This window comes from Eulemur rufifrons, chromosome 20 (genome assembly GCF_041146395.1).
Source record: "Eulemur rufifrons isolate Redbay chromosome 20, OSU_ERuf_1, whole genome shotgun sequence".
In the NCBI taxonomy this organism is placed as follows: domain Eukaryota; kingdom Metazoa; phylum Chordata; class Mammalia; order Primates; family Lemuridae; genus Eulemur; species Eulemur rufifrons.
Genome location: NC_091002.1, coordinates 8,320,213 through 8,381,160, shown reverse-complemented (window position 1 = coordinate 8,381,160; position 60,948 = coordinate 8,320,213). Strand labels below are relative to the sequence as shown.

Sequence of the window (60,948 nt, the reverse complement as noted above, 5' to 3'; positions counted from 1 at the left end):
TATTATGAGTAGCAACGTTATTCATAACAGCCAAAAAGTGGACACAGCCCCAAAGTTCATTAATGGATGAATGGATGAACAAAACACGCTCTATCTGTTTTGGACCAATGCAATGTCATTTAGCCACAAAAAGGAGTGAAGCGCTGACACCTGCTACTGCGTGGATGAAACTCGAAGACATAACGCTACGTGAAAGAAGCCGGACACACAATGACCACATGTAAGATTCCATTTATATGCAAAGTTTGGAACAGGCAAATCCACAGAGACAGAAGAAAGTAGATTAGTGGCCGCTAGGGCTGGGGGAGGGGAATGGGGGTAGACATGGAGCTGATAATGGCTGTGGAATTTCTTTCTGGAGTGATGGAAATGTTTTAAAGCTAATTGTAGTGATGGTTGCATTTATCTGTGGGTGTACTAAAAACTACTGAATGATACATATAAAAGGATGAATTATATGGTATATGAATTTTGTCTCAAAAGAACTGTTGTATTTTTAAAACTCAGGAGGGGGATTGTGTTGGAAACGGGGATTTGGGGTTGGGGCAGCTCCTGGCAAGCTGGAGCTGGGCCTGGGAGCCCAGGGAGGAGGAAGTCCCTGCGGTGGGGACCTGCGAACAGCTTCCTCTGGGGGTCAGTAAGGTGAGGGTGGGGCTGCTCCCAGGGCTTGGGAGGGCGGGGAGGGCTGGAGCAGGGGAGTGGATGACAGAGGGTGCAGGGCTGTGTGTTTAAGAAGGAGGCCACAGTCCAGGGGGATGTGAGCTGAGGGCATTTCACCCTGAGGGTCCTGGGGTGTGGCATTTGGGGCTGAGAGGTGGTGGGTGGGCCCTGGCTCACCACCTGGTCAGCAGTTGCCTGGCGGCAGTTGAGAGAGAGACATGGTGCACGGCAGGGCAGGGGCTGCATGGGCCAATTTTGAGGAGGAGGAAACTGAGGGTCCCAGTGGTGAATGGGCACCGACAAGATCACATAGCTGGACGTGGCTGAGGCTGACCCCTCGGCATTTGGAGCCAGCTGCACTGTGAAGCTGGCAGAACTGGGACTCCCAGCTCAGGGCCTGGTGTGCAGCAGAGCCCGTCAAACCACGTGTTCCCTCCCAAAGCACGGCCTTAGCCATGGCGGGGCCTCTGCAGGGACACCCAGTGCCCCCCAGAGGCTTCCTGACACATGCTGCCCAGAGAGTGCCAAGGGGCTGGCCAGGCTGGCAGGGCAGAGTGGGCTCCCCAGTAGGGTGGGACCTGGGGGAGCTCCCCCTCAAAGCCATACCAGGCCCCAGGGTGCCCTGTGACCTCCCCAGTTCTGGCTGTCCGGGGTGGCAAGGCTCTGGGCTGCAGGGCACGTGCAGTGCCCAGGGAAGGGCTGCCTGGGCAGAGGGAGCTGCACAGACAGACCCGAGTTCAAACCCTCACTCTGCCATCAGCAGGTGTGTGGCCTTCGGCGAGTCACTTCACTCTTCATAGTCTCGGTGACCTCACCTGTAAAATGGGGACACTCACGTAGGTATAAAGTGACAGTTCCCAGGGCGTAGCAGGCACTCTACAAACAGCAGGTGCCCCTCAAAACTCCCGGCCGAGTCTTCCTCATGAATCTATGTTTATTGTCGGGGTTTGGCTGGGCACAGTCCCCCTGTACGCAGTCTAAATTTCAGGTAGCCACAGGAAATCCAACTCAAGCTGACTTCGACATTATAGGGGATTTACAGGGTCAATCAAGGAATAACAGCTTCAGGCACAGCATGATCCAGGCTCAAGACCCGGCTGCTTTCTCTTTTCAGTTCCACTCTTCAGGTGGCTCCACACCCAGGCAAACTCTCCCCTCAAGGTCATCAGATGACTTCCGGTCTCAGCTGTTCCTGGTTCTCATGCTGAGGGAAAGAAAGAGTCTGTCTGGGCAGGAGAAGGAAAAATCTCTCTAGACAGTGCCAACAAATGTCTCCTTAGGTGGAACTGGCTCTCGTTCCTTAAAGGAGCCATCCCTGTGGAAGGAGGGCAGGGTATGCTGACAGGTCAGCCAGAGTCCACCCTTGAATAGAGCTGGCTTCAGTCCCACCTGAGCTTCACGGCCAAGAATTTCCTGAACCAGGCTCCTATGGGCTGGGAAAGTGGAGAGTTATTCTAGGAAGGCCCCAGGATCTTCCTCTGGGACTTGATGTGGCCATTGGGGGGCACCAGAAGGACCTGCCCTGGGCCCAGGCTAAGAGATAGAGGTGGCCCAGTGTGGCAGGAGAAACAAGGGAGGGGGCTCCCATCACTGCAGGTGTGCAAGCCCATTGGGAGGATGTCCATGGGGCCTCCAGCCTCCCATGGGGCATGGAGTGAAATGCCCTCTGTAGTCCCCTCCAGCCCTGAGCACCTCATCGTTGTGACCATGTGACCCCAGCCTCCAGCTGGGCACCTTGCTTTGCTTACCCTGCAAACCCAGGGGTCTGGAGGCTGGGTCCAGGTCTGCTGCCTCTGCCTGTGGGACCTCGGGACAGTTGCTTCACCTCTCTGAACCTCAGCATTCTTCCCTGTGACATGGGAGTGCTCACAAGATTAAGCTGCACTGGACATTGCTTGGAGGCTCGGCATTTGCACTGTGGAGGGGGTGGCGTGTTCCCCGCGAGCAGCATTAAAACTTTAAGGGGAGCCCAGAGGGTCACCAGGCAGCCTCCCCGCCCGTCAGTGTCGAAGCACCACCTTCCTGGCCCATCTGCAGCCCCCCAGGCCCCTGAGACCCTGTGAACACAGCTCGGGGGCCCTGCCCCACCCTGAAGAGCAGTGTGGCCTGGGGTGAGGGTGAAGGCTCCAGACTCCAGCCCAGACCCTGATAAGCTTTCCTCTTCCTGACAGCCGGGGTGGCCAGAGCAACCGTTCAGGCCACCAACCCACCCCCAGCTCCTGCCAGGAGCATGAAGGGCCTCAGATGCTGCCGGGCCAGCAGCTCCTCAGAGAGTGGATGGAGGCCGTGTGGCATGCAGGACAGCGGCACCATCCTCCACGTAGGAGGGACTGGCCGTCCTGGGTGGCCGCCTTGCTGGACAGGAAGTCCCCTCCCAGCAGGGGAGAGCTCGCTCTGGTCCAGGAGGAGGTTCAATCCGACTCCTCCCGTGGCAGCTGGGTGGGGTCAGGGTGATTCCCAAGAGGAGTTTGGGCTGAAGATAGTGAAAGCCGAGGAGCACTGTCTTGTAAGAAGGGACAAAGAGGGAGCCCTGCTCGGCCGGCAGCTTGGTCCCTCGTTTCATCAGCCAGGGCTGATCCCAGGGCCTCCGTCTGCTCTCAGCTCTCCTCATGGGAACCTCAGCTGGTTCCAAACCAGCTTTTGCATGAATCCTCCTGCCTGGGTTCCGATCCGATTCTGCAGCTCACTCGCTGTGTGGCCTTGGCCATGTGATTGAACCTCTCTGTGCCTTGCTTTCTTCATCTGTTAAATGATGAATACCTTCTCCAGAGGTGGTTGTATGGGACAGGTCCATAATGCACAGTGGAGGCTCCCTCAACGTGGCAATTAGCCAGGTTGTCTCAGCAACCTGCTTCCCTTTCTTGGGCCTCAGTTTTTCCTTCCATAAAATGGGTTGGAACAGCAGCGTGGTACTGGGGAAAGAACATACACTTTGGGGTCAGACCCAACTGTTTTCTAATCCTGGGTCCATCACCTAATGACTTAGGGGCCTTAGCAAGTCATGTAAGCTCTCCTGGCTCAGTTTCCCATGTCCATGCAATGGGTCTAATACCATCCCCCTAGCGGGGTTGTTCCCAGAGCTGACGGAAACACCCCGAGGAGGGGCAGAGCTGGCCCTAGTGTTGGGAGTGTCAGGGGAGGGGGCTGCAGAAAGTTTGTCCCACGTCACAGCCCCCCACCCTAGTCTGAGCAGGGCCCACCCTCTGAGTCACCCACTGTCAGGGGCTGATGAGTCTTAATGCAGGCTGAGGTCCGGCCCTCGAGGGTCTGCAAGGTCCCTGAGTGATGTGAGCTCTGACCTCATCTGATGAGAAGCCCGGCTCAGGCCAGGGCCAGGGCGAAGGGCAAGGCCTGCCTGAAGCCTGAGAGCTCGCCTGGAGGCCCAGGGCTGGCACCCCTGTCTGGCCCTGGGCAGAGGCAGAGGGATGGATGGGGCCTTGGGGTCCAGGACACGAGGGGGCCCTGGCAGGAGGCCCCGCTGGAGGGAGTTGGTTCCATTCCATTCAGCATAGGTAACAGTCTGTCTTATTCTTGTTTGTGGAGAACTTTCAGCATTGGGGCTGGGGTAATGTAAATAAATGAAGGGTGACTTTATGTGAATTAAGGGCGCCTCCCAGCGTTGTTGGAGAGTGGGCTGAGATAGCACGAGAGAGCGGGCTGGCCCAGTGCCTGCACCCTGGACCGACCGCAGGGGGTTGTGCACCTTGTGTCCCTGGAAGTCCAGAGAGTCAGAGGGCTCCCACCTTCCTAGAGCACTGCCCAGGGGCCCCCAGGCCTTCGAGCGCCGCTGGCCTGCAGGGACCGAGGCTCCAGGAGAGACTAGGGAGAGATTTGGGAGGGTGGAGCAGCAGCTCCGCCAGGCTGGGAAGGGGGCCCCTGAGGTGTCCCGTCTGCTAGGCATGAGGCAGTACGGGGCGGGGACGGCAGAGGGCGCCGCTGGCCCTGCCATCTGCAAAGCTTCTCTCCTGAGATGGGTGCTGGGCCTGCACCAGCCATGGTCACTGTGCTGCAGTAAGCCCGGCCTACCCCTTCCAGGGAAAGACCAAGGCCACCCCAGGGGACTGCATCCCGGCTGTGGAGTAGAGAAGGGAAACTGCATACGTATCCTTTCACACTGGGCCTCAGTTTCCCTTCTGTACAAGGAGACTAAATCCCCTTTGCAAAGGGGTTGCACAAATCAAATCAGGTGGCTGTTGGGGGTAGCGTGGTCTTGAGACAGGAGCACAGATGTGACCCGCAGGTGGACCTGGATCTGAGGCCAACCTGCTGTGCACTCTGACCTTCTACTCCCCCAGCCTTATTGTATGGGTCACAACACCCCTCTCAAGGCCGTAGTGAATATTGAGTGGAGTAATGTGTGCAGTGCACCTGAACTGCCTCACAGCCCCGGAATCAGCAGTTACTGTCACGTAGACTGTAGTGGGCTGTGCAAACTGGTCTGCAGCAGCTACCAGTCCTCGATCCTCTCTGAGACTCAGTTTCCCTATCTGTACATGAAGGGTTTAGAAATGAAAGCTCTGGCCCTTCCTGGATCTCTGATTTTCTGTGCACTAGAGAATCCAGAGATGGAAATGTGCTGGCTTTCAGGGCTGGGTGTCTGTAGGATGACACGGGCCCCCCAGGGAGCCTGCCCCACCCAGGAACACTCCAGGGGCAGGTGTCTTGGACATGTGAACAGCTCCCCTGCCCCTCAGGCCTGAGCCCACCCTGCAGAGATGTGAACCAGGAGCCCTGGTCAGGGCTGAGGGGGGCCCAGTCCAGATCAGCCCCGAGGTCCCCAACCCCTGGCATTCTGGGTCGTTTCAAGAAATGGCCTGAAATTCTCCACATCTTCAAAGCAAAATGCACTTTAAAAAGTTTTTAGAGGCAAAATGCAGGTCCTGTAGCCCTTTGTCAAAGGGCCTTTAGCAGGGGAAGCCCCAGCTCCCTTCACTCCCCATCTCCCACCCCCCATGGCCCTTCAACTCCACGTGCTCTCGGGGCCCCATGGGTGCTCACACCTGAGGTCCCCACCTCCTGCCTCCTCTGACCTCCCCAGACACACCTGTCTGACAGGGCCACTCCCCGGCTTGACCCTTCGGCAGTGCCCAGGCCCTCTGGACACCACGGCCCTGCGGATCAGACCTGCTTCCCCTCCCCACCCTCCAGACCCTTTACCCCAGCTGCCCCCTCCTCTGGGCCAGAGGGGGCCCCCCAGTTCCTAGCCTAGGTGTCTGTGAACTTGAATGAAAAAAAATCTTTGTTTTCGACACCAACTGCAGCTGGAGTCCAGCACTTACTCCTTCAGTGGTGCAGGCAGCCCAGCCGCAGCGGGGCGTGTGGCTCTGACCCCCAGGGAACACAAAGGGCTGCTCACGGCTCTCTGCACTCACTGCAGGTGCTGGGAAACCTCCGGGAATCTTGTTATTTAACACCTAACAAAGCAGCCTGTGGATTAGCACGTGAGGATTCACTGCTTCACAGTTTCGCTGGCTGTGCTTTAGGAGACTCATCCCCGTGTGACCCTGTGCTGTTCTGGAGGGTCTGCTCTCTCCTCTGACTCATCACTTGATGTCATTGTCACCAGACTCCAAGCCCTGGTGGCAGGCCCAGGGTCTGTGGGGGTCCTTCAGAGACTGTGAGGACTAGTGAGAATGGAAACACCTCCTGTTCCCACAGGCGGCTGCGCCCAAGCACCGAAGGCTCAGAACCATCACTCAGCCACCAACTCCAGGCGGTGGTTCCAACAGCGCTAGGAAGTCAGAAAGCACTATCAACTCCCCTGGGGTGGAGGCGGGAGCCGGGAGTAGACGCTGGCCTTGATCGGTTCTATGAGGACTGGGGGTCCTAAGGCATGCGCCCCGGGGTCTGGGCGGGGAACACCGTCTGTGCCGCCGCTTCCCAGACCAGGCAGGACTGAGCCCCGAGGCCAGTGGGGCGGGGGCCTGTTGGGGCCGGGGCGGGGCAGGAGGAGGGGACTCCGCTTTCTTCCAGTAGGGCGGGTCGCCAGTCGCCTTTAAATGCGCTGGGCCGGGCGCCAGCAGACCGTATGTCCAGAGGAGGGAGCAGGCGCCTCTGCCTTCCCCGTGCCCGGGTCCCCCATCCCCCAGGCATGCCCCTGAGGTCCTGACGCCCACGCGCCTGAGCCGCCTCCGTAGGCTCCCGGCCCCGCGCGGCCTCGGTGTCCCCGCCGGCTCCCGGCTGGTCGCCTTGCTGCCGCCCGCCGCCGGCCCGACCGCCATGCAGGCGCGGGCGCTGCTCCTGGCCGCGCTGGCCGCCCTGGCGCTGGCCCGGGAGCCCCCGGCGGCGCCGTGCCCCGCGCGCTGCGACGTGTCGCGGTGTCCGAGCCCCCGGTGCCCCGGCGGCTATGTGCCAGACCTCTGCAACTGCTGTCTGGTGTGCGCCGCCAGCGAGGGCGAGCCCTGCGGCCGCCCCCTCGACTCGCCCTGCGGGGAGAGCCTGGAGTGCGCGCGCGGCGTGTGCCGCTGTCGCTGGGCACACGCCGTGTGCGGCACAGACGGACACACCTATGCCAACGTGTGCGCTCTGCAGGCGGCCAGCCGCCGCGCGCTGCAGCTCGCCGGGACGCCCGTGCGCCAGCTGCAGAAGGGCGCCTGCCCATCGGGTAAGCTCTCAGCGGGGAGGACAGAAGCCTTCTCCTGGGGAAACTGAGGCTCAGAGTTAGGGCCAAGCTGAGGTCCGCACTCCCTGGGCACAACTGGACAGCCCTTTAGATATCTCTAAGCAGCTCTTAGTCTTCCAGGCGAAGAAACTGAGGCCCAGAAAAGTGAACCGCTGTCCACAAGGTCACAGAATTAGAGTCAAAGGTGAAATCCAGTGGTCTCCTGACCACCCTGAAGGGCCTCATCTATATTTCTCCAGCTTCTGTGTCTGTTGCAACAGTTTCCCCTGGGCCTCATATCCCTGCCCCGTCAGGGTATTGGGTGAAAAGCAATCTTTCCTGGCCTTCAATCTCCAGCTGGTATGCTCTCTTGGACCACACTAGTGTTTTCTTTCTGTGGTTAAAATGCATGTCTGCAGGGGACTGTTTGGGAAGAGTGACTGTGTGGGTCCCTGGACTACTTAGGGTGCCACAGGGAGAGTCTGTTGGGGGTAGAAAATGCCTCAGTCCCTTGAGACCCGAGAACAGCCTCCCTGGCCTGCAGTTGGTTCTGGGTTGCATCTTGCCATGCAGGCTGCCTCTGTGCATGGAGGAAAATGCTAGGAAACCTTGCTGTTCCTTTCCTTGTTTGGGGGCCCTCTCAGGAAGGCAGGCTCTGCGGTCGGTCCGACAGTTGCTGCCTTATGCCCAGTGCGGGGCCCCAGGTTCCTGGATATGAGTCAGGCCCCTCATATCCCGTGCACAGACAGCGGGGCGGACACGCAGTAGCCACCAAGACAGGCTCCGCGGAGCCCTGGGAGCACCACGGGGAGCACCAAGTGCCCAGGGTGCCTGGGATGCCTCCAGAGGGACGTCCAGGCTGCCTCTTGAAGGTGAGGACAAGTTTTCCAGCAGCAATCGGGAAAGGCATTCTGGGAGGAGGGAACATCACGGGCAAACGCATACGGGCTTTGCTGTGTTGAGAAGAGCGGGTCACTCTGAGCAGCTGGGGTGGGATTGGGTGGGGGTGGGGGCAGGAGTGACACCCGAGGCTGGGCAGGTCAGCAGGGACCGGACGATAAGTGGCCATAAGCGTCATGCCAGTGGGCTCAGACTTGACACCGTAGGTCAAAGCTTCCCACAGTTAGGGTCTTGTGGCCTAAAGGGGCGGGAAACAGAACACTGTCCCCATAGTGGAGATTCATAGGTTGGTCCGTCAGAGGAGCAGAGGAAACCTGCAGTTTTCTCCAGTGATAAAACCCAGGCTTCCCTGAGATTTTCAGCGAGCTCCTCTGTTCTGGCAGAACACACAGGCCTGCCCCGGCTCTCTGCGGCTGCGGGGGCATCCTATGCCATGCTGCATGATTATGTGGGAGAGCCAGCCAGGGGGTTATGGGAGAGTCTCAGTCCGTTTGTGCTGCTACGACAGATTACCTGAGACTGGGTAACTTAGGAAGGACAGAAGTTTATTTCTCACAGTTCTGGAGTCTGGGAAGTCCAAGATCAAGGCGCCCGCAGGCCTCACGTGGCAGGACAAGCGCCAAAGAAGGCCAAATGCTGTGTGACATCTGTCCTATTGGGGCCTTAATCCCATCTGCAAGGGGGAGGAGCCCGAATGGCCCAATCACTTCACAGGGCCCATCTTTCAACACCGTCACTTCGGTGACACCTGCATTTTGTTTGTTTTGTTTTTTTGAGACAAAGTCTCCCTCTGTTGCCCGGGCTAGAGTGCCTGGGCTCAAGCAATCCTCCTGCCTCAGCCTCCCGAGTAGCTGGGACTACAGGCATGCGCCACCATGCTCGGCTAATTTTTTCCATATATTTTTGGCTGTCCAGATCATTTCTTTCTATTTTTAGTAGAGACGAGGGTCTCACTGTTGTTCAGGCTGGTCTCGAACTCCTGACCTCGAGCGATCCACCCGCCTCGGCCTCCCAGAGTGCTAGGATTACAGGCGTGAGCCACCGTGCCCGGCCGACACCTGCATTTTGGAGGGGCCGCTTTCAAACCATAGCAGGAGTGAGGGTGACGAGGTCAGAGACCGAGGGCTGGAGAGCGTGGCTCGGCTCGAGGCCTCAGCAATGGGCGTCATAACTTAATGAGTGCCTGCTGCACCTGTGGTAGCCCGTCCAGTTTGGGGCTTGGTCCTGGTGTGCCCGTCTCGGCCTTGCTGAGGAGTTCCAGAGGACTGTCCCCTGCAGCCTGGCTGTGCCGGGGGTGGGAGGGGCCTCCCCAGCCCCAGGGCCCAGAGGCGGACAGGAAGGTTGGAGGTGAAACACTCACCGGCGGAGGAAGTCCACAATCGCCTTCTCTGTGTGCCTGGCTGGCCCTGGGCTGGCGACAGGGGCACGGCAATGAAGCAGCCCCTGCCTGTGCCCTCAAGACTGACAGACCATCGGAGAGACACAGGGAGGGCGAGAGGAGGAAAACAGGTGATGGCCACAGCCAGGTGCAGCGGTCGCTCGGAAAGGCAGGACGCAGCTATGAGCATGGAGGTCTTGGCTGGGGGCTCCGTGCTCCCAGACCTGCAGCCCCAGCGCACCTCTTACCAATCGGGTGACATCAGCTGGGCTACTCAGGCACCCTCAGTTTCCTCATCTATGAAATCAGGGGGCCAGCAGTACCCAGGGGGATGCTGTTCAAGGCACATGGACACATGCCTGGCTCCTGGGGAGTGACCAGGAACGGCTCTGCCTCATTTCATAAGCTGTTAACCCCAGCTGGACCTGCTGCCAAACCCGTCTCACCGTGCAAGGTCAGGGCAGGCTCCCGGAGGAGATGCTCGGTGCTGGGCTGTGGAATATGAGTGCGAGCTCCCTGGGCAGAGCCGGGAGGACGGGGAGGGCACAGGCAGAGCAGACGTGGGTGCACAGGATCCTGAGAGCCCCGGCTGCCACCAGAGCCTGAAGGGCCAGGGAGACAGTGGGGAGCTGCGCCTGAGAGGGAGGGGAGGCCACAGGTGCAGGAAGGAGGGCTGGACGGGGTCCCAGATACTGTGGCCTTGAATCTGACACCAGCCAGCTGCCTGTCTTTACATGGGCTCCTTGGGGCTGCTGCCCAACTCTAGGGGTGACACACACGTTGTGGGTGCTGGGTAGCCCTGCCCCTGTTGCCGGGTGCACAGGGAGCCCAGACTCCCAGATCTGGGCTTGTGCAGCATCCACTCTGTGTGGGGGACTTGCTGGTGCCCGGCCTCCTGCCAGCCCATCTCAACTCCCTCTGCAAGTCAGGTCCCTTCTCAGGCACCCAGACGTGCAGACTGAGGCCAGGAAGGGTGAAGTGACAGATCTGAGGTCACACAGCCAGGCCTGGCCTAGTCTGGGGCTTTGAAAGCTGTGCTCTCTTGGGCCCCTGGCTTTCCTCTGCAGGGGCGGGACAGGGCCCCCAAGGCCTGGGGTCCGCTCCAGCTCCATCGGCCTCAGCCTGCACGGAGGCCCAGGCAGTGTCCACCACTCGCCCTCCCCAGGGCCCGGCCAGAAGTCGCTAGTGATGTCTACACCTGGTGGCGTGTAAGGCGCTGCCCACCTGGGCATTTCTGGAAGGAAGTCCTGCCAGAGGACCGTGGCCTCTCGGGGCCATCTGTGTCTCCCTCTCCCTGCGATGGGGGTCCATACCTTTTCCCCCCTCTCCCCCTTGTCCTCCCAACTTCTACAGGTGGGAGGGGCTCCTGGGTGGGAAGGGACCTCCTCCTCTGCCTTTAAACACTACCAAGGTGCAGATGACTCAGGGCCACCTCCAGCCCCGTGTCTCCTGTGCTGGAGACATGTGTCAGCTGCCTGGTGACTTGCCTTGGTCCCTAACTCCACCCCTCCCAGCCCAACCCAAAGGACCACCCGAGGTGCTTGGGTGAAAGCCTTTGTCCCCTGTGAGCTTCTGCTGCCCCCCATAGCTGCCTCCTGTCACCATGCGTCCTCTTGGCTCAGCCTCGAAGTGTCCCCAGGTTCTTCCTTGCCCCAGCAGCGCTGGCCTCACCAACTCCATCCCTTCTCCACACAGCAGCCAGGATGACCTTGATCAATCCATCCTGCCCGTGACTGCAGGACACCTTCCAATGGTGCCTCGACACTTACCTTGGCCCTCGAGGCCTCTGCCCGCCCCTCCGACGCCATCTCATGCCATCTTCTCATCTCTGTACCAAGCCACGCCTGCCTTATTCTGCCTCAGGGCCTTTGCACATGCAGTGCTCACTGCCCGAGGCTCCCTTCCCTCACATTCACATGGTCGGTTCCTCATCCTGCCCTGGGCTGGGTGCCTGACACCCCTGAGCTGCCCTCCCTGGCCACCATGCCTGGAAGCCCCTTTGGCAGCCTCCCAAGCGCACCCCAGGGTGTCCTCTGGCCCCTCCCAGCCCCTGTGTTGTTTGTTGACTTGTCTGTGTTATTTCCATGCTCCCCAGCCTGAGCCTCGCAGGGCGGGGCCTGGCCCAGTGCCTGGCCTCCGTAGGTGATGTGAAATGCGTGGGTCGCCCAAGTGGTGTGTGAACATCCTGTAGCCCTCCCAGCTCTTCTTGCACACCTCCGGCGGCGGAGGCTTACCCCCTCTCCAGGGAGCTCTTGCATAGTCCCCTCTCCTCACTAAGGCAGAGCTGTCACACAGAGTGGATAAATCACCATCAGTGGGACAGTGAAGACGGAGACAAATATGTGTCAGAGGGTCTGACTCGGAAGAGGTTTCCCTTTGCATGTAACTAGCGCCCTGTGACCTTGCAGCCTCTCAGCTAAGCTGCAGACAGATAGGCCTGCGAGTGTGCCATTGACTCAGAATTCAGAGCCCTGGGCAGTTTACAATGTGGCATTTTAATAATCAGCTTTTATTGTTCAACCCCAAGCAGGTTCTGACAGCATCGTCCAGTTTTATTTATTTAAGAGTTTGGGTTGGCTTTTGATTTTTAATCCTCTTAGCAGCCTCCTGGGGCTGCACATGTCTTGGAATTCAGCACTCAGGACTAACCAGGCAAGATGACGCCTCCCCTACCCCTCCCCGCCCCGCCAGTGACAGCAGGGCTGAGCTGCAGCATCTGGAGGCTTGAGGACTCTGCCACCTCAGTGCTGGCTGCGTTGGCAGCCCAGAGCCTTGGCCAAGGCCGCTGAGAGCCAGGAGTCTGGCCAGAGAGGGGCTCAGGACCCGGGATGCTGTGCGGCCGCCCTTTCCTCACCAGGGTTTGCCCAGGAAACGCACCCTCACCGCCCCGGACCCCACACCTGGAGGTGCTGCGGAGCTTCCTGCAGGTCTTCCTGGGGATTTCTTACCCCCCCCCCCGAAGCCCCGCCCAGTGGCCCATAGGGACTTTAGGAGATGCAGAGGTCCCCTGCCGAGAGCCCAGCCCTCCCGCGGCCCTCGGGACCAAGCATAGACTCCTGGTGTGGCTGGCAGGCTCAATGCGGTCAGGCCTCTGCTTCTCGCCCGCTGTCACCATGGCCAGCAGATCCCCTGTGAAATCCCGATCCCGTGTTGTGAGGGACAGATAACAGAAACCTCCTATGTGAGGCCCATGGAGCCTCGCTCTGCCCAACCCAGATTCAGGCCATCCTTCCTTCAAGTCCGTGTCCAAGGGGACCCAGAGGAGACCACCTGGCCACTGGGGGCTGAACAGAGGCCACCAGGCTGCCGGAAGCTCGGGGGAGGTGAGGCTAGCAGTGCTTTGCGTGGCCTTTCTGGAGGCCTGAGCTCTGTGCAGGTGAGGGAGTGGGCTGGTGCTGGCCAGCAAGCCAGAGGGTCCTGCCAGGTGGGCTGAACCTCCTGCCCAGGGCTGCTTGGACAGAGAGAAGCCACCAGGTTTTATGAGGGTCAAGGGTGACACGTTAGGCTTATGCTCCAGGCTTACAAAGCCCTAAACATGTTGTTTGGGTATTTTTGTCATGGCTTTTTATAAGTAAAGGTGCAGGGCGGTGCCACAGGTCACTTAGGTAGAGAGGGACGGCCCTGCCCTGAGCCCAGGCACCTCTGGCTTTCCATCCAGAGCACCCCGAGGCAATAACCTCCCTGCTTGGTTTTGATGAAGGTGTTGAGTAGTGGCTGAGATAGAATAAAATCACAGACCCCTTGTTCTTGATGCAGCAAAAACATGGCCAGGACATGTGTGTATGTTCTCCAACCTGAACACGGGTCTAGTGCAGGGGGTAGCAGGCAACTCCCTTGAGTTGTGCAGTGTACAACCTTCCCAACTGTGTGCATTACCCTTCCTCTAGCAAAAAATTGGCAGAGCCAGGACTGAGACCCAGCTCTGTTCCTCATGTCTGGCTGCTCAGGGGTGAGTCCCAGCTCTGCCACTTCCCACGGAAAGACCCCACAGGTCTCCTAGGCTCTCAGTTGCCTCACCTGTGGGGAATGGTGATGACAGTGGTACCCTCCCCACTGGATCACTGGACGGGCAATGAGATAATGAATTAAAAGGGTTTTGCATGGTGTAAGGGCTAAGAGACATTAGTGCAAATGGGCGTAAATATCGGCATGTGGGCACTTTCACAGATGGAGCTGTGAGAGTGAGGGAGAGGTGGTCGAGGCAGGGAAGGAGCTGGAAGGTGGCATTCGGAGAGGAGCTGCCTGGTGCCAGCCCTGGTGTCACTGGCCCTGCTCAGTCCCCGTGTCAGCACTGAGGAGCCTGAGCCCTGAGCAGTCAGCTGACTGGACCTGGTCAAGGCAGGGAAGGCTTCCCCTAAGAGGAGGGCCGGGGGCTTGGATGGCCCAGTGGGCAGCGCAGAGCCCTGCCTGGCCCTCGGGACCCTGCAAGAGGACCAGCCCCCTCTTCATAAAGCATAAGCCAGATGCTGGCAGAGCGGCCTCCTCGGTGGGGTTGGCCGCAGCCCAGCCGGGCTTGGAATTTCACTGCCAGAAACCGAGGATGGGGCAAGACTGGGCTCTCCTGGGGATGGACAGCCAGTCCTATTGGCCAAGGAGCAGCAACGGGGTTGTGGGGTGCCCACGGTCAGGGGTCGAGGGACCTGGCTGTACGCCTTGGGCCGGTCGCATGGTCTCTCTGAGCCTGGTTTCCTCGCCTGTAAAATGGACTAATGGTTCCTGCCTTGCAGAATTGCTGCAAGAATTCAATGAGATCACAGACTCGCAGAGCCCAGCCTGGCCCGCCAGCTGGGTGTGGCCGTGGGGGGAGGCAGTGAGCTGCTCTAGGCCTGGGCTGCTGCCCCGCCCCCTCCTGTGTTCCTGGGACAGGACTCTGGGGTGGAGGGTCGCAGACAGCAGCATCCACCCACGGGGAGCCACAGCTGGATCTGAAGCTGATGTTCTTGGCTGGGGGGTCATGGTTCACTCGGGGACAGGCAAGTTTTCAAGAGGAAGGAAAACACAGGGAGCTGCCCTGGGAACTAACTAGACCTGGAGGCAGCTCCTGGGGTGTCCGAGTCTGGCTGTTGTGGAGGGTGGGGCTGGAGCTGTCGAGGTGGCCCCTGGGGCCACACATCTGTCTCTGGAGAACATTCGTTCCCTCCTTCGTCATTCACTCTCTCGCTCCCCTGCTGTGGGCCAGGCCAGCCCCAGCTCAAGGGTGCTGGGCCCTGGGGATGGTACAGAGGGACAAGCATTGGGAGGGAGAGATAGGTCACCGAGCCTGCAAAGTCAGGGCGGGCTCCCCAGAGGAGGTGCTGTTGGCCTGGGCCTTGAGGGATGATGGGAAGTGCATTCCTGGAAGAGGAACTGCATGTGCAAAGGCTCAGTGACATTTAGGCACATGTGTGCTTAGGGAACCAGAGCGGGGGTGCAGAGGGGAGAGTACACGCGGCTGCAGATGTCAATGGGACCAGGACAGCCTAGTCCTTGAGTACCCTGCTACGAGGCTGCCATCTGGTCTGCAGACTGTGGTCAGCATTACAAACAGATTGGCAAAGCCTGGGACCTTGTGGTCACCCACTGATGGCTCCTCCATCCCTAGCTCACAGCTGACCACTGGGCAGCCGAGGGGTCTGCTGATAGCAGGAGCAATAAAAGAAGGGGCAGTGATCTTAGTGTTAGAGGAACAGAACTGGGTCTTAGGCCTGGCTCTGCCCATTATCTGCTGGAGGGACTAATGCATACAGTTGGGCAGGTTGTACACTGCACAATGCCAGGGGAAGCTGATCACGTTGTGATCTTTGTCAATAATGGTCCTAGAGTCATGCAGTGAACAATCTGTGCAGTGATACAAGGTAGCCCTGTGTAGTCCTCCTTCGGGGTCTGCCACTGTCCTTCAGCATTTCTGGAAGCCCTGTTGGGCAGGAATGTGGGAGGTGGAGCCCCAGAACTCGGCTTCTCTCCCTGCTGGCCTTTCTCCCAGTCTTCCTCTGTGCTGGCTCTGCCCCTTCCTCTCCCAGAAGGTGCCACCAGACACCTGGCCTTCGCTGCTGTGTCAGGTTCCCCCTGACTGAGACTCCCAGGGCCTTTAGAGGACAGTTTATTTTAAAAGGTGGGGAAAAAAGTTCACAGCTGAATCTGGTTGAGACTGTTGACTTCAGAGCTTTGGCTCGAGGACGAGGACGGGTGGGGGCGGGGGTTGTCAAAAAACCCCAAACAAACAGAGTCTGCTTCCCAGCCATGGGGGCCCAGGGTTTTCATGTGGAAAGAGGCAGTGGGAAGTGCGTCTGCCCTCCCCTGACTCATGGGTGACTCATCTGAGTGGGGAGGAGCGCAAGGGACACTGGCCTGGCCCCCCCACAGGCTGATTTAAAGGGACAGGGCCTGCCGGGGTGTCCCAGGCCCCGGGGTCACTCCAACCCCGAAGTCCAGCTGACCTGGGGTGGTGACAGCCTGCCTCCCCCATGAGTGATCTTCGCCTCCGAGCCTCAGTTTCCTGGGCTGTAAAATGGGCCGCTTGCATTCGTGGGGCTGCTTGGAGACTTGGTTAACAGGCTGAACGATGCTCTTTCTTGCCGGGGGTGTCTGCAAACCTACTGTGTGCTGAGTCAGGTAGAGTCAGCAGAGCATCCTTGAACTTCCTCCTTCCCTTCCTTCCGAAAGTCTCGGAGGCTGCCTCCCCCTGTGCTGCTTCTGCCGGGTGTGCGGTGAAGCAGGCGCGTCTCTGTCTCGGGGCGGCCTGGGCAGCCAAGTGAGCCGCGCGGGCTCCGCTCGAGGTTCTGCCGCCTCGCGCTGACCTCCCGGCCGTCCCCGCGGCCCCTCCCCCAGGCCGGCTTTTCTTCCCTGTTTTATTTCTCTTTTTTTTTTTTTTGAAACAGAGTCTCGCTCTGTTGCCCGGGCTAGAGTGAGTGCCGTGGCGTCAGCCTAGCTCACAGCAACCTCAAACTCCTGGGCTTAAGCGATCCTCCTGTCTCAGCCTCCCGAGTAGCTGGGACTACAGGCATGCACCACCATGCCCGGCTAATTTTTTTCTATATATATTTTTTTAGCTGTCCATATAATTTCTTTCTATTTTTAGTAGAGATGGGGTCTCGCTCTTGCTCAGGCTGGTCTCGAACTCCTGAGCTCAAACGATCCGCCCACCTCGGCCTCCCAGAGTGCTAGGATTACAGGCGTGAGCCACCGCGCCCGGCCTATTTCTCTTTTTTTTTTTTCAGATTTACTGTATATAACTTACCTATGCTAGAAAATTTGACAAGTCCATGAAAAAAGAGAAAAAGTCACTGTCACTTTACCCCTGCCCCCAGTGAGCACCATGCAGTAGTGTTTTGATGTGTTTTCCTGTCAGGCTTTTACTTATGAATATTTTATGGTAGTTTTTTAAAAAAAAATCATCACACATAAAATCGAGTGTCACCTATTTTAAGTGACCTCTGGAGAGACCACGCTGGGAAGAAAATTGTCCCAGGGAGGCTGCTGAGCCCCCAGCTCCCCGGGCTGCGAGGCAGAGCTCGTGCCCGAGGGGCCAGGGTCGGCTCTGCCGCCCACCGTGGGGAGACCCGGGCCAGGTCGACCAGTGGGCTGGATGGGACGGTGCCCGGAGAGCATTCTGGCCCCTGGTGCTAGATTCTCTGAGGTCCAGGGTGAAGGCACCGGTGGTCCAGCCGGTTCTAATCACTTCTGTGGGGAGGGGAGATGCTTTCCTCCCCCTTTGGTGTGTTCACACCAGGCCCGGTCCCCAGTCTGCCAAATCAACGTATCTGCAGTTGCCATCACGGCCGACTCGGGCTCAGCTGTGGTTCCCGTGTGCTGTTCCCCTGCCTGGTGGACTCTTCCAGACCTGGAGCAGAGGCACCTCCAGACCCCCTACCTCCCCCCTGGGCTTCCTCTCTGTCCCACCCTGGTCACTTGCCTGCCCCCCAGCCCCAGCTGGACCACTTGTCTCCAGCGGCTGGCCTGGTGGGCACACGGAAGGCACCTGCACACGTGGCTTGAATAAACTCCACGTGGAGTGAGCGCTGCGGGTGAGCGTCGTGTTGGAGCCCTGGGCAGGGACAGCTTGGTCCGACTGGGAGAAGGCTGCTGGGGGGCTCCCTAGGGGACGTGGATTTCGGCCAAGCCAGGGACCAGCGGGAGCATCTTGGCAGGGAGACGCAGGAATAGGCACAGAGAGGGAGGTGGGTGACAAGTAGAGGCTTGAGGACAGGTGGCCTGATAGGGGTCTCACAGCAGGGAGAGGTGACACTGGCCTGACCTGGGGCTGCTGGTGTCCAGTCACCTCTCCCCCTGCACAGCATGGGGAGCTCTGTGCAACACAGAGGAGCAGCTGACCCCACTGGGTCCTCCCCTGCTGGAGGGGGGAGGGCGTGGGCCTGGGAGTTCCTCTGGGGTCCCCTGGGTCATGCAGATTGTCAGTCTGGGAACCTCTGGTGGGAAAGCCAAACCTCGAGGGGGCAGAAGGTTCTGTGGCTGGCTTCCCTTTTCTCTGCTTGAGTGGCGGGGCTAGAAGACGACCCTGAGTTCCCAGCGGCTGTGAGCGGAGTGGGCGGGCCTGGGCTCAGCCCCTGGGGCTGCACAGGCAGTTTCCCCTCCCTGAGCCAGCCACCGTCTGCGCAGTTTGGGGAGGGTCAGCAATCTGTGTGGAAATAAACCTATGCACGGAGAGCCCTGGACATGGGGTGGACCCTGCCCCGGGGGGTTGTTAATGTGACCTCTGAACCTGAGACTTGGGAGGAGGGTTCCTGGGCATGGGGCTGCCACACCGAGGAGCCTCACACTGGCAGCGTCCCCCAGCCAGGCCCTGGCCACCCTGGACAGGCAGCCTTTGATTCAGGCTGACCACAGCGGGCGGGAGCCTGTGTGCGAGGTGTCCACGGGCTGGTGAGAGGCAGACGTCTCAGGAGCTGAGGAGAGGTGGCCCTGCCTTACCCCCCAACAGCACTTGAGCCAGCTGTGGGGGGCCCCAGTTCAGGCTTAAGGGCTAATCGTGGCCACCTTGTGGGAGCCACAGGGTGGAGGTGGGAGCACCTAAGGAAGGAGCCCCGCAGCCGCATGCAGGTCCTGCTTCTCAGCTGGCTGTGCCTGGGGCCAGAGGATTTGTCTTAGTGAGCCTCAGTTTCCCCACCTTTAAAGTGGAGGCCAAGGTCCTTGCCTGGCTGCCACCGTGGGCTGTATGTGGGGACTGCATTTGCCTCACAAATGCTCACAGAGCACATTGTGGGCCTGGGCCCCGCGCTCACGGCTGCGTGCAGCCTGTTACCTCCGTGCCTCTGTGAATCTGCGAAACCAGATTTCCGCTAGATCCTGACGCGGCCCTGCCCCCGCGGTCTTCAAGAGAACTGTCGGTGCAGGGCTGGACTCTAGGGGCCGGGGCTCTGCTCCCATGGGCGGGTGCAGTCACGCCCACACCCAGTTCCCACGCCCCGGACGGGGGCAGCTTTAGTCCCCTGTTTCAGATGAGTCCGACCCAGAGAGGGTAAGTGATTTGCCTGGGGCCACACAGCTGTAAAGCAGCCCAGGAGCCCAAGCGATGCTGAGCAGCATGGGTTCCAGATGGTGGGAGCCCGGGAGGGCTCGGCACAAGGGGCTGCGGGCCTCATGCCACCCACACGCCTCAGGCCTGTGGTCCTGGCCGCCACAGCCCCACTGCTGACGGCAGCAGAAATCTGAGCCCATGAAGGTTCCAGGGAAGCTCATGAACTGCCTGGCAAGTTGGAGTGGGGTGTGGCCAAGTTAGACGCGGATGTGGGGCCCTGTGGACTCAGAAATTGGCAGCACTATAGGCCCAGGATGGGGCACACTGCGACCAGCCCAGGTCAGTTCAGAAGGGACACCCCAGGGTTCAGAGAGGCCTGCCTGTGAGGAAAGGGGACGGTCTCTCCTGCAAGGGTGTGGCTAAAACATGAGACCTCTCTGAGCCTCCTGGCAGGGCTGGCGGTGGGGTGGGGTGAGGAAGCGTGGAATGTGGACGCCTCTGCTCACCGTGTGGGTTCCCTAGGCTGGGCGTTGCCTCACTGCTGTGGGGGGGGGACCCCAGGGACTCTGAACCCAGGCAGGGGTCTCAGGTGGAGCTTCCCCCTCCCTCCCTCGGAGCATGGCTTCTGGAGCCGGCAGTGTCTGGGCCCCGCTGACCCACCTGGTTCTTCCTGCCAGTGCAGGTCTCCACCAGCTGACCAGCCCGCGGTACAAGTTCAACTTCATCGCCGACGTGGTGGAGAAGATTGCGCCGGCCGTGGTCCACATAGAGCTCTTCCTGAGGTGCGTGGAGACCCCTCCAGCCCCTCCTGCTCCCCAGTGTCCTCCAGCGCCCCCTCCATCTGCTGGGCCCAGACTCGACTCCACTCTAGCAGCCTGGGGCATGGGACCCAGAGTGGGCCTGGGGTTGGGCCAACCTCGCTGTCCTCTCCTGGTTGCCCGGTGCCCTTGGGGAAGGTTGGCTGCCTGACTTTGATCTCCTCTGGGGAAGTAGCACATGAGCCCGCACCTCCAGAGCTGTGGGCGCCGAGTGGGTGCGCACGGGCAGCGGCTGTGGTTCTTCACTTATGCATCCCACCGGTTGTATCAGGCACCTGCTGTGTGTTTGTATCCCAGCGGGGCCATGTGCTAAAGCACAAAGAACCAGACTGGGGAGGTGGGAAGGTGCCACTGCTATGTGGAAAGCACAGGGGTGCAGTGGGCTGGGCGAGTGGGTGCTGAGTTCCTGGGAGCCGGGGGCTTAAGGGGCCTCACATGCTAAGCCTGGAGCAGACACCCAGGAAGCAAACGGGTGGATGCCCGGCAGGGGGCTGCTTGGTGCCAAAGCAGCAAGGCCATTGTGGCTGGGGCAGAATGGGCGAGGAGAGGGATGAGTGAGTGTGTGAGTGAATGTGTGAGTGAGTGTGAGTGTGTGAGTGAGTGAATGAGTGGCTCAGTGAGTGAGTGAGTGTATGAGTGAGTGAGTGAGTGAGTGAGTGAATGAGTGAGTGTATGCATGAGTGTATGCATGAGTGAGTGAGTGTATGAGTGAGTAAATGAGTGAGTGGCTCAGTAAGTGAGTGAATGAGTGAGTGTATGAGTGAGTGGATAAGTGAGTGAATGAGTGAGTGAGTGTATGAATGAGTGAGTGAATGAGTGAGTGGCTCAGTGAGTGAGCGAGTGAGTGAATGTATGAGTGAGTGAGTGAATGAGTGAGTGAATGAGTGAGTGGCTCAGTCAGTGAGTGAATGTATGAGTGAGTGAGTGAATGAGTGAGTGAGTGAGTGAATGAGTGAGTGATGAGCGAGTGGCTCAGTCAGTCAGTGAGTGTATGAGTGAGTGAGTGAATGAGTGAGTGAATGAGTGAGTGAATGAGTGAGTGAGTGAATGAATGAGTGAATGAGTGAGTGGCTCAGTGAGTGAGTGAATGTATGAGTGAGTGGCTCAGTGAGTGAATGAGTGAGTGTATGCATGAATGAGTGAGTGAGTGAATGAGTGAGTGAATGAGTGAGTGAGTGAGTGAGTGAATGAGTGAGTGAATGAGTGAGTGAGTGAATGAGTGAGTGAATGAATGAGTGAGTGAGTGCGCGCGCCGTGCACGAGTGGCCACATGAAGGGTGAACGCAGGGAGGGGTCAGCAGGGAAGCCGCGTTGCAGCTGGTGGAGGCCGCAGTGCTCCCTGCAGATGGGCACAGCCTCCTTTGCTCTCCCAGCAGAGCCTGCCCTGTCCCCTGTCCTCCCCCAGCCTCCCGGTGTCATGGGGGCTTCTGGGCTGCCAGAGGACACTGCTCTCTGCGAGCTGGCCACTGTCCGTTCTGTCACATTGAATCCTGGGGGCTCTTCCCAAGTCCCCCCAAAGGGAAGTAAACAACACGGTCTTCCTCAAGGTCAAAGCGGTCCTTCCACCCACCTTCCCTAGTCCCTCGGCCTGGGTGTGGAGGGCGGCAGGCAGACAGCTGGGATGAGGGGGCTCTGACCCCAGCCCACCGTCCGGATTGGGTCAGAGGGCAGGGCCCAGGCTGGCAGGCAGGGGCAGTGAGCGGTCCGAAGGGCCTCCCTCTCCCTGCCTTTGGACACTCCCTGCTCACTGGGCTGTGCCGTGTCCCATCCAAGCCCGTGGCCCTGGGTGTCACTGCCCCTCCCCATCTCTGGCCCTGCTGGGCAGGCTGTGCTCACCAAATGGGGGGAGTGAGTGAATGACAGGTTCACTCCTTGAACACTTGCCGTGAGCCCCCTGGTGTCAGCTGCCCCGGGGCACCCACCCCCGGGAGGGCAGCCAGGCTCACAGGCTGCTAAGTGCCTAGCTGAGCTTTGGCCCAGGGCCCCCTGACCCCAGACCTGACCCTCACTGCCCTTCCCTCAGGCCTCTGGCCCGAGACGTGTCATTGAGGAAATTATAACCAATGCATGCTATAAGTGGCATGTTGCTGGCCTTCCTGGCGGTGGGGACAAGTGCAGCCTCCTTCTGGAAGGCCCCAGGGCCCAGGCTCAGGCCGGCTGATGACTGACTGCAGCTGGCTGGGGAGGCCACAGTGCCCTGCGTGGGTGGGAGGCCGAGCAGACGAGACAAGATGTTCATGGAGTGCAGGACCCCCGCTATGGCACCTGACCCAGGCTCCGGGAATGGGGCAGGGGCTGCTGGGCTGCCTCCGGCCTTTTCTGCAGATCTTGCACAGGCCGGGCCGTGGCAGGCCCCCCGGGCCTCCTGGGGCAACACGGCTGCAGCCCTGCTCTGGGGCACGCAGGGAGCTGGGTGAGTTGGAACCTGGCCATGGATGTGAGTAGACAGACGCTGTGGTCACCGTGCGGGGTGGCTGAGGGCCAGATGCCCAGGCTGCTGGGCACAACCCCCTGCCCTGTCCTCTGCCTGCCTACCTGACATAGGCAAGGAGTTCAGCACCTCTGGGCCTCAGTTTCCCCTCCAGTAAAGTGGAGCCCTGAGAGTTTTGTACCGCAGGAGGTTCCCAGGGCCGTTGTAACAAAGCACCAAGGACTAGGTGGCCTGAAAGAGCAGAAATTCATTCTCTCACAGTCTGGGAGGCCGGAAGTCCTACATTGAGGTCAGCAGGGTTGGTTCCTTTGTAAGCTCTGAGAAGCTCTCTTCTCGGCCTCTCTCCTGGCCTCTCCTGGTTTCCGGCAATCCTTGGTGCCCCTCGGTTTGCAGACATTGAGCCCCAGTTCCTGCCTCATCTCATGGCCTTCACCTTGTGCCTCTGTCTGCATTTCCCTTTTATAAAGATGCCAGGCCCTGGATTAGGGCCCAGCCTGCTCCAGTCTGACTGTTTTAACTTCATTACACCTGCAAAGATAGTGTTTCCCAGTACGACCACACTCACAGGTGTCGGGGGCTCAGGGCTTGAACATATCTTTGTAGGGGACACGACCCACCGAGACGCCTGCATGCAGGGTGGCCATGAGCATTAAATGTCCTCGTTTCTGGCTCAGTTCCCTGTGGCGTTAGCCGTTGTCCCAGTACTATAGGCTGAGGCGACACTTCTGCACTCTGCGGAGACTGTGCTTGATGTTCCCACCCGTTCTGTTCCGTCTCTCGAGCATGGTTCCGGGCTCATCTCTACTGAGCAGCCTCAGGGACTGAGCACTTGCTCTGTGCAGGCCCTGTGCGGGGTCCCAGAGACACTCCGTCCTAAGGCCCCAAGCTGCGTGCGGCATTCCTCCTCCCTCCCGGCCTGGGAGTGGGGCTGTGGTAAGGGCTGGGACGGCCCCCCATCAGCAAACACCAAGGGCAGAACCCGCACCGGCTGTGTTGCCCACTCAGTCCCGTTTTACAGAGATAGTTGCTGAGGCTGGTGTCACCCTGTGCCTGTGAGCCGCTGTCCATCGGGGTGTCCAGCACTCGTCCCTCTGTGTCTGCCTGGTGTGGGATTCACAGGGCAGAGCCTGCCACCAGCACTGCCGCGTTTGGGGCTTCAGGCAGCCGGCCAGGGTGGAGGTGGGGGTGGAGGGTGGAGGTGGGGGTGGAGGGTGGAGGGTGGAGGGAATAAGCCTCTCGCCCCCCGCCCCTGAGCTCAGCCCCCTGCATAGTTGGGGACCTGCCCCTGGCTCTTCAGGGAGCCCCCGTTCCTGGGCACCTATGGCTGGCAGCTCCGGTGGGTGCTGCACGTGTGTTGGTGTGTCTTCCTCCTGAGGGAGTGCACTGAAATGTCTAAAGTGCCACCGGGCAGTGCCACCCAGTGGGTGTTGTATCCCATTTCCTCAGTGGGGAGACTGAGGCTCAGGGAGCTTAAATGACCGCCCAAGGCCAGGCAGTTAATTAGTGGGGACTGCGGTTGTGATTGGAATCCCGGCCTGTCTGGCTCCGGCGCTCCGCAGCCAGGGTGGTGAGTGTGCGCTGAGTCGTCTGACACTCACGCTGTCCCGCCTCATCAGAGACAGGCATCATTACCTCTTTATGGCTGTGGAATAGGTCCAGGCTTAAGTGGCTTGTAAGTAGCAGAGCCGGGATTCAAACCAGGGCCCAAGGGACTCTAAACCCACCTTCCTGCACCCCCACCACTGGGCCAGACCCAGCTTGAGTGCCCACTGAGCGCCCACTGAGCGCCCCTGTGCTTGCCTGCCTGCAGACACCCTCTGTTTGGCCGCAACGTGCCGCTGTCCAGCGGCTCGGGCTTCATCATGTCGGAGGCTGGCTTGATCGTCACCAACGCCCACGTGGTGTCCAGCACCAACGCCGTCTCGGGCCGGCAGCAGCTGAAAGTGCAGCTGCAGAACGGAGACTCCTACGAGGCTACGATCAAGGACATCGACAAGAAGTCCGACATCGCCACCATCAAGATCCATCCCAAAGTGAGTGGCACAGGCGGGGAGGGCAGGTGTCCCAGGCTGCCACGGGGCCTCTTCCCCAGACTCCAGACCCCAGGATGTGCTAGTCTACCTTCCCAGGGGATGCTTGGAGGAACCGAGGCCCAGATGGGACTGGCAGTTTGCTCAGGGTCAGGGGTCAAGTTGGGCCTGGAACCCGGGTCTCTGGGCCCCAGACTGCACTCCCTGAGCCGCCAGGTGCAGGGCAGAGTCAGGAGCAGGCGGCCCACAGTGGGGGGCCCACACTGCTCCCCAAGGAGGTTCTTCATTGTCCCCCCACCCCGGGCCCACTCCTGGGTATACAACTGTCCCTACAGGGTGGCAGAGGGACAGTGCCCCATTCCTCTGTCTCCACGTCGGTGCCTCCTATACTAGGGCTGAAGTAACCCTCCCATCACTACCACCAGCCGTTTCTGAAAGGCCGGCATACAGTTCTCACCACGGCCTGCGAGGAAGGGCCCTCATTATCCTGGGACTTCAGATGCGGAAACTGAGGCTCGGGGAGGTTAGGGAACGCACCCAAGATCACAGCTAACCAGGGCAAGAGCCAGCACGCTCGGCTAGGACCCAGGCCTCGCTCCAGGTTGCTCTGGTCATGCCCAATGTTGCAGTTACGTCGCTGTAGGTGGGCCGAAGCGGGGTTGCCTGGGGCCTCTCCACACCGTGAGGTGGCACGGGAGGACGGGCTTACCCTTTCCCAGCTCGCAGCCTCCCTGGGGGTCTCAGACATCATCGTCTCTCACTCTGTGGCCACTCAGCAATTAAAGATGTCGCCTCTCTGGGTCCTCGCCTTCCAGCTGCGCAGGCCTGGTTCCTCCTCGGGGGCCTCCGTGTCACAGACTGAAGCTTCACTTTTCCCACAGCACAGAGAACGCCCACGCACGCCTGCCAGCGGGCCCCGCACCACTCCCCCTGGTGGATTTTGCCTTTCTTCTTTCGTTGATAGCTGTTATGAAAAACAACTCTTAAGTAAAAACTTCCTCATTTGACGTGGTGACAAACAGCAAAAGGGAAAAGACTGGAAAGAGCAGTGGGCGGGGGCAATGGGGCCGTCCACAGGGTCCGAGGTTTGGGGACCAGAATTGGAGTGCGGCCCATTGGCCTGGCCGTCCGCAGACCCACGGCAAGCTGCAGAGTGGTGCGAGAGGTCCCCGGACCCTTCCCAGCCTCTCCCGGGGACTGGAGCAAAACCGGAAGCAGGAGACCCACGTGGGTGCGATTGACAGAGCTTTGCCCTCGCCGATTTCACATGCACACGCGTGGCACCTCCTTGGAGCACGCTCCGTGCAGCTTCCGGCACCCAGAGCACGGCTGCTCTGCGCTCCCAGGCTAGGTGTAAAGTCAGACAGACAGACAGGCTCCGCTGGGCCCAGCGAAAGCAAGAGAAGAGTGTGCAGGTGTCTCAGTGGCGGGAGGAGCAGGGGGAGGTGGAGCTTGGCTAAGTCACTTTGCCTCTCTGGGCCTCAGTCTCTCTGTGTCTATATTGGGAGATCAGAGTGAGCTGGTTCAAGGATTCCAAAACTGAGGCTCCCAGGGTCCTTAGCTGGGCTCCAGGGACCTGCAGAGCTCCCCCTCAAATGCAGCAGTTTGTGTGCAGTGCATATGGCGTAGTGCTGTCCGGAGCTTCTACCACATTTTCAGAGAAACCAGGGACCACTGGGCTCGAGGACCTCCGAGGCCATGTGCAGCTGGACTCTCTGCATACCTGCCCACGATGGATACCTGTCGCCTGCCCTGGGGAGACCTTTTCTCGCTGGCACAGCTGAGCCTCCACTCCCTGGACCCTAGCCCTGGGTCTCAGCTGGAGGCTGTCCTGGCCTTGGTCTGCGCTGGCACCTTGCCGGGGCCTTTACCCCTGAGGGCTGTATACAGCAGCACCTGCCTTCCCTGGGACCAACTGCCGGGATCTCAGCCTGGTCCCTGCCTCAGGTGGATGGCTGAGCCTCCCTCTCTGTGTCCTCCCCTTCCGTCCCCTAGAAAAAGCTCCCCGTGTTGCTGCTGGGTCACTCAGCAGACCTGAGGCCTGGTGAGTTTGTGGTGGCCATCGGCAGCCCCTTCGCCCTGCAGAACACTGTGACGACGGGCATTGTCAGCACCGCCCAGCGGGACGGCAAGGAGCTGGGCCTCCGGGACTCGGACATGGACTACATCCAGACAGACGCCATCATCAACGTGAGTGCTGGGGCGGGAGGCTGGTGCCCACCAAGCATGCCCAAGACCATGAGGTGGTCTCTGCCCAGGCTTGCCCCATCCCCAGGGCCGTCCTGTCACTCGACACATCTGCTTGCTGGAAAGTTCTTTCTTTGCATTAAGCGGAGCTCAGACCCTGTGCCTTCTACCCAGGTACCCTGGGAGTGAGAGGTGCCGGCCTGACTCGGACAGCCTTTCAGAGATGAGAGGCAAGGCCACGGCCCCGGAGACACCTCCGTGCAAATGACACTCTCTAGGCAACATTGCTTCTCGTGACTGCGGCTATGTTGGCTGGCACCTTTGCATTCACAGAGCACTTTGCCCAGACGCCCCAGAAGTCCCCCTGGCTTGCCGTGGCCCGGGCACTCTGCTGGAAGCTTAGTCTTTGTAGAGACTCCCCGGGCCAGCAGGATGAGAAGTAGCGCCCCCCTCTGCATTCTCCCCATGGGTGCTGCTCATCCCTGGACGGGGGCGGGGGGGGACGCCAAAGCACATGGTGTGGGTGGAGACCACTAGCTCGTCCAACCAGGTCATCGGGTGGCATCCACTTGGCCTCTGTGGGCCTCGGCTTTCTTACCGTGAAATGGGGACAGCATGAGGCCTTTCGATGCTGTTGGGCTGAGACCTGATGAAGTGTCTCTTACACTGGTTCAGTTAGAGCTGCAGGAGCTCCAGGAACCTTCAGGCAGGGCTCGAGCACAGCTAACGCCCTGTTTCCTCCCCTTGCAGTATGGGAATTCTGGAGGACCGCTGGTGAACCTGGTAAGTGTGCCCTAGACCAGGGTCTCTGGTTTCCTGGGGCTCTTCTCATATGGGGGGCACAGCCTCGAGGGGGAACAGGACCCACCAAATGGCCCTAGAACCTTCAGGCCCAACAGTCAGGAAGGTGGCTGGGCTGGAGGCCTGGAAGGAGGGCAGGACCCTCCGCACATGCCACCTGTGCCCCTCAGAGATGCTGGCAGCTGTCAGGAATGACAGATCACCTGCGAACAGCAGCCCAGGCCTGGGCAGGGGCGATGCAGGAGTGCGGCCGCTCACCCCCGGGACTCCCTGCCCTCAGGTTTGCGAGCGAGATGAGAAGAGCACCCTCGTTCTCTTCCACCCCCTCAATCGTCCCTCCCCAGTTCTGTCCTGGGCCCCAAAGTTAGGCTCATCCTCATCCCAGGTGAGATGTTTTAGAGCTCCTTGGACACAGTCCCAGCCTCAGGCAGAAAGTGGCCAGACATGGACAAGCCCCTGTGTGATGTGAGCAGCTCGAGCCCGCTCTGGAGGGGGCCGGGCAGGGAGGGCTCAGCTGATGCAAGACAGGAAGGGCTTCCTGGAGCCGGGAGCGTCCGACACAGCCACAGAGACTGAGGGAACTGGGTCCCGGAGAAGGAACTCCCAGAGAGGAGGCACAGCGTGAGATCCGAGGGGAGAGGTCAGATGAGCAGACGGTGCGAGGGGCTGGCAGTCCCCTTCCTGCTGGGCCTCAGGCCACATGTGCAGACAGGCTTCACCCTGCACTCCCGAGAACCCTTGTGGGCTTTCGGCAGGGTGGAAGGCATGAGCTGGTTTCGAGAAAGCTCACGTGGGTGGCTTAGCTGGAGGCCCGGAAGCCAGGGTCAGGAGGCCACTACACGCCGTGCAGGCCTGAGGATGGGCAAACAGGGCGAGGGTGGACGCAAAACCTCCATCCCCCAGATCCGACACTCTTGGGTCCTGCCACATCATGAGCTCCCAGGGACCAGGAGGACAGGGGTGCCCTGGTCCAAGGCTCTGCCCCAGGCCCCAAAGGGGTCCCCTGGTGAGCTGGCCAGGCTCTGGCAGGGTGTCAGCACCTCAGCCCCGCTGTGGCCGGGAGGGTCTCCTTCCCAGGAGTTGCCGAGGGTGAGGTCCCAGTCCTGGGCAGATCCTGGCAAGACGGCACCAGCCTTCTGCCGGAACAGGGCTCCAAGGAGACAGAGTAAGGGGAGCCACTGGCCCCACTCACCCCCAACTTCTGAAAGGAAGGGTAGATGGGCCACCCCTCTGGATGTGGCCTGGAGGTGCCCTGGGCCCAGCGGGCACTGCTTCTCAGGGCGCAGCGGCCGGAGCCTAGGAGGCAGGCCCCAGCTGCGAGCTTCCCCACGACACTTTCCAGGGAGGGGAGGTGGGGTCACTGATACAGATGTGGCCCCAAGAGCAACCTTTCCAGGACAGTTGGGGCTGCCCTGGGAGCTTCTCAAGTGGGGCGTGGACAGCCAGGGTCAGCCTCTGGAAGCAGAGCTGTAGACATGGTGCTCTGTGGGCAGCAGTGTGCTTGCTCCACCCCCCGTGACCCCACTCTGACCTCCCTGCTCAGGATGGCGAGGTCATTGGCATCAACACGCTCAAGGTTGCTGCTGGCATCTCCTTTGCCATCCCCTCGGACCGCATCACACGCTTTCTCACAGAATTCCAGGACAAGCACATCAAAGGTAAAGAGCTAACCGGGGCGGGGGGCAGCTAAGGTGATGGACACTCTCCCAGGGCTGAGACCCCCCCCCTTTTAGCTCTGGGACCAGGGCCCATCACAGGTTCTGTGTGAGCTTGCTCACGTCCATCCTTCCATCCACCCATCCATCTATCCATCTATCCATCCATCCTCCCATTCATCCACCCATCCACCTATCCATCCATCCATCCGTCCATCCTCCCATCCATCCACCTATCCATCTATCCATCTCTCCATCCATCATCCTTCCTCCCATCCATCCATCCACCCACTGATCCATCCATCCTCCCATCCTCTCATACATCCATCCATCCTCCCATCCATCCATTCATCCACCATTCACCCATCCATGCACCCACCCATCCTCCCATCCATCCATCTTTCCATCCATCCATCCATCCATCCACCCTTTCTGCCTGTCTTCCTTCATTCCTTTCATTGATCCACTCACCCACTCATCCACCTGTCCAACTACCCACCCATCCATCCACCCACTCACCTGTCCGTCTATGCATCCAGCCTCCTTTCTTTCTTCTACCCATTCATTCATCCTTACCTTCATCCATCCATTCATCCTTCTTTCCATCCATCTGCCCATCCCTAAGCACTCCCTCTTCCAGCCTGTGGGCCATGAAGACTACCCAGTAGGCTATCTTCTACTCCAGGGAAGCGGAGCCATGATCCTTGGAGTCACCCTCCTCCCTGTCCCCATCTCCCCATCCCATCCAAAAGGGATGTGCAGCCCACCCTGCCCACTCCTAGATGGAACCCTGAGCATCAGTCTGGTGGAGATCTCAACAGGACACACAGCGACTCTCTTAAGTGAGAACACCCACTCACCTTCTTAAATTGGTGGTCACAGCCACCTCCCAGAGCAAGGCGACATTTCTGATCTCAGGGCCTTTCCTGGGGGCCATCCCAGGGAAGCTTCTCCCTCCTGCCATTGTGTGTCTTGCACCCACCTCCCAGCCAATGCCCAGGCCTGGCTCAGCCCCGCTATTCACACATTCAGCTTGCTTCCCTGTCTCCTCTCAGCCCTCTCACCAGCAGTCCATTGAGAGCAGGAAGCCTTCCTCATGCTTGCCCCTCCTCCACGACCCTGCCAGCCCAGCACATGGAGCCCAGTGCAGCCAGGACCGGTGCCATGAGGACTGGTCACGTGGAGAGCTGCTGTGGAGGAACCCTCTTTCTTCTCCAGTGCCCCTTATGTGAAGGTGATCCAGAGTGAGGCAGAGCCTGTCCTTCCCAAAGAAGCTGAAGGCTTCTTCTATTGGACAGTGGGAACTGTATAACCTCTTGAGCCCTTTTCCTCTTGGCTGCTAGGAAGCTCAGAACTAGACCCAGGGCTGTCCCTTCATACTTGTCCTAGCCTTGGTCCTTTCTCTGACGATGGAGACTTTCCAGTTTAATGATCCTCTCTTCCATGGGTCTTTTGACTTTGGCCACTTCCTGGAGATCAGTGGTGCTGCACTTGCGCAGACTCAGCTGCGAGGTGCCTTTGGTTGGAAGTGGGCTGACAGCATCCTCTTCCCTTTTGCCTCTTCCTCCCTCCCTCAGGCGGGGCTCACTGGGGCTGGGTTTGTTTGCTCCTTTGCTGTACAGGGACTGTTTCAGTCAGCGCTGACCTTGCCCCAGGCCCCCGGGAAACACCTATCCCTGTTCCCAGAGGTGTGTCACTTCCCCAAGGACAGTGTAGTCTCACTGAAGAGCCTGTTAAATCTTAGCGGAATGATGGAATCTGTTATTTTAAAATCTCTCTGAAGTTGACTAGTGTGTGTCTTCGTTTTTCTTTTTTTTAATAAAAACATCAAATGATCCAAACCCAGTTAATCTAAAGTTCTTTAAAACGAACAAGCTTTTTATTAAATCAAGGAGACGTTATGTGGACTGCTTGATCTTGCCTAGGGAGTGGGGTGCAGAGGCCAGTGGGGGCCTTCAGGGTACAGAGTGACCGCCACGCTGGTCTGGGGGAGCCGGGGCACTGCCTTGGCCGGGAGCCCTGGGAGGGCTTGGGGTTCAGCCGGCCTTAGGGCCAGAGTGTGTCCCCACGAGGTGGGGTGTCCGAGTTCATGCGGACTCTGCCCCTCTGTGACTGGGAGATGGCTCCTCAGTGGTCACCTCTGGCCTGGGGGTAAAACCTTCTTTGCCTCATGTCCCTGCCAATCTCTGTGGCCCACAAAACCAGAGAGAGCTGCAGGGAGGCCGGGGGTGGGGGTGGGGAGGCAGGGAAGAGGGGACGCACGTTCTCTGGGCTCAGAGGTCACGGGGTTCCCCAGGCTCAGAGGTCGGAGACAGACTCTGGAAGCCCCTGCTCTGTGCTGGGTGGAGTCCTGAGTCCCTCCCCAGTAGATGAGAAGGGGGGAAGAGGCCGCCCACCCACCCGGCAGGGGAAGGGTGGGTGGGGAGCCAGGTGGCCCAGATGGTGGGCGCTCTGCGCACCTCTCCTGAAGCTCCAGGGGAAGAGTCCCCGAGAGCCAAGCCCATCGTGAGCCTCGGCCTTCTTGCCCACACGGGGGGTCTACGTCAGCAGCACCAGGGCAAGCACACAGGTGCCCGCTCTGTGCCTTGGACTCCCACAGCCAGACAGATGGGGGTGCTGCCCTCTGTGCTTCCTTCCGGCAGGGAGGCGAGCCATCAAAGCGCCCCCCAACAGGCCACGAGGTTGGAGTGATGCACTGGGGCTGGCGGAGGGGGCAAAGCACATGAGGGTGGAGACTGCAGCGGATGGGGGCGGGGAGACCCCACTTAGGAGGTGACCTCTGGCCGAGACCTCAGGCAGGGAGATGCAGCAGGCTCTAGGGACTGGGGGACCCCAGGCAGTGGGAGCAGGAAGCACCCCCAAGATGGCTGTGCCTGGCCAGCGTCGTGGATTTAGACACCCCCAGAAAGGAACTCCCCAGATTTGCACCCCACCCCAGTCCTCTCTGCACCGCCAGGCTCAGAGCTTCCGCATGGACATCGATGGCCAGCTCCCACTCCAGTGCGCCTGACAGGACCCCCACCCCTGCAGCCCCGCTTCCCCGCCCACCCCTGCAAGTGCCTTGGACACCTGTGCCTTCAAGACACAGCCTGCCCTTACCACCCACAGCCCAGGTCCAGCCGTGCCCCTGTCACTGCCCTCGCCCCACAGACCATCCCACAGCGCACGGTCCTCTCAAAACTGCGGGCAGGTCACGCTTGTGATTCAGGGAGGAAACCAAGGCCTTTCTCAACCCACCAGACCCATGCGGTCAGGCCACCCGCCCGCTCCGACCACCTCCCACTTGGCTTATTCTCCATCTGTTAATCTTTGGTGACATGTCTGTTTAAATATTTTGCCCATTTAAGAAATGTGGGTGGTTTATGTTCTTATGAGCAAGTTGTGGGACTTCTTTACACATCTTGGATGTGAGTCCTTTGCCGGATAAGTGAATTGCAGATATTTTCTCCCAGTCCATGGCTTGTCTTTCATTCTCTTAACAGTGTCGTTAAAGAGCAGAAGTTTCATAAATTTTGATGAGGTCCAATTTTTTTTAACTGATCATGCATTTGGTGTTGTACCTAAGAAATCTTTGCTAACCTGAGACCTGAAAGATTTTCTCCTACATTTTGTTCTAGAAGTTTTACTTTTTGAAGTTTCAGATTTGGTACTGTGATACATTTTGAATTTTTTTTAATCGTGCAAAGTATAGATCAAAAATTTTTTTGGTTTTTTTGGGGGAAGGTTGCTTTGGATATTCAATCTTTCTAGCAGCACTTGTTGGAAAGACTATCTTTTCTCCATTGAAGTGCCTGCACACCTTGGTCCCCCAAAATGATCACATGCTGTTCCAGATGTCTGTCTGTCTCTAGACCAATATTATACTGTCTCGATTACTGTAGCTTTACAACAAGTCTTGAATTCTGGTGCTGTAAGTCCTCCAACTTTGTTCTTCCTCTTCAAAGCTGTTTTGGCTCTTCTGGGTCCTTTGCATTTCCGTGTTTCTGGTGGTTTGCTACTAGAATATACAAATAAAAATGATTTTTGTATGTTGATCATCAGATATCTTGATAATTCACTTACTGGTTCTAAGAGATTTTTCGTAGATTTCATCAGATTTTCTACAGAGAATGTTATGTAGTCTGTGAATAAAGAGTTTTATTTCTTCCTTTCCTGTCTGAGTGCCTTTTTTGTGTTGCCTGGCTAGAACTTTCAGCAAAATATTGAATAGAACTGGTGAGAATGGACAACCTTGTCCAGTTCCTGATGTAAGGGAGAAAACATTCAGTCTTTCACTGTTAAGTGTGATGTTACCTAAAGATTCTTCATTGATGTCCTTTATCAGGTTGTAAAGTTCTTTTCTATTTCCAGTTTTTATTAAGAACAGATGTTAGATTTTGTCAGGTGCTTTTTGTACATCTTTTGAGATGACCATAAGGTTTTCCTTTTTAGTCTGTTAATGTGGTAAATTGCATTGGTTGATTTTTTAAATGTTAAACCAACCTTACATTCCTGGGATTAACTTCCTTTAGTCATGGTGTATTATCCTTTATATTAATATAGTTTGTTGTATTTGATTTACTTAAAGAATCTTTGCATCTATCTTCACGTGGGATATTGGTCTAGTTTTCTTTTCTGGTTTCGGTATCATGACAATGAGTTTAGAAGTATTCACTTATTTTCAGATTTTTGGAGGAGTTTGTGCAAAATTGGTACTATTTCTTCTTTAAACATTTGGCACAATTCTCCAGTGAGACCTTCTGGGCTTGAAGTTTTCTTTCTGGAAATATTTTTAACTACAAATTGAAGTTCTGTAATAGATTCAGGGCTATTCAGGTTCTCTATTTCTTCTTGAGTGAGCTTTGGTAGTTTGGAAATTTCAAGACATTTGTCCATTTTGTCTAAGTTGTCAAATTTATTGGCATCGGGTTGTTCATAATATTCTCTTATTATCCTTTTAATATCTGTAGGATCTGTAGTAATGTCACCTCTCTGATTCTTTATTGATAATTGTATCTTCTCTCTTTTTTTCATTATCAATCTGGCCAAAGATTTACAAATTATATTGATCTCAAAGACTCAGCTTTTATTTTAAAATTTTTTATTGTGTTTTTGTTTCCTATTTCATTGATTTACACTCTTATCTTTATTGTTTCCTTTCTTCTGTTTACTCTGGGTTTCATTTGGTCTTCTTTTTCTAGTTTTTAAAATGAAAACTGAGATTATTGATTTGAGACTTTTCTTACTTTCCAATGTGAGCCCCTTAGTGCTATTAATTTCCGTCTAAGTACTCCCTCCCAATCGTACAAATTTTGATATGTTATATACACATTTTTATTCAGTAAAAATACTTTCTAATTCCCCTTTCAATTTCTTCTTTGAAGATGAGCTGTTTAGAAGTATGTTATTTAGTTTCCAAGTATTTGGGAATTTTCTAGATACTTTTCTATTATTGATTTCTAGTTTAATTCCATTGTGGTCAGAAAACTTTTGTGAAATGAAAATTTAAAATTTATTGAGTCTTGTTTTACGGTTCAGAATGTGTTACAATTATTTCTGGGGACGGCACCTGCTGAGTCCCAGGCCAGAGCAGCTGGACGAGGGGCCCTCTCTGTGGGTTGTGTGTGTGATGCTCCGACCACAGGGCCCGGGCACTGTCACTTAACATTGTTGTCTAGGAGGAAGGCAGGGGAAGGTGACAAGTTCAGTTCCAAGCAAGGAGAATCTGGGGAACCAGCAGCATGGAAGCTGGAGAGGAGAGCCCCGCTGGGCACTGGGGTTGGGCGTGGAGCTGACGTGGTTGGGTGCAGGATGGGGTGGACACGAGGCCAGTGTGGGGTGAGCCACGTAGGACATAGAACACCTCCTGGCTCTGTGAGAGCAGTCAGGAGAAGAGGCCAACTCTAGATGCTTGACCACACAAGGCCGGGCGAACAGGACCGCTCCTGCTGCTTCCTGGGCCTGCTGGGCAATTTCTAACCCTGGCTGTTCCCTTAGGGGGTGGGTGGTGGCTTTCACAGCAGCCCTAACTGAGTCCCACTGTGTTTTCTTTCCAGACTGGAAGAAGCGCTTCATTGGCATCCGCATGCGAACCATCACACCTAGGTGGGTGTCTGAAGGGCGCCGCCCCCCGGCTCCCATCCTACACCCCCACGGCCCCTTCCAGACCCTGGCCCAGCCATGCCAGGCCACTTGCAGCTGCTCCGAGGGGCAGTACACACTTGGGCTTCTGACCTACGCTCTGGCCAGTACCTGTGCTTTGATGCCATTCCTGCCTCTGCCTGGTAGATTCCTTCTGCCCTTCTCAAGAGCATGGGAAGAACTAGGTCAACTGACCATTCCCTCAAACCCATGTGGTCCCCACAATGGTCATTCTTCCCATTTCTGCCACTGGCAACTGTTAATCCAGGGATTTCATTTGAAAGTTATAATCAAGACCAATATGCCAACTTATCTTTTAATTGTGTTCTTCCTCTTTCGTCCATTTATCTTCCCATCCCACCATCTGTCCAAACCTTCTATCTGTCCATCCCATGCCCCACCCATTGTCTGTCTGTCCATCCGTCTGTCCTTCCATCTGCCCCCTTGTCCTCCTGCTGTTCCTCCCATCAGCCCATCCCTCTCTCCCTTCTCCCACGTCTAGCTAGCCATTGCCACTACATTTCTCTTGAGCAGCCTGTGTCTGATGGGGACACGGAGTGGCCAGTGGCAGACAGGGCAGTGTGGGGGCCAGAGGGGGTTCCATGTCTAGCCTGGAGCTGGAGGGACGGGGCAGCTTTGTGCCGAGGAGCCGGGGGTGGCTCTGAAGAGCAGCCTTTCGAGCTGAACTGTCTTTCCAGCCTGGTGGACGAGCTGAAGGCCAGCAACCCGGACTTCCCTGAAGTCAGCAGTGGCATTTATGTGCAAGAGGTTGTGCCAGACTCACCTTCTCAGAGGTAGGCTCTGCCAGGGGAGGCAGGAAGGCCGATGGGAGCATCCAGATACCCTGGCTGGTGGGCCCAGTGCCTGGAGCTTCCTGGCAAAGTGATGTGGGAGGGGCAGGGAGGGGGCAGGCGAGTTCTGGCCTGTCCTCTAAGCCAGGGGAGGGACAGAGAGATGAACCCTCCCTTGGAGCCCTGGCCATGTCTGACCTCGGCCAGAACGTCCTTACCTCGAGCAGCAGACGATAAAGAGTCCCCGCCAGAGCGGAGAACCTGCTCTGAGCCTGACTCTCTCACCAGCCCACGAGCCGGCCTGGGTCTTCCTGGGCCTCAGTTTCCTCATCTGTAAAATGCAGACGATTCTGTCTACTCTTTCTACCCCTGGGAGACTCTGTGAAGGTCAAATGAGATGAAGCATTGTTTTCTTTGAAGTCTTCAAGTACAGGGTTGCAACACGACTGCAGAGGCAGGCAGCGCAGCGACGTCACCACACACTGGCATGGTGGCTCTATTGCCCAGGGAGGGCTCCGAACAAGTCGTTTCTCCTTGGCTCAGGTCTTCATCTGTGCAATGGGTGGGCTGGGTCAGATCTGTAGTTTTAGACTGTAATTCCAGGTGGCCACGTGCAGGGCCCCTCATGAGCCAGAGACAGAGGGGATCAGGAGCACCAGTGCCTGATGCTGGCTGAGGCTGCCCTGTGAGCCTTGCGGTTCACACACGTCCTCTGTTAATCCTCACTGCAGCCAGGTTTGTGCAGGCCACTGCCCCTACCCATTTTACAGGTGGGGAGATTGAGGCCCAAAGAAGTTAATTCTTCCAGGTCATGCAGCTGGCATGTGTCAGTCTGATGCTAGTGCCCACACATCCAGCCACGATGCCATCTTCTTCCTTCCCGGAGGTAGGGAGGTCTCAGCGAGCCTCGTGCAGAGGGAGGCTGCCCTGAGAGCCCTGCCTCTTGTGCAGGGGTCCTAGGAAGCTTTAGTGACTACAGTAGCATCGGAACTGACACCTGGGCGTCTCTGTAATTTGCAAAGTGCTTCTCCACATAGGACTGTAAACATGAAAACTGAGGCTGAAAGGGACAGGGTAGCACAGAGGCAGCCCAGCTAAAAAGGCTGCAGCCAGAGCTTGAACCCACCCTCCTGACGCGTGGGAGGAGTAGTGGGAAAAGTCCTTTGCCCACCATGACATTGGCTCTCGTCTGGTGTAAGCGCCTTGGGGTCAGGGCACTGTTGTTTCCCGTAGAAATGAGTTTTGCTAAACCGCTGCTGTTACACCCGAGCGTGCCCCCGGCCTGGTGGGCTGCACTTGGTGACGTGGTCTCTCCCGTGGCAGGGGCGGCATCCAAGATGGCGACATCATCGTCAAGGTCAACGGGCGCCGCCTGGCTGACTCGAGCGAGCTGCAGGAGGCCGTCCTGACTGAGTCCCCGCTACTGCTGGAGGTGCGGCGGGGCAACGACGACCTCCTCTTCAGCATCGCGCCCGAGGTGGTCGTGTGAGGGGCTGCCTTCCTCCAGCGCCAAGCGCCAGAGCCTGCAGACGGTGGGGGGCGCTGCCTCCCCGAGATCCAGACGAAGGACCTCTGTCAGTCCTCAGCAGGGCCAGCAGCTCCTCCTGGGCCGTCCAGGGGCAGAGCCGGAGGCCGGGCCTGGCCAGGGGTCCGAATCCCAGCCTCAGGGGAGTGCTGGAGAGGGAGGCTGGATGGCACCTGGTGCTGGTGCTCCTGAAGTTCACCTCCACGTGCCAGGGACATCTAGGAAACTCCGGCTGTTCCTCCTCTCATAGCCTCCTCCCTCTGCACCTGGGAAACCTCTGTGTGCAATGTCCCCTGCTGTCCCCAACCTACTTCAGCTCCCACTGCCAAGACTCCTCCCCCACAAACACCTCCCGACCCACAGCCCGGCTCCGTCTGCCACAACATCCACCACGTTCATTGTAGGGCAGGGGCTGCCTGCCCGCCAGCCTGGAGTCCTGGAGGGCCGGCCACGGCTGACCCCCTTGAGGGGTCCAGCCCGGTGCAGGTGCTAAGCAAATGTCCCCTGCCTGCCGAGACGAGCCCCGCACTGGCAGGCAGGAGGCTGGCTGGAAGCAGGGCATGTCCTACACTGGCGAGAAGGTCAGGTGGGTGAGCTGCCTGGAGAAACATATCCTCCCCAAGGTGACCATGGGTGGCCTGCAGGGACTGTGGACCTGCCGAGTGCCAGGACTGAGCTGGCTTCACCTCCGCATGCAGTTCTGGGCTGCGGAAGCCCATTCTCACGGAACTGCCACCCAGAGCAAGTGGGATCTCACGGCCTCCCTGTCCTGTCTGCGGGAGGCGCGTGTCTCCAGGTGTACGTGTGAGCTTCGCTGTAGAGTCAACCCCCAATGTTGCTTGTACTGTATGTTTCTCTACTGTATGGAAATTAAAGTTTACACAGCAGGGGTGTCTGGGCAGCCTCCCCCTCCACTGGCCGGCGCTTTTCCTGGAGATTCACAGCTAAAACGCAGCCGGGCACACGTGCAAGACCTGGCCCTTCACAGTCTCCAGCACACACCAGCCCTCGGGGCTGCGTGCAGGGGGTGGGCTGCAAGTCGAGCCCCAGAGCTTGGAACTTGGCTCCTGCACTTCAAGCTCCACGGTCTTGGGCAAGAAGCACCCCTGCTCCCCCTGGGCCTGTTTCTCTGTTTGAGGGGAATGCTGATGCCACCAGCCTCCTGGTGGCCTCAGGGGACAAGGTCATTGGTTTGGCCCTTGGGAAGCCGCCCAAGGGGAGCTCCTACTACACCTCACTGTGCCTGCCTGGCCACAGGAAAAGCTGTCCTCGCATCTGTCCCATATCACCCTCACTGCAGCCCACTCAGCAATGGGGAAACTGAGGCAGGAAGATTGTTTTAAAAGCAGAAGGTCCAGGGACACAGCTCAGGATGTCTGGAAGCAGGGCATTGAGGGCCATGAACTTCTCCGGGGGAGTCCTTAGGATGGCTCCGTGGGGGGCATCAGGGCTGGGAGTGAGGGGTGCACACAGGGATGAGAAGGAGGGATCCCAGGGCTGTCGGCCAAGCCTGTGCTCTGGGTCACCGAGCTCAGAAGGATCTGGGACCCTCGCCCCAATCCCACACAGGGGCAGGGTCTGCCCCCAGCCGGCCTCTGGTGGCTGTGTGACCCCCTTGTCCCTCCAGGGAGGGGTGCACTACAGAACTGCAGTCCTGCCCAGCTCTGAGAGCCTGAGATTCAACAGGTCAGATTCTAAATGACCCTGCACAGGGCTGAAGCTAGGAGCTGGCCTCAGATGGCCGTTTGGTAGCTGCCGGCATCCTGTCTGGCACCTTGGCGGGTCTCACAGGAGATCCCTGGAGACGGGGCTGGGTGGTGGCCGGCTCCAGGGTGAGGAGCAGACAGGAGAGGGCCGCACCACACCCAGAAAGGACAGGGAAAAGGTTGCAGCGGTTTTGTCAGGAGGGCCCCGATCTGGTTCACCGGCCTTAGTTTTGAAAGCTGCAGGCTCAGATGACCGCGCACTGCCTAGCCCTCCTTGCGCCCAGGCCGCACCAGCCCCTGCTGGGGAGGAAGGGGGCCAGGCACAAAGGCAGCCCCACAAGATGCTTCCTGGCCCCCATGCCACCCCAGCCCACCCAGTCCTGGCCTCTGACAGTGTGGCCCTCCTGTTGCAGGAGCTGCTGCCCACATCTGTGAAAGTCAGCCAGGCCCCAGAGCCCGGCTCAGCCTCCCTCCCGGCCCCCACTCTGCCGCCCCCACCGGGAGTGTGCCAAAGCCCCCAGCTGTGGCTCCTGCCCACCTCCCGATCTCAGCTGGTGCTAAGGGCCCATCTGCCCACGTCCAGGCCTCTGCCCTCACTCCCACCGGCGGGTCCTCTGCTCCCCACAGGCACAGCAGCCCCAGGCGTGGCCCTTGCTCATGCACCTTTGGGCTCCGGCTGAGAGTCGGAGCCCGTCGGTGCGAGGAGCTGGGCTCGAGAAGAGGGCGGTGGACTTGTCAGTTGTGCGAGAGGCAGTGCTTAGGGGAATGGGGGGCACAGAGCCAAGGGTGGGGGCCGCCAGAGAAGCCTCCCAAATCCGAGAGGTCATGGGTCACTGTAAGGATTTCTGGAACCACGTCTAGGGATTCTGCCTGGTCCCACTGCCCCTGCGTTCGTGCCTACGGGGTGGTGGGCAGAAGCCCAGCTCCCCTCCCTTGATGCCTGTCCCCACCCCCCGGAGCTGTCCCTACGCCCGGGCTCAGACCACCTTCCTGACCACCTGCCTCTGCCTGCAACGCAGCGGGGGGAAGGCAAGCTCACAGACACCGCGAGCTCCATCCCGCTCACTCACAAATGGGCTGAGCACTCCTGGTTCTGTCTGGACCAAGTTCAACTTACACCCAGCACAGGAGGCCTCCCCAGCTCCCGAGATCCCGTGCAGGGACCAAGGAGTCAGGAAGCTGGGTTCAGATGACCTCTCCAGACTCAGTTTCCACATCTGGGAAATGGGGATATTTTCTTAACAGTTTGGTTCATCCACAGGGAGGTGAAGTGAATGTGCAAACACTGAATTAGACACCAAGTAGGAGGTTCCTGACTCAGGTCTGGTCCCCAAAGAGCCCACAGAATGTTGCTTCCCTCCCATCCTTCTGCTCCCTGCCACCAGCCCCTCCCCATGGAGCCTCAGCCAGCCCATCCGTGAAATGGGAAGGTGGGCTGTGGGGGTCTCTGAGCTCAGGTGTCAGTGGGCCAGGGTGGTGGTCTCAGTTCTGAAGCTTTCTGTCGGGGCCTTCAGCTCTGAGCTTGCGCATCCAGGGAGGCCAGTGGTTGCCACTGTCCAGAGAAGGATAGCCGGCTCTCAGACAACCACCCCTGATGCCAGGGGGCTGCCCTGTCACCCGCCCTGCTGGCCCTGCCACGGTGGGAGTGGGCTCTGTCCTCCTCTGGGCCCCTCCAGGCCTGGCCACTCCCCGGGCGGAGCTGGCCTCTCGGCTGCTTATCCAGCTGCACTTGGTGAAAAACAACTTTTCCAGAGCCCGCCAGCTGCCGCTGGGGCCATTGCGCAACCCTCAGGCTCCCGTGCAGCTGGCTCTGGGCCGCGGCCCGCCCCTCCGCTGTGTGTCCTACGAGGCCGCAAGCAGGGTGCCAATGGGCAGCGCCTGCCAGGAGGAGCACCTGCCCGGCCTTGCATCCTCAGCAAGCTCCTGCAGTCCCACGGGCACAAGCCCCACTGTCCGGAGGCAGAGACAGAGGCCCAGAGGGCAGGACTTGCTCCGGTCACACGTGGGCTGGTGGCTGGCCTCCAGGTGACCAGGGCCAGGCTCCTGTCCCTCAGGCAGCTGTGGTGCAGCTGCAGCAGGACAAACATCCGCTCATGGCATGGGGTCGTCCAGGATCTTCAGCCCTGCCTCCGGCAGCTGACCTGCCGTCACTACCTCTTCCTTCTGAGTCCCTCCCTGTCCCTCCAGGATGAGGAGACCCAGAACAAGGACCAAAGAAGGAAATTCTGGAATGGGTCAGAGACCAGAGCAGCAGAGGGGAGCTCGCGCTGTCAGCACTGGCGTGACGCCGGCCCCACCACCTCTGTCCCCTCATAGCCCCGAGGGCTCTCCTGTCCTTGGCTGTGGTCTGTGGCCTTGGGGGGACCTGGTGTGCTTTCACCTCCCTCCAACCCTCTCTCCAGCCAGGCCTCGGAACAAGCGCTCCTGCCTGAGCCCTCACCTGCCCTGGTCGGCGTCATTCCTGCTCACCACCCCTCCGTGTGGCTGAAAAGTGGCCCCAGAGGTGCCCAGGTCATGACCCCCAGAACCCTGGAATGTCTTGCATGGCAAACGGGGCTTTGCAAACGTGATCAAGTGAAGGACCCTGAAGTGGGGAGATCATCCCGGGTTATCCCGTGGGCCTGAGGTGACCACGGTGTCCTGGGAAAGGGGGTGCAGATGGTTTTAGAGGGAGAGTAGAAGCTGTGAGGGTGGAAGCAAGAGGTGGGGGTGACCTGAGGGAGGGGCCCAGAATGCCAGTGACTTCCAGGAGCTGAAAAAGGCAAGGAAGTGCGCTCCCCCCAGCCCCCTAGGAGGAACTGCCCGGCTGACACCTTGACTTTAACCCGGACAGAACGGTTTTAGACTCCTGGCCTCCAGGACTGCAAGGGAAGAAATGTGTGTTGTTTTAGTCCACAGAGTTTGTGTGCGTTTGTCACAGCAGCCGCGGGAAACAGACACACCCGCTAACGCTCACCGCACACGGCAGCCCTTCCAGGAAGCCTGAGCCTGCCGTGCGGAGGGCCTGGGGACCCTCGAGGGCACGCGTGGTCTCCAGCTATCCGTTCGTTTCCTGCTCCTTTAGAAACTGACTACGTCCTCCCCACAACGTCAGCTCCAGGAGCCGCAAACTGCTTAAATCACAGCTGCGTCCCAGAACCAACCCCAGTGCCAGGAACAGAGCGGGTGCTCAGTGGGTGCGTTCTGGCTAGAATGGGCCTCGTGAGCCTCTTAACTCTACAATTCCCGGCCAGCGCCTGCCACTTCGCTCCGAACCAAACCTCAAAACTCAATGTCCAGGAACGCCCGGATGCCCAGGGGTGTGCAGACACAGAGAGGTGACAGGATGGGGGCGGGAGGAAGATGACCCACTTTCCTTATTGCTACCAATGTCTCTGAGCCCCGGGGTCCTCTCTGAGAATATAGGAGCAATCTCCACCCTGTAGGTGTCCCCTCTGATGGAGCAGGCTATGTACCATCCCTGCACCCCTGTGGCTGTCACTGAGACCCCCTCCCGGGATTGCACCAGGCTCCAGGGACATCCCAGGCAAGAGACCCTGCAAGGGGAAATGGGTCCCCTTCTCCCCACCTCTTTCCCTTCACTTCAGAAGAAGAGACCCCTACTCCCTGGGCCCTGGAGCCACCGTCCGCGGGTCCTTGGAGAGAGGAGCCCCTGTGTCACCTCCCACCACCTGAGAGGGACCCTCCCCTGGAGCTGCCTGTGTCCTCTCCTCTGATGTCCTGTTGTCAGCCCACGGTGGTCACATGCCTCCCTTCCCCCCTGTCCCCAAAGAGCGCCCTTCTACCTTCTCAGGTCCCGGGGAGAGGTCAGAGGTTGGCGGTCTGCAAAACGCCCCGGACCTACCTCTGCAAATTCTCCCAGACCAGCAGCCCCGGCCCCGCGGAGCCCAGGCGAGGCAAAGGTAAGAAGGACGTGCACAGCCGTGTAAGCGCGCACACATGCACAGCTCGCGTGATGTGTGCACACGCGGGGGCAGGCATGGCACAGCTCACGTGGGGTGGACTTTCTGAGAGCTGACAGACATACTCGAAACTGTTTTATTGTTTCAAAATCATTTTTATTGGCAAGTGCGGCACTCACGTAGAAAAGTGCCCCAAGTGTAGTAGTTCAACGCACTGTCACAAGCTAATCCAGCACCCAGTCGAGCAGCAGAGCCCTGACCCTCCAGAACCTCTCCCCAGGCCCCCAGGCCCCCAGGCCCCCAGGCCCCCTGCCGGACAGTCCCTCCCCACAAAGGTCAGCTGCATCTTTGCCCTTGAGGACATCACTTCCCCCTTCCTTCTATAGTCTCCCGCCTAAGCACGTGGCCTCGCCGCATTTCCAACTGTCGTAAATGCAGCCGCATGGTGTGCTCACTGCGTCAGGCTTCTTTTGATCGACTTTACTCAATGAGATTCCTCCATGTGGGTGTGTGTAGCTGTGGCCATCAATTCCCACCATTGTATGACATCCGTCCCTTGGACACACGGTAATTCCTTTACCCAGGCTCCTGTGGACGGCCATTTGGGGTGTTTCTAACTTGGGGCTACGGTACATCATGTTGTGGACAAACTCACACCTGTGTCTGGTGACTTGTGCGAGCATTTCTGCTGGGCGCAAGTCTAGGAGTGATGCTGCTGGGTCGCACGGTATATGCCTATTCAGTTTTGGTAGAAACACAAACTTCTCAAAGTGGCATCTGTTGGATTTGCGTTGGTTTCACCAACTTGTACTCCCACCAGCAGTGTACGTGGGTTCCCCTTGCTCTGCATCCTCACCATTGCCTCCCATCGTCGGTCTTGGATTCGTGGCATCATGTAGTGTTGACTCCTGGGTTTCCATTTGCGATTCTGTGACTGCGAATGAGGGCAGGCGACCTGCCGAGCGAGCAGTCATCGGTCACTCAGGTATCCTCTCTGGTGCAGCACCTGTCCAGGTCTTGCCCACTATCCTCTTAAGTTGCCTTTTTCTTATTGCTTGGTGGGAGTTCTTTTGGATAGTGTAGAAATGAGCTTTGTTTTCTACGTTGAAAATACTCTCTCTCGTGGATGAACTGGAAGACATTATGCCAAGTAAACAAGCCAGGCGTAGAAGGACAAATAGTGCATGGTTCCTCTTACAGGAGGCGTCTAAAATCGTCAAAGGTGTAGAAGCAGACGATAGAATGGTGGTCGCCGTGGGCGGGCAGGGGGCGTATGAGGAATTGCTGTCCCATGGATAGAAGTTACAGTGCACAAGGTGAGGCGGTCCCGGGGAGCCGCTGTGCAGTGCGGTATCTGCAGTTAACCGTACGGGACTGTGCACTTGCCCGTTTTGTAAGAGGGTAGATCTCTTTTTCTGCTCTCCAGGAGAGTTTGTGTAACGTTATTATTATTTCTTTCTTAAATGGTAATAGAATTTTTTGGTAAAGACGTCTATTTTTGGAGTCTTCTTTGTGGGAAGGTTTAAGTTATGGATTTAATCTGTTTAGTAGCTATAAGACCGTTTATATTTCCTATTTCTTCTTGTGTCTGTTTAGGTAAATTGTATTTCACCAGAAATATGTTTATTTCATCTAAATTTTCAAATTTATTGACATCGGTTGTCCATAATTTCCTCTTTTTATTTCTTTAATGTCTTCAGTTTGTTCAATTATGTCCCCATTTTCATTCTGACAGTGTTATTTGTTCTCTCTCTCTCTCTCTCTCACATTAGCCTTGTCCGGGGGTTATAAATATTATTACTCTTTAAAGGTTTAGCTTTGTTGACCCTCTTCATCGTGTATTGCTTTCTATTTCGTTAATTTCCACCCTCACGTTTATTATTCCTTCTCTTCTACTTTCTTCTTTGGGTTGAATTTGCCTCTCTTCTCTTTAAATATCTGTGCTTAAGGCTTAAGCTCCCTTCCAGCACAGCTTCGGCTCTACCACCCAAGTTGGTTTTTTCCAGACGTTGCCCCCTGGGTTGTCCCAGAGCAAGGTACTGTCGGCTTTAGAGCCCAGAGTCTGCGCCGGGGGCTCCTCCCTTTTCAGTCTCCTCTGCAAACGGAGATAACCAGAATTCCACTTGGGGAATAAATTATTAAAACACTTAAAACAGGGCCTGGCGTGCGGCACGTCATTCGCTCTGACCACGTCATTACCCCGTTTTCCGCCTCTTTGTCTCCGGCCACATAAATCCAGGAAGAATTCCTTGACTTTTCCTTCGATTTCTTCTCTTTTATTTTTTTTAAAAGCTCCCTCTTGTTCTCAAAATGCTTCTTTTAAAAGTTTTTACAGTAACCTCTTCTTGTTTTATGGATGCTAAAGCTCAAATCTCTCTGGGGATAGTAATTAGCATGATTTTAAGCCAACTCATCAGAAAGCGCGGTGGCCCTGCTCCCCCCCGGGGCCAGCCCTGTCCGCCCCCCTGGTCTGCCTCCCGGCTGCGCCGCTCTCCTGCGTCTGCCGGCCTCGCTCCTCTGCTTGAACACGACCGAAGGACGAGGCTGATTCGGTCAGTCCCCGTGTGGGTTTCCTCCAACATCTCCAGCCTCTGTCCTGAAAGAGGAGCTGGCCTGGGCCTGTGGGTGCCAGGCAGGTGAGCCTGCTGTGGCTCCAGTCGAGGTTGTGCAGGCGGGAGGCGGCAGGGAGGCCGCCTTCCTTTGGAGCGCTGACCCCTCCCTCGGATCCGGCCTCTCCAGAGAAGCTAGACAGCCTCTCTACCACCCATGCAGCTCACCTGTAACGGGCTTCAAATCCACCCGGGTTTCTCACTCCCAAACCTGCACACCCGGCACCCGCTGTGGTAGTGGCTCTCAGGGCTCCTCCGAGGCTTCCTTCCCCAGCCTGTTCCCTGGGGCCTCCCTTCCCCACTCCCTGCTGTGCTTCAGATGCTCCAGTCGCTCTATACCTTTTTTTCTTCTTTTCTTTTTTTTTTTGGAGACAGAGTCTTACTCTGTTGCCCGGGCTAGAGTGCCGTGGCGTCAGCCTAGCTCACAGCACCCTCAAACTCCTGACCTCAAGCGATCCTCCTGCCTCAGCCTCCTGAGTAGCTGGGACTACAGGCATGTGCCACCATGCCCGGCTAATTTTTCTATATATATTTTTAGCTGACCATATAATTTCTTTCTATTTTTAGTACAGACAGGGTCTCGCTCTTGCTCAGGCTGGTCTCGAACTCCTGAGCTCAAACAATCCGCCCGCCTCAGCCTCCCAGAGTGCTAGGATTACAGGCGTGAGCCACCTCGCCGGGCCTCTATACCTTCTTTAAGTGTTTCACCATTGTGCTTTTCTGCTGCCATTTCCATGGGCCTGGCAGGGGAGAGGGAAGGTAAGTGCACACACCTGGGCTGACACCTTAAATCAGAAATGTCTTCAGTTTCATTTCCAGATTTTTCGAGGTGGCCCCTCTCCCCAGCACCCGACACGAGACTGCCGGAGGAGGCACATCACAGGGAAGGCCCACAGACTCCTGGTTAGACCTCGGTCCAGATCCCAGCTCTGTCAAGCTTCGTAACCTCTCTGAGCCTCAGTTTCCCTCTCTGTAAAATGGAGCGTTTAATATGCATCTCACAGAGTTGTTGCGACAGTTTCACCATTCTTGCCTGAAGTGTGTCTTGGTGAAATTAGAAAAAGCCTCCTGTTCCCCAAGACGCTTTGCCACCATTGCCCAGGGGATACCAGTAAGAGACATACAGCCTGCTCTGGCCTCGAAAGTGAATGGCACTGTCTAGAGATGGCCCCCCAGTGTGACAGATGGGGACATGTCTCTGAGTGCCCAGCCCACACTGGACACTGCAAAGCTGCCATCCCCCGTTCCTGCTTCAGAAGAGAAACTCTCCAGAGGACCCATCGCTGCTCCTTGGTTCTCCTTTGGCGGATGGCTGTCCCAGGTGCTCCTGGCCCTCAAGCAAGGGCACAGGGGACACTGTGAGTCTCTGGGTGGCAGAGCTGAGGCATGGCAGGTTCCTGACACATACACACAGAGAATGTGCCCACCAGGGCTTCCTCACCACACGCAAGGCTGGGCTCTGCGCTCCGGACGAGGGGACAGGCAAACAGGGTGACTCCTCAGGGTGGACCCACTAGGCCCTTTGCATGTTTTCACATTCACTGACATAAAACAATGAGACTGCGTTTTAGATTAATAGAATGCCCGCGACCCAAAATGTTATTACCAGGTCACTGAGAGGTAATGCGTCTTCACAAACCCTTCCCATTGTGTATCAGCACTCGTGGGTCCTTCCTTCCAGCCCAGGCCCGTGCTGCGGCTGGTGACTTGGAGACTAAGCAACATTCCTTGCCACACTCGCTCCCGCCAGCCTCCTGACGCAGCCCTCCCCGCCCCGCCCCAGGCCCTCCAGGGCCCCGGGACTGCGAGGGACTTAAATGCTTGAGACGCTTTGGGTAAATTGTCTCCCCAGTTCAGCTTACTGGGCCGGCTATTTTTGGTCCCTTCCAAAGTCAGCGCCCAGGGTCATGGCATGCCCGGTGGGCCTGGACCCTCACCCTGCTGAGGCACCTGCCTGGCTCCTCCTGCACCACCTGGCCGCTCCCTTCTGCCCGCCCTGCACCAGGCCCACCTGCGCCGCGCAGCCTCTTCGCGGCCTCTGGGGCTCGTCCTGTCCCGCTGTTGCCTTACCTGCGTTATGCCCCACCTAGGACCCTCTCTCTGTTTATTGTCAACACTAACGACAGGTTTGTCAGATGCCAGACCCAAGGCGACTGCTGTGGAGGGGCAGGTGCTGTGGGATCTTGGGAGAAGAACGGGCAGGAGGGGAGGGTTTGGGGTACACCTGGGTGTGAACATTCACAGGGCGGGTCCCGGAGCGGCCCTGAGACAAGGATTCCAGTGAAAGTGGTTTATGTGAAAGGTGGTCCCTGGTGGGGAGTGGGGAAGGGAGGCAGGGAGGGAAGGAGCCCAGATTGCTCAGGAGTATGCGGTCCCTATGTCCAGTAGCTTTCTAAGTTAGCGAGGATTATGGTAACAAGACGTCTCCAGCATCTCACTCTAGCAAGCAGGATTTCCCCCATCGTGGAAGTCTGCCTGGCATCGCGTCTGCCCAGTAGGCAGCTGCCTTTCACAGGTGAACTGCAACGTGCAGAAGCGTTTTTATGCTGTATGTGGTAGGAAGCACTGACGCCTCCAGTTCATCCGAGGGCGGGGCGGTGATCTGGCGTCTATCCACTGGAAGTCAAGGCCTCTCTCTGCCAGGGTCCGTGTCATCCACAAATAGAGCCATTTTCTATTTTGGCATTGCAGAGGGGGCCTATTCCCAGAGAGGGTCTAAGTTGGCCACTATCTTGACATTGTGTTTGCTTTTAGTGCTGAATTGGGTCTAAAAATAGGTCTGGGCGAGGTGGCTGCTGAGGCTGGTGTCCTGCCTGGCCACCAGAAGGTTTGGAGCACAGGACAGGGCAGTGGCTGTGACGTTGAGGGCAGTGTCCATATGGCCCTACCTGCTACCCTCCATGCACCCAGGATCTGCATGTGGCCCCCTCATCCCCAGGACTAAATACCACCTCCTCCAGGGAGCATCCCTTGGGCCTTCAGCTGGGGGTGGTCTTCTTGTTCCCCCTCTGCCATCAGTCTATGTGCCCATCTCCACCAACAGACCAGGAACTCTGAGGACAGGAGCTGGGTCTGTCTGATTTGTCTTTGCAATCCTACCGCTTGCCTAACTGCTTACTGAAAGCTCCGAATCCAAACCTGCCTACGTTCCCACCTTGTCTCTGCCATCCCCAGCTCTGCAGCCTCAGGCAAGTTTCTTTCCCTCTCTGGGCCTTGGTTTCTCTGCCCAAAAAGCTAAACAGCAATCTCTTCTCATGGGGGCAGTAGGGAGGCCCAGAATACCCAAGCATCCCCTTCCATGCTGCCCTGGGTGCACACGAGCAGCTCTTTTGCCTGGTACAACATGGACGTGGGATTCATGCTGGGAACAATAAGGGTACATGCCTTCGCGGTTTCATTAGGATTAAATAGAATAATTCAGGTAAAGTAAAACTAAAGCTCTGCCTGGCACTTAGTAAGTGTCCCCAAATATTAGCAGTTATCAGCACCATCGTCATCCCTATCACCACTATCACCATCATCGCCACCGTTATCTTCACCATCAACACCATCATCATCACCACCATCACCATCACTGTCATCATCACCACCACTTCTACCACCATTGCCATTATCACCACAATTGCCACCATCATCAAAACCATCATTGCCACCACCACCATCACCATCATCCTCATCATTCTCATCGCCATCATCATTATCATCACCATCACCACTATCACCATAACTATCATCCTCCTCCAAATCATCACCATCACCAGCACCACCATCGCCATCCTCCTCCAAATCATCACCAGCATCATCACCACCACCATCATCATCCTCCAAATCATCACCACCATCATCACCACCATCATCACCACCACCGTCATCATCCTCCAAATCATCACCACCAGCATCACCATCATCATCACCATCATGCCCACCATCACCATCATCACCACCACCATCATCATCCTCCAGATCATCACCACCATCATCACCATTGTCACCACCATCATCATCAGTCATCACCATCATCACCAACATCATCCTCATCACCATCATCACCACTGCCACCACTATCATCATCCTCCTCCAAATCATCACCACCATCATCACCATCATCATCACCATCATGACCACCATAACCACCACCATCATTATCAGTGTTTCTCCAGAAGAATCCACTTGCATAACTATATAAGAGAGAAATATTGACTTTACTGAAGATTCTCTAGGGCATGAGGGAAGGAAGGTACATCACAGTCTTTCAGCAAATGACACAAGATCCCCAAAATCCCTGTAGAGCATTTGTTCCCTGGAGCCCAGTCCTCACTGGAGGGCTGTCTTCCCCTCCAGCTCAGCCCCACCTGCTCTCCTACTTTCCTTCCTTCCCCTCTCAGGTCTCCCCGAGTAACAGTGAGTCCCTCGTTCTGTTTTGCAGAGTCACTTTCTCTCCCCCAGTGGCACTGAGCCTGGCAGACGCTCTGGCCATGACGGCCTTTCCTGACTCAGGCATGTCAAGGTGTCTTTTCCCAAAGAGTCCCAGAACAGTCAATGGCTTCCATAACGCTTGTCCCCCAGCATTACATAGAATATATACCAGCCTCGTGCTATGCACGGCATCTCATCCATTCTTTCCAGAAGAAACTGTTGCTTTGAGAAGTTAGAGAGCTTATTCTTGTGGCACAACCCATAGGTGGTGGTTCTAGGAAGGAGAATAACATGCTCAGCAGGTCACCCACCGTGGGACTGCCCAACAAGTCTCAGCTGTTACATTACCAGTGCTGTTAGTTCAGTGGAAATGACGTGTGGCTTTGGGGAAGTGATCTCCCTGTGAGCCTTAATTCCCTCACTTGTAAAAGAGGGGTAATAAGAGCTACCCCTAAGGTTTTGGAAGGATATGTAACAGGCAGCCCAACGAAGGTGTCCAGGAAGCTCCCCTGAGGAAAGTGGTCCCAGTAGGGCTTTCCTGTAAAGGTCCCAGGATGTTGGCTACCCAGTGCAGTGGGGCAGCCCCACCTGAGACAAAGCCTGCCCAATAGGGTGCCACACACACACACAGAGGAGGATGCCCAACCCAGTTGAAGCCCCTCTTTTGGGAGGATATTTGCTCTTCCCCCAGAGAGGCAAGCCTTTGAGGTTAAAGTGGCTTCCCTCCCCCTCCCCCCCCCCCCCCCCCCCCCCCCGCTTCTTCTTGGATCCTCCTTGAATCAGGAACAGCTGGGGCCTCGGCTGACTCAGCCAGTGAGGGCTCACCGGGTGGTGCCCCACCAGACACAACTGTGTACATCTCTACCCAATGCCATGTCCACTGGCAGCTTGAAATTGGGTATAGTGGGAGCATTTACACCATGGAAATTGGCAGACTCTACAAATCCTGGTCTGGGTGCTTTGTTTTCTTTTGTTTTGTTTTCAGAGAGTCAGCTGTTAACATGAGCCAGTATCCCCCTCCACCCACTCTTGTTACAATATGTCTCCATCATCACAGGGATCCAAACATGCCTCTTCCCGCACACCCTGAGGAGTCAGAGCAGTGGTGGCAGCCTCCAGGTATGAGAGGATAACTACCACATTCCCTTTCCCAAGCCTCAGTTTCCCCATCTGTAAGATGAAGGATTGGGATCCTACTTTCTGACTTTGGAACATAAAGTGTTCCCCAAACCTGGCTACTCCATCTGCCTCAGTGTTCCTTACTGGGGAGTCAAGGCCCCCAAATGACTTTCCTTTAAAGAATGTTTGGCTCCACCATAGGCCTGGGCGTGGGCAAATGGGCCTCGCATACCTGCCTCATGGGCGTGCCCTCCGGCTGGCCCTGCGGGCAGCTCAGCCTGTCCATCTGTTTGAGGACACATGCTCAGCCCCTTCCACCCAGCAGTCCAGCTCCTGGGAATCCATTCTAGAGCATCACATACGTGTGTGCACTCAGCAACACGCACTATCGGGGGGTCCATCCAGCCAACCACCTGCAAGGCCCTTGCCTGGCCGAGCTCAGATTCTGTTTGTGGGAGGGATCTTGAGTGGCCTTAGGAAAACTGTCACTTCCTTGGCTCTTGCCTCTGGTGAGTCTCCCCACCTGCATGCGCTGTGGCCACCTGGCCTAGCAGAAAGACCCTTGGGCAGGCCCCCCTGGGGCTCCCACTCCAGAATGCCAGGCACCTCGGCCCGACATGCTCCACAAGGGCCTCCCTGCTCACCTCGAGCCTTCAGACTCTGCCCGGCAAGTGAGGGGCTCTCTCCACGCCCTCACCTAGCTCGGGGGACCACACATGCTTCTCCACTCACCTGGGGATGGAAACATCAACTCTCCAAAACATCCTCACTCCTGTCTGTCTTGGTCATATTTAGCAAAGCAATGATGGCCAAGGCTGGTGTGCCCAGCACCCCTTAGTCACCCCGTCATCCCTCCTTCAGAGAGGCTTTGGCTTTTTCACAAGGTGTGGGCATCAAGCACTCTTCACTCTCACATAAACGCTAACCACCCGTTACCATAGTGACACTCATGTTGACCTCTCACCATGTGAAAGGCATTGTGCTAAGCACTTGATGTCCCTGATGTCATCAAATCCTCAAGTGACCCTGGAACCATATTTGTGCTCCACTTTTGCAGATAAGGAGACAGGCTCAGAGAGGTTAAGGGACATTCCCAGGATGCACAGCAGAAGGGTGGTAGAGCTGAACTGCAAGCCTGTGTCTATCCAAGTCCAAAGCCCAAGCTGTGAGCACCACGCATGCTCTCTGCAAACCCACCACCCATCCAAGCCTTCACCTGCACCTGGTTTTCAGTGACTAAGTCTCTGAGCCGCTACCGGCCTCTGGGATGGGCTCAGGTTTGGGGCTTGGCAGACACAGGCTGCCGATAAATATTTGTTGAATGAAGGAATACGTTGTGGCCTCTCCAAGACTGGGTTAGGGCTGGCATGGACCCTCCCCCAACTCTGTTTTCTTCATCAAACTTCCCCAAATACCTGCTCCGGGCCCAAGGAGAGAGTTGCTCAGAGGGAGGGCAGGTCACCTCACTGTCCACCTCCTCCCTGGCCCCTCAGCACAAGCCCATGCTGCTCCTGAGCAGAACCCAGGGACACAGCCTCAGAGGACATGGGAGCAGGTGCTGGGGGTGCTCCGTCCCCACCCCCTTAGCAAGTGCACCTGCAGATGGCTCCCCTCACCCCAGCCAAGGGCCATCTCTCTCCATCTGCCTGCAGTGACCTCGGGCCACAGGACCAGCCTGGGTGTGCACCAGCCCAGTGCTGGCTGGACATGCAGGGGAGGCAGTGCCCAGAGTGGCCCTCTGCCAAGCAGGGATGGCAGTTTGTGGATAAAACCAGCTTTCCCGTGTCTCAGGGTGTGTGCTCTGCAGTCTCCCAAAGAGCCCCTCTAGGGTGAGCCCCAGCTGCCCACAGCTGTGACCTGTTCATTGGTGCATTCTCTTTTCCCTAACTCTCTTCCCCGCACCCCTACCAGGGCTTCCTGGGATCAACAGCCACTTGTTCCCCAAACCTCTCCCCCAGCCAGATTTTGGGTAACCCAAACAGAGCCCATCACTTATTCAGGAGGCAGCGAGAAGGGATGTGTCCTGTCTCCAGTCCGATCCCCTTTGCAGGCCCAGGACAGAGCAGGGAAAGTGCTGTAGGTGAGGGAGCGAGCTCTGTGGGCCCAGGAAATCAGAGGAGGCTTCCTGGAGGGCCCCTGGAGCCGGGCCTCGAAGGCTGAGCCGAGTGTGAGGGGTGAGCCCCTGAGTGCTCTTGGACCTCCCTGGGGCCTTTCTACCATGGCCTCTGCAGACAGAACTGGACTGTGAAGAACTGCAGTTGAATTTCTTGAAAATATCTGCTCCATCATTTATTATAAAGGCCTTTTAAAATAAAGGACCCCAGCTGGAGAAATAATCCCCTCTTGGACCATCCAGGCCATGGAAAATGGGATGCTTCCCAGCCGTCTCTGCAGATATAAATCACAGAGGGCCCAGACCCCAGGCCAGCCTGAATCAAACTTCTCTGCAAGATGATCTCCCCACCAGAGCCCTGGGACAGCAGGGGCTGCCAGACCCCAAGGAGCAGACCTGTGACAGCCAGCCCCAGTGACACTCCTGGGCCCCATCCAGGCAGCTCCAGAAGGCTCTGCTGCTAAACTCATCCGCCTCAGCCCGTCTCTGGCCTGCGCTTCTTTCTTTTGCATTTCTTTCTTTCTTTCTTTTTTTAAAAAAAGGTTTATTGCTCCTTTCTAATGTCAACAGTAACATGTTTATTGCATAAAATTCAGAAAATCACAAAGAAAAAAATAAAAATCACTCAACGTCAGCATGCAGTGACATCTTCCTGTCTTTTGTGCTGACCACAGAATAACTTGCTGGGTTTTGCTGGGATGACGATGATCTGTAGAGACTGACATCTGGGCAACACTGAGCCTTCCTATCCGTAGATATGGGGTCTGTCTCCATCTTCTTAGCTCCTCTTTGATTCCAGTCTTTTCTCTATGTCTGAATCTCATTGCGTTGAGAACATACCGGAAGTAGGTCTCAGTCCCGCTTTCTCCCCTAATGTCATGCCATGTGAAAACTTTCTCCACGCACAGATGTTAATTGCTGCCTAATTTTCCAATATGTGGAGACACAATAACGTACCTAACGTCCCATTATTGGACCTCCAGGTTGTTTCCAGGCTTGTCATTAATACAGTAACAATAATGAAAACATGCTTGTCTTTTGTTCATTAAAACTTCAAAGCGGTTCAGCGAAAAGCTCAGACAACGGCCCACTCGATCAGCCGTCCATGTCACTGTGCAAGCTGCGCCCACTCAGTGCCATCGCTGAGGCCTGTTGCATGTCAGCCTCTGGGGCACTCAGGGCCCAGGAATCTCCTAGAAGCGTGGGGCCGGGACAGGAGCCCCGTGCACCAACGGTCAGCCAGGCCGAGTGTATGGAGCTGACCTCCGCCGTGGGGAAGATCTGTATTTTTTTCAAAGCAGCCTCAGGTTGACTTCTTTGGGGCTTTTTTTGAGACTCTGTCCCACTGTTGACACCCTCAGAACTCACTGTTGGTGAAGCCCCTGAAACCTGATACAGCCCCTTCATCTTATTTGCCTGTGATTTCTAAATGAACTTTCTGCTGCCAGACACAGAGGGGCTCCGCCGTAGGCAAGCAGCTTGATGACTTCCCACGGCGTGGGCGCCCGCATGACCAGCACAGCGCTCAGAGGACAGTGCCAGCCCCAGGGACACTCGAGGTACCCGCAGGTCCTGTGGCTTGCAGTCGGGGCGATGATGCTCCCAGGAGCGTTCGGCAGAGTCTGACGTCATTGACTGTCGTGACCGAGGGGCTGCTGCTCCCGTCCTGCAGTGCGCAGCGCAGCCCCACGAGAGAGCAGGCTCTGCCCCAGGTGTCCAGGGGGCCGCGGTTAGGAAACCCGCTCCATCCTCCTAACTTCCAGCGCTCTGAGCCGGGTTCTCTGCACACCTGCCTGAGGCAGGGCCCAGCCTTCCTCGCTCCCGCGCACACGCAGAACGGTGCCCGCACGAGAACAGGCGCTCCAGGGCCGCAGATGAGTGAGTGAGTGAATGATGCCACTCCTGCCGCGAAGCCTGCCCAGTCAGGACGACGCTCCCCTGGGGGCCAGGCCATGTCACCAGGGTCAGATCTCCACACGGGGACGGGGGCTCTTGGGAAACAGGGAAAGGTTTTCTGCCAGGGTGGACAATCCCTGGAAGGAGGACGGGAGTACGCTGTCGGTGTCTCTCCCACGCTGGGCACCCAGGGATGGGCACAGAGGCTCCTGCCACCCCCAGGAGCCCCCCACTGTGAGCTGCAAGACAGTGATGCTTGTGGCTGGTGCCGGTAGCAGCAGGGACCAACGGCCACTGGTCCTGGGACCGACAGGGAGGCGGGAGGAGGTCAGCCTCGGAGGGCCAGGGAGACACGGGTTTCTAGGCATCCTGGAACCAGGACCGCAGGATCGCGGGACGTCACAATGCAGAGTACTAGACTGCGCGCAGGGAAGCTGTGGCTTGCAGAGGTCATGTCAGAACTGGCTCCTTCTCACTGTCTCGTATCTTCTACATTCTCTGTAACCAGGCGAGGAAACAGATACAGTCACACGCTGCATCTGCTGCCACATCCTGGCCATGCCCCTGTCAAAGAGCTACTGTTGCTGTCCACGCTTTGGACGGAGTGAGGAAACTGAGGCACAGGCCTGCCCCAGGTCTGACAGCTGTTGTCGGATGGTGGGTTCAGGCGGCGGCTCCAGTGGCCAGGCTCTGACCACTGTGCCCCACTTTGTCTAATAAGAATGTGTTACTTTTAAAACTGGAAGGAAATAGATTATTTTTAACAAACAAAAATGTTAGACTGTTTTAAGAGTGCTGCCCTCCAGGGAGAATCTCTCTTCGAACCATAGATCCGACTCCTCAAATGTGAAACTGGACTCTAGATTCTGGATTCTAGAATGTTGAAGCTGGAAGGGGTCCCGGGGACATCTTGTCCACCTGCTTATGCTCTACGTGGGCCTTGATTTCCCAAATCTCATGCATCCCCCAGCCCCCACCCCCACCTACCCACCCCAGCTGGCCTCACTGGAAACTCAGGTGACAAATGCAGGGCCGGGCGAGGGGGCCACATGCAAGGCGGCACCTGCTCCCAGGGCTCACAGGTGAGCGTGGGTGCCCCCTAATGCCCCACCCTGCCTGCCCCCTCCTCACCCAGTCCCAGCCCTGGGCGCAGCCTCTACCTTGGACATCTGGACCACAGCAGACAGGCGGCCCTGGGGTCACCTCCTGACGTTGTCACCATGTGAAGGGCTCCGGCCTGGGGCTCACTGGTGAATTTCAGGGGGGTGTGGGGCCTCCCGCAGTCAGAGAGGCAGCGTGGCCAAGGGGGGCTTGCTCTGGAGCCGGCCGGGCGTGCTGCGGTGTCCCAACCCCTCGCCCACAGCTGTGAGACTCTGGATCAGTCCAAGTCTCCGGCCTGTTTTCTCACCCTTCAGACAGTGCCGGGGTCCCCTCCTCACAGGGTCACGGTGAGTCTCAGGTCTCTGTGGTCAGGCTGTGCAGGGGCCTGTCCCTCAGGAAAGGCCTGTGCTCCTCCCCCACCCCCCACACTCACCCTGTGGCCCACAGGCTGTCTGAGGCAGACTTAGGAATGTCTGTCCCCCTCCGAGACTGGCCGGACAGCCATGGCCAAGGTCCCGCAGGCTGGCGGACCCGGGCGGGGTGAGGTAGTGTCTGTGCCGGGCGCAGGCCTGGTGCCCGCGTGGGGAGGGCACAGAAGGGGGAGCTGGGCAGTGCATGGGGCCTGGGCGGGGGAGGCCGCAGGAGGGAGGCCTGGTCCTGGCCGGTGTGTCTGCTGAGGGCTCTGGGCACAGACAGCGGTGCCTGTTCACCTGCGGGGTGCCGGCTGGCCCAAGGTCGGAGCCTCTCGGGCTTGCCTGGGCCCCGTGCAGAAGTCCCTGTGCCGCGCTCCTGGGAGACGAGGCCCGGGCGCCAGGCTGGACGAGGTGTGCAAGGACGGGGTGTGGGCAGGGGGCCTGGTGCTGAGCTGCCCCAGACCCACAGACAAGGAGACCTCAGAGGCCTTCAGGGAAGGTGGGCGAAGCCTCAGTTTCCCCATGGCTACTAGGAGGGGCCGGATCACGAAGGCTTTGGCCCCTCATGTTTTAAAGGAGCCGCTGAGGCATATGACTTGGGCACAGGAGGTGTCCAGGGAGGTGTCCTGTGGCCTGGGCTGAGCCCAGAGCCCTGGGGGAGGGGTGGACGGGGGAGCTGGGGGCAGGCAGGAGGCCACTGGTCCGTGTCTGTGACATGCAGGTGCCCACGCGCCCGGACTCACACATTCACACCCAGCGAACTCACACCCCCCACCCCCACCAGGTGGCAGCCGCGTGGCGGCTCCCTCTCAGCCCCACGAGCCTTCTCCAGCGGCCAGTGGGCACCGCAGCCCACACGCCCAGGCTCTGAGCCTCCAGCGTCCAGAGGAAAGAGCGAGAACATCATGTCCATTTCAGTGGGAGGTCAGGACGTGCAAAGCCACCTCCCACCCGAGCTTGTCAGAGCCAAGGGGCTGGTCACTGTGAGGGCACTGGGGACTCAAACTCTCAGGGCCAACCAGAAGCTCCCAGGGCCGAGGAGGGGTGGTCTTCACCACTGAGGCAGCTGAGCTGGTGCTGGGGGGCTGCTGAGAGTGCAGGGAGCTGCGAGGGGCAGGTGTGGGCGGGGCCTGACAACACTGTCTGAGCCCTGGATCCGGCCGTGCCTGAATAAGGGTTGATACTCTCAGCCTTATCAGTCACTGAGTCAATCAACTGCCCTTCTGGCTTAAGCTGGTTTGAATTGTGTTTCTGCATCTTGTGATCCAGAGAGTCCAAAGGAGCCCAGTAACTGGTCAGGGTTTTCTGTCCCCGAAGGTCACGATCTGAAGACCTACATCTGAGGACACACAGGACAGAAAAAGCTGCCGTAGGACAGACACAAGCGCTTGGGGGTTAGCCTCAGACCCCGACAGCTCACACAGCCCACACATCCCCTCCCCCCCAACCCAGGCCACCCGGTGGCCACCATGGCCCCATGCCCCCACTGAAAAACTGAAAGTGTATTTAACAGTTGCTTATACAAAGATGAATTTGATCCATGGGTATGGATGCATGATTTTATGTTCATTATTATTATGTTCACTTTTTCTTAAATTCAGATTAAACATCTGCATAAGTCCCCAAAAGCATGGGCCCCTGGGACTGTGTCTTCCATGCCTGGTGGGGAAGTCAGCCCTGACGCAGCCAGTGTCCACGAGGGCTGGTCCCTCAGAGACTCGGGTGTCATACTTCTGTGGACTGAATGTTGTGTCCCCCCAGAATTTGTGTGTTGAAACCCTCACCCCCAGTGGGATATCAGGAGGTGAGGCCTTTGGGAGGTGACCAGGTCACGAGGGTGGAGCCCTCATGGTAGGATTAGTGCCCTGATGAAAGGGCCCCAGAGAGCTCTCTCATCCTCTTTGCACGTGTGAGGACCCAGGGAGAAGGTGGCTGTTCCAAGCCAGGAAGACAGCCCTCACCAGAACCCAGCCGTGCCTGCACCCTGGCTTCCAGCCTCCAGAACCGTCAGAAATAAATGCCTGTTGTTTACAAGCCACGTGGCCTGTGGTACTTAGTTATAGCAGCCGAGCAGACTAAGACCCATGCCCACCTAGCAGTGCACCCCAAAGGCAGGGCAACACTGCTGCCCAGGAAAGCTGCCCACCCAGCACACCGTGCAGGAGCCCGTGAGGGGGACAGAAGGGTTTCTGGAAACCCCAAAACTCCCACACAGGCATCGATTCAGGAGAGCCGGCACAGTCAGGCCCCCAGCCCCGCTAGGAAGGGAAAGCGCACGAGGATGGAGGCCCGAGAGGCATGATCTGGTGGAGGGCGATCCAGGCATCCCAGATGGCCCTCAAGGACTCGGGGGGTGCCCCCTCCTGAGCACCTGGCCAGGTACCCAGTCACCTCCTAAGCAACGTCACACCTCAGCCCTGCTCAGGTCACCCAGAAATCATTCTGGACACCTCCAACTCACTCTCCTCCACTCTGATAAGCCCACACCCTCCAGCAGCCCCAGGGCCTTGGGACAAGAGCTGGCTTCTTACCCTGGCACCCCAGGCTCTCCGAGTTCTTGCCCTGTCTGTCTGTCTCATGGCTGCCCTCCCAGCCATGCTCAACTGCCTGCTAGACAGCAGCTTCCAGAGCAATCCTCACTAGATCTGGAAGGCCCCAGCCTACCTGGTCCAGGATGCCAGAGCATCCATGGCCCAGCGTTCACGGGCTGGGCTTTGTGCCGCCTCCTTTCTGGAAGGCATGGTCTCCCTGGCTTGACCCTGGTGAGCAGACTAGACTTGGCTATGATGGTCCCAAAAGGATGATGAGACACTGCCAACACAGAGGGCTGGGGTGGGCCTGCGACAAGTCCTGATGGAGCCAGAAGGGGCTGGCTGTCATGAGCATACGGGCCCACCAAGAGCCCGTGGGCCAGCAGCTGCAGTAGGGTGGGAACAGCACACATGAGGACTTACTGTGCATTCCGAGTGCTCACTGAACCTCGTCTCTTTGCTCCCATACCCAGAAAAAGGCCCAGCCTAGGTCTCATCACTCACTGCTCAAAGAGCCAATGAATGAGACAAGGAGCATTGCCAAGGAAGAAAGAATTTTAATGCAAAAGATGTCTGTCAGGAGAAATAGTCTTAAATCTGTCCCCCTGACTAGGGGCAAGGGCTTGTTCCGCGGGTCATGGAAGGCAGGTCAGTGTGTGGGCTGGAAGTCCAGGGTGTGCAGGTGGTCTGAGTCAAGAATCTGCTGTTGGGGATGGGTGGGGGGTCCCGTGAGAGGCTGGTTAAGGCTGGTTGTTGGGCTTGACTGGTAAAGTCTGAGCGAACAAAACATAACTGAGGGAGGGGTCATTTTCTGAGGCCAATTGCATCATTACTGTCCTGGTTTTCAAAATAGCTCTCTTCTCCCCATTTTACAGATGAAGAAACTGAGGCCCATGGGGCACAGGCAGCCCTGTGATTTTAATCCCATAGCCCGTGCTCTGAGCCAGGACAATCCCACTTCAAACTCAGTGCAGACGGAAGGGGACGGCGTCCACCTCCCCTCCGAGGGTTACCTGCAGTATCAGGGGCCCCTGGGGGCACATGCACCCCCAGCATCTGACAATCTTGCTTAGGGTTGTCCTCAAAGGAAGGCATAAGAGCCCCTGGGGTGCATTTATCAAACGCAGCCTTAAGGTTCGGCTGGGTTGGGGTCATGTGCCCTGTGCTGCCCTTGACTCCTCTCTCCCTCCCTCCAAAAGCAGGGGTGGGGGGCTCTGTTTACAGCTGAACTCTGCAGAGCCACGGCAGGTTAGGGCTAGGGTTAGGGCTAGGGTTAGGGCCAGGGTTAGGGTGAGTGCAGACCTTCAGACCAGAAGGTGATATCCCCAATTGCATTGCAGTTGACAAGGGGCGGTTCCTCCTCTGGACCTCACCCTGGGCAGTCAGACTTATGTCCCCATTTTATAGATGAGGAAGGAGGCTCAGGGAACAAAGTGACATGCCCAGGACTCCCAGTGGGACGTCTGTTCATTGACTCACCGACACCATGTACTAGGTGCTGGGTGTTGGTGAGTGGGGTCTTCTGACCCTGCATGGAAGAGGTTTCCTGCTGCAGCTGCAGCCTCCTGAAGAGAAGATGCTTCTCCAAGTTCCTGGGAATATCCCGGGCTTCACAATTACGGGGAGAGCTCCTCCCAGGGACCCTCCCAGCCTCCTCCCCACCGTGATCCTCCCAGGTGCCGTGTTCGCCGTCCATTGAATACGCTGCCACACGTGCACCCATCACTGGCTCTGTGAGTGCTGTTCCTCATGCAGAGCTCCAGCCCCGGGGATGTGGGTACAGAGACGTGG

General features: G+C 57.6%; 1 protein-coding gene across 2 annotated transcripts; it reads left to right on the top strand.

Moving 5' to 3' along the window:
* The first annotated feature begins 6,879 nt into the window (after positions 1 to 6,879).
* HTRA3 (HtrA serine peptidase 3) lies at positions 6,880 to 38,200 on the top strand. Of its 2 annotated transcripts, XM_069496001.1 has the most exons (9): positions 6,880 to 7,264; positions 19,676 to 19,775; positions 24,053 to 24,275; positions 26,268 to 26,462; positions 27,210 to 27,242; positions 28,804 to 28,918; positions 34,951 to 34,999; positions 35,734 to 35,829; positions 37,150 to 38,200. In XM_069496001.1, exons 1-9 carry the CDS (start codon positions 6,880 to 6,882, stop codon positions 37,313 to 37,315), a joined length of 1,362 nt encoding a protein of 453 aa, XP_069352102.1. In that variant the 3' UTR covers positions 37,316 to 38,200. The 2 variants fall into 2 exon arrangements, with proteins under 2 accessions (XP_069352102.1, XP_069352103.1); XM_069496002.1 differs by lacking the exons at positions 34,951 to 34,999; positions 35,734 to 35,829; positions 37,150 to 38,200 and adding an exon at positions 29,971 to 30,018.
* The last annotated feature ends 22,748 nt before the right edge of the window (positions 38,201 to 60,948 follow it).

What these genes read in the sequence shown, in the direction of transcription:
- HTRA3 (XM_069496001.1), top strand. Translation starts at nt 6,880, where the DNA reads ATGCAGGCGCGGGCGCTGCTCCTGGCCGCGCTGGCCGCCCTGGCGCTG. An exon ending in GAAGGGCGCCTGCCCATCGG is followed by an intron (nt 7,265 to 19,675) that starts GTAAGCTCTCAG and finishes CTGCCAGTGCAG; the next exon opens with GTCTCCACCAGCTGACCAGC. An exon ending in AGACAGACGCCATCATCAAC is followed by an intron (nt 26,463 to 27,209) that starts GTGAGTGCTGGG and finishes CTCCCCTTGCAG; the next exon opens with TATGGGAATTCTGGAGGACC.